Consider the following 72,089-nt stretch of genomic DNA (forward strand, 5'->3'; position numbering starts at 1 on the left):
ATTTTGTGTTTATTCCTTTTCTTTGGAGGTCGTTTCATATCATGTTCCCCCAAACTTGCACATCCTCTTGTATGCACCCAAAACAAGGTGCTTCTTCTAATTAACCAAAACAAACTTCAAATTTTGAGGTGAAAATTGTCTCAACACATCCTCTTCTACACAATTGAACGTCCCACTATCTTGATGCCTCTTTTCCTTCCTTCACATGGGTAGTTCCCATCATCACTTCTTTCCTTTCTTCTTTATCACCATAATTAGTAACAAACACCCCTTTAACCACATCTTCGTCTTCTTTGGCAATCGAGAACGATTTGGTTCAGGTTGGGTCGCTTCAAGAGTGTCAAACTCAAACCGTTAAAAACTGAACCGTTTGAAAATTTTGAAACTTAAACCAAACCACCAAACCGTTTAAACTGAACAATTACAAAACTTTCAAGCTCAAACCAAATGGTTTTAGCGACATTCGAACCATTAAAACCACGTTTTCACAGTTCGGTTTTGGTTTTCAAGTTAGGTCAAATTGTCATATTTTAATTTTAAAATTTTAAAATTTTTCAATATTTCAAAATTTAAAGATTTTTCTTAAGATATCGAAACTAGGCTTAAAATATTCAATCTTAAACCATCAAACCATTTGGACCGTTTACATCGTGGTTTCAAACCATTTAAATGAAAATTGTTAAAGCAATAAAGGCTCGAGCCAAAACCAAACCGTTTAAAAAAACCTAAACATGAACCAAACCAAATCAAAATGTTTAAACACTTAAGCCGTTAACCCACATTTTCGTGGTTCGGGATGCCAATTGCTAATCTTCTTCAACATCAACATCAACCTTAGTCATATCATCCACATACATACCCACCATATCATCAAAGTCATCCATAGATTCCCAAATCATTCATTAACAACACCTTTAATCATAGATTATGAACCCCTACATCACCATCATTTTTTATCACATGATTATTTTACACATATACATGAGCATCATCATATTTAACATCAACTCTAATCTCATCATTCATGCAGACACCCACAACATCAACAATTTCATCCACGTCTGCATTATACACATTCCAAATAACTTTAACATCTTCTAGATCATCATCGCTTATACTTAAGTGATCATTATAGACACCCACATCATCATCACCATATTCTTTCATATCATCATTATCAACATATTTTTTTACAATGTCCTCATCATCACAAACCCATATTCTATATTCATCATGCAAGCCTGCATGATTAACACCTTTTGACTTACCCAAACCCTTGTTTTCATCACCACAAAACTTATCATCACAACCTAAAACACACACTTTCCTATCATCATCCTCTCAAAACTCGTCATCATCATTAACTTTACCATAGCCAAATATGTGATCAATACACAACCATTTTATATCATCACGGTGCTCAACTTATCACAGTTACACTCACCCTCACCTTCATCATTACGGTCACCATCATCACAATCACAATTGTTATACAATCCCTCACCACAGTCAAAACCTAAACTCCAACTACCTTTATTATCATCACAATTACATGTGGAATCTTGATCCTTTTCTAATGTCCTCTCTTATTCATGACTCTCTTTCGATCTTTTATCGTTTTCCTCATCATCACATGTGTTACGTGCATAACCATAACTGATCATGAGGTAGGTTTTCCGTAGTATTTCCTAATCTTGATGAGTACGTACGAGTTAATTATGAAAGGAATGAGGGTATGAATAGTAACCTTCAATTTTATGGTGTGGGATAACTATTGTGTTATAATCACTTGACCACTTCAAATAAAGCAGTCAAGTGTGAACACACTGGGGGCCTAGGGTTTTTGCCTATATAAGAAAGCTAGCTACCTTCTTTTCAAGGGAAGCTCGACTTATGTTGAGACTATGGCAGTGTGGCTATGACTCTTGTTAGCTAAGCACATGCTATTCTCATAGGACCCAAGGTACAACTCGTATCAACCCTCGATGGTATGGGACATTGAGGAGGTTTGAGTCCCCCTCATATCGTTTCTAGGGGGTGGTTCGGTGGGTTTGGCACCCCTCTTTCCTTTATTTGGTCTATAAATCCTTATGTGTGCTTAATTAATTAGTTAGACTCTAACAATGGGGCTCATCACAACACAACCATGACGACCTTGAACCCTTCGTCATCATTGTTGCTCTAAGTCAAACACCTTCAACGTCCATCATTTGTGATATTCAATCCATCACCCCACATTTTTCATGCCAGGTTCACCAAATTACATTGCACATGTGCATAAAAGCGTTGAGACTTTATCCATAGGTAGTAATTGAGGAGCTAAAAGATGGTTATCATTATGTCACGAAGTGCATATTGCACATGTGTAGACAAGCATTGGGTTTCTGTCCAAGATCACCAAATTATGCAATGAAGTGCACATTGCACATGCATAGACAAGCACTAGGATTCTATCTGCATGTGGTGATTGAGGTGCATTGGACCCAAGTTAGGTTTTGGCCTCAAAAACTTCCAGACAGATTACATAGGCTCCAACAATAGACCACAACATATGATTGAACAAAATATTATATTCTATATTTAATAAAGTATTCACTCTTAATCTTTATATTGGATTAGATTAATGTAAATATGATACACCTTACGACACATGCTCAAATGAAAAAAATGTGATTTTATTTATTTAAATATTAATTTACACCTTGGACATCTACCCTCCTTTCAAGAACTCGTGAGCCACATTGCTCTTGTATTCTCCCCCACGCATAAGATACTTGATTCTTTTCCCCTCCCCACATATAAGATGAGATACCCTTTATATAAGGTCTCAAATGCATTAAGGGTTAAGCACACATTGCCACTCAACATCCATGATTTAACTTACATAGAATAATTACATTCATGTTGTTTAAAATTAACAATAGGAAACGGAGAAATTACTCACCGTAGAGGTGTTTTTACATTGTATGTCATTGACATCACAACAACATCGTTTGAGCAAGAAGAATGTCAAGCTTTCACGAGGTTATGGTTTCACCACAAACACACTAACACAACCACTAAAGGTTACAGTTTCGTTGCAAATACAAGTCCAACATAACCACTAGAGATGGAAATGCGCTCTAATTAACAAGGTCCACGCCCCAAACCCAGGATTGTTTGATTCCAACACAAAGGCATACAAAACATTATTAAGTTGAATAGGTTAATCCAACACAAGAAAGATAATAGGCAAGAAGGCGGTTATATATCCTACAATTACATTTAGTTTGGATTCTAGGTGGGTTGGAGATATCAAGGGTCACATATACCTTGTTTATCCTATGTCAAAGATGTTAATCTCTTCTACCCTAATCACAAATTCCATTAGAAAATCCTAGTAGATGATGATGATGACAATTATGAAGATCAAGAAAATCTCCAAAAATAACAGAACCCTCAAAATTTATAGTGGCTTAGAAGTTTGTACTTTTGACAACTTAGTCTTTGATATATGTATTTTATCACGTATGGCACATAATTCGATGTATTTGGTAATGTTTTACTTCATGGCTACCCAAAAAGTGATTTTGGCATTTTCAATTCAAGGAGTTCAATGTCTTTTGGTATCCTTACCAAAAGTTTGCTTCTTACTTGGGTTTTCTTCTTTAGAACCACCTCAACATGTGTGTGTAAGGATGTAGTATTGTCTACCCTTTTGTTACCAAGACGAGCAAGACAAGTGTGTATTGCCGTCAAATATTAACCCATAAACTAACTACTAAAATAAAGTCCAAATGCAGTCTACAATTTAAACAAATACATAAAACAACCATTTTTACATCAACCACAAAGGGACTTTACCATGTTTCCATGCCGATGCATGCTTCAATCCATATGATTTTCTTAACAAACCCATAGAGAGGTCAACTCTTTTCCTCAAATATCTAGATGAATCTCTTATAATAACCTATATACTCCATTTAGATTGAAGTTGTTTCTCAATAGTGGGATGGGACATTTCAAGGACTAGCTTGACCTTTGCTTCATTAGTTGAGTTAACATCTTTAGATACTACATGTTGACATTGTGTTGCACCCAAAAGTGCCATTTAAGGGTTTTGAATGGGAACATGTACTCTCTGCATTCTCTCAAATATGGTGCAAAGTAGATCCATGTGCTCCTCCCATGACGAATTACAACTAAGATCATCAATGTAGAACTCTACTCCATTCTAGCATTTGGAGACAAAGATATGGTTGAGACCTCATTGGTAAATTCTTAAGATATTGGTTGCACAAAAGGCCTTTTCTTATAAGAAAATGCATCAAACTTTGTAGTAAATGTAGCATTATATTAGTTGTAACTTGAACAACAATGTATTTTAGTTATGCAACTACAATTGAAAGACAATATTATTGTAAGGCATAGAGTAAAGTGCAGGGGATACCAATCCAAGCATTCCTTTGTGCTAAATAAGGTAATGGCCAAGCATTTCCAACAATACTAGCAAGAACATGTGAACAATAATGAGAAGGACCAAGTCTAGGGTCTACCTTCAAACACAGAGAATTTGTGAGGACCAACTATGCTCTCATTTTGATGTCCTTGCCCTACACATTTTTGTAGTGAGAAATTGACAACAACCAAATGAAATTTGGTAGGCACAATCATGAGGATTGAGATAATGATTTTTCAAGAAAGGAAAGTATGAGAACAATCAAGGAGCATTTAAAATTTATTCTCATTCAAAAACATATCATTGAAGAGTTGGCCTCATGACGACAACGATTAAACCGCAAGTAATTGGTACCAGCTCAAAGAAATTCCTTCGAACTTCGGGGATACATTGACTTATAGACAAATTTATCTTTTGAGCTTTGATGACTTTCTGAGACATGGGAAATAGGGCCTCGTGAACTTTGCCGTGATGTGGAGGCATGAGAAAGTATTGTATTCATAGGAAGAATTTCTCCAAAATATATGAGGTGTGTTGAGAAGCAAGCTCAACAAAGGTATGTGATGCTTATTGAGAAATAAGCTACTAGTGGACATAAAGGTGAAATAGCTATTTAGCAATGCACGGCTATTTAGCTATTGACAGCTAATTAGTTGCATATATAAGTCACTTATAACTTAGTTAAAAAGTAAGTAGAAAAGTGAGTAAGAGTGAGAGTAGAGAAGAAAAGAAAAACTGACGAGAGCGAGTTGAGCTCTATCTGTAATGAAATAGAAGAAGTTTTTTGGTTTGCTACACGGAGGTAAGTCTCCTTCCCCTTCCTTTCTGTCTTGAGCACACTAAACGATCTAGCACAACACGATCCGATGTACACAAAGAAGAGCCGGAGCGCCTTCGTAACAAGATGACACTAAGTAAAAACCATCCAATGAAGTGTTATGTACCTGCATTATACTTCACGCCTCACACTCAACAACTTTAGCACCAAGGTTGCAAATTTGTGTGATAGAAAAAGAAAACAAGATAGGAAAATCTAAAAGGTCAACCCTTGTGGCCACCCTCGTGTGAAAATGCCCATGACAATGTAAAAGACTATAAAGGTCATCTTTGTGTCGTTTTAGTTCTTCCTCATTCTTAATTCTAATGCTTTTGCATTCCTGATTAATGGAGAGCCAAAAAACCCCACGACCTCTCTAATATATTTAAGAATATGAACCTTCCTCCTAAAACAATTACATCAAAGAAGTTTAATATGCAATTATACAATATTATTTCACTTTTACGATTGATGTTTTATGATGGAGTTTGAAGTTTCAATCATGTCAAAAATCTTCCTCCTATTTGAGTCAATCTGAAATCAATTAATTAACATTATTACATAGATGAATTCAACCCCCAAACGAGGTGTTGAACCTTGTTTAAATTATGAATAAAGGCTACAAATTTTGGGGTTAGTGGAATAAACGTCATGTCATTCTCTTCGCAAATAAGTAGATAATTTGGTATAATTGCATATGCAATTAGAAGTTTGATGAAGAAGAAGGATGAGGTATGAATGCATGCTCAACAAAAACATCAAAACACAAGAAAAATAACTATTAAAGTATCGAAAGGAAAATACTTTGAATTAGAGGAATGTTTGTATGCTTGGATTGATGCATCTCTCGATTGTCAATTGCATTGCCTTCATCTTTTATTATGGAGAAGACTCAACAATTGGCGGCACAAATGAATATTTCTTATGATGATTTGAAGGTGGCTTGGTTTATTGAATTTCATTATTACCAATGTTTGAATATTGTGAGTTTGCATTGCCTTCATCTGTTATTATTGAGAAGACTCGACAATTGGCAGCACAAATGAATATTTCTTATGATGATTTGAAGGTGGTTTGGTTTATTGAATTTCGTCATTACCAATGTTTGAATATTGTGAGTTTGAATGGTGAAGGAGGGGCAATTGATCAAAATGACCTTGAATTGTTGGCTTCTTTGGAAATGCTCTATGTTACAGTACATGAGTATGTTCTTGGTTGTGTTTACAATATGGATGAAACAAGTTTGTTTTTTTTATTAATTCCAAGATACACAATGCTTTTGCCTAATGAAACTCCTGCAACAATTTGAGGTAAGAAAAAATTGCTACATAGAGTTACCTAAGTTGTTTGGTGTAATACGACTAGAACTAAAATATTCCCCATTACAATGACGATGAAGGCTAAGTGGAAGTTGGAAGTGCCAAACATAATTGCATTACTTATGAAAATGTTGACTACCATCATTTACACATTGAAGAGGTAACATAAGTTTATGTATTTTCTACTTTGAAATACTTTTTGGCGAGAAGAATATGAAATGGTTCAATATGAAAAGTATGAGGATTTTAATGGACAAAAGCTTTGTATGAATTGAGATATTGGAAGAGCATGATTGTAAGTAACAATATTATATGAATTTATATAGCATTGCAGATGATGCTCTAAATCACATGTCAAAAATCAACTCTATCTTTGCAAGACAATTGAGAGCATGATCCATCATGCATAATTACATGGAAACCGGTGATGAAACAGGGCACAAACATTTGAAAGGAGATATGATAATGTTTCTTTTGTACAAGAAGAGATATTTCTAAAAATATTTCTCAAATTCTAATGATGGAAGTATTTTACCATCTAATATTGTATTTCAACTACATAAGATATAGTGTACATTTTGACAAACTCACCCTAGGTGTTGAATCCTTTACAATTGTCATGAAACTCCACCTACATGCCATTGTCAAGAATCAAGATATTCAAGAGAATTGTGGCATCCTATGTCCATCGGATATTCCCATGTGCAAGAGGGAGAGTATTTTCATGCATTTATGGTTGGTTTACCAAATGCTCATGAGCAAATGATGTCATTTTGGGTACCATGACGAGATTTATGCCTATCATCAAAGTCCCAAGTCCCAAGTCACCACAATTGTGCTTCGAAAATATTTACCTCTTGCATGTTTGTCTATTCAACTTAGTAAGTGATCACAATCCAAAGTTTAATGACCATCCTTATCGTCATTATTTAAACAGGTGGACTTTGATTGCTCACTCTTAGTACATTTGAATTCTAATTATCTTACATCAAATGGCCAAACATAAACAACAATAAGGTACTCAATGCTTCAAGCACCATTTGCAAGGATATTTTCCCATCTTAGAGTTTGTCTATGATAACATGAAATGCCATGTTTAGCCAATCTAGGCTCTACATTATTTTATTCAAGACGATTTTTCTTGGCTCCAAGATTCATGTTTGAGCTTCAAATGGCTGAATTAACACTTATACGCTGCCACTCATAATAATAAACACCATGGGAAGTCTTATGGGCAAAATGAGTATGATATGATCATGATCAAACTTGTAAGTTGTCACAAAAAAGGATTATCATTTTTCACCAAATGAGAACTCATCATAGTGTGTGTGGATAAAGAATTTAGGAAATAATGAGATTTATGTGATGGAAACTCCAAGTTGGAGAACATAAGTGAGATAGAATTTTGTTTCTTGCCAAAACCACTTCCACATTAGGACAAGAACATAAAGAAAATGGTAATTATCTATGTCATTGGTCCTACTTTGCTATGTATGTATGTATGTTTATATTGTGGTTGCTTATGCATTTATGTGTTTAGTTTGCAAGTAGGTGAACTTGACTAGTGGACACATGGGCTAGTAATAAGGAATTTAGCTAGTACTAAGCAAGTTCACAACATATATAATCTCATGGTTCACTTTTCACATCGTATCAACCCTCACTCTCCTTTGTTTTAGAGTTATTACAAGCACTAACATAATGCGTTTTGTTTGTGGTCAATTGTTCCAATCTTTGCTAGATAGATTGCATTACACATAATTAGTTGGTTTGTTGAGATTCTAAGGTTCAAATATATGGACAATTTTTGGTAAAGTTGTGCTTTGCAACATTCAAGTTCTTGGTTGAAGTCTTGACTAATGTGTATGATGGTGTGTTGTTTAAAAAAATGTGCTTGTATTTTGGTTTGAATTCATATATACTAGGAATTTGCTTTGGAAAAATGGTTTTACAGCATTGATATACTCATTTTCCTCATAATACAAAGAGTCCAAATGATGGCTTTGTCGTCACATGTATGTTCCATATGGTTGTACAGTGAAATGGACCTTATACTAACCTCGAGGTTTATCAAGTGCGCCATCAAATATTTACTTATAGAAGTGATAATGCTTATTACAAGAGACGGAGAGAAGAAAATAATAATAATTGAACTTGAGATGACGAAAAATATAAAATCATGATATAATTGTGTGTGTGTGTGTGTGTGTGTGTGTGTGTGTGTGTGTGTGTGAGAGAGAGAGAGAGAGAGAGAGAGAGAGAGAGAGAGAGAGAGAAATTTCATCCCAAAGCAAATCTCATTATGACACACTTTTCTAGCAACAACAAAGCGTTTCATGGTGTAAGACATGTATACATCAATTTTAGGTGCTCCATACACATTTGAGGGTCCCTTTATTACTAGCATGCATCTTCACTTCATATCGGCACCTCGTTAGTACCAAGGTTGAATGCAAGAGGAACATGTTACTTGTTAGATATGTGAAGTTTTGTAGGAGATAATACATCAATTACACATTTATAGGAGACCATGTACAATCTATATGATGAGGATTGAATTTGGGTTATCTCAATTTTATGACTTTAGGCGTAGAGATGATGATGATGATGATATATTAACATCCTCAAGGGGCCCAACTTGACTTCTACCCATTCTTTGCATTCTTGAAAAGGCATACATAATGGCAATGAATGTCTCTTTTGTTAAGAATAAATTGTGGTAAAAACATAGGGATCTATGACAAAATATATATTTGATGCTTCCGAAAATATGCATAAGCAAATGACGGTTTATCATACTCGTGCTCACCAAAAAATCTCTCAGAATGTCGGAAAGAAGCCAATCACGGTAGCATTGGGGACACATTATCATCAAGCACCATTTTTCATAAGCTCCCACCATATATTCTCGTGGATGTATTAACAATTGTGTCTTTTTCGAACTTTATCAAAAGTCCTACCTTCGACACTTTAATAAAATCAAGCAACAGCTTAAAAAGGATGCACTCATGGCATGTATGTGTGTGTTTATAATTGACCCATGTACCAAATGCGTGAAGGTGTGTAAGTTGCATGTAAAAGAGGAGTGAGAGAGGAAGATTTCATAGAGCCAAACATACGTGGAACACGTTCCAGCGTTGCACTAAATGAAACTTTACTATTATCCTCCTATGCACATACACACATACATATATGCATGTATTTACATTGTTTGTATGCATGTGTGTGTTCAACATACAAACATGCACACACATGTGTTTTTAATAATCCAATCCTTTATTTATGGAAACACGAATGAGGTAAAAACCCGCAAAGAATATTTGCAAAAATGTCAAATTAGAATATTTAAGGCATAAACTTGGCCACCAAAGTCATGAGAAATATAACAAACATAAAATGACCATGAAGGATTACATAAATAGTCAACATTGATAAGACGTTCATTGTGCAAAGTTTGGTTTATTATGACCAGGCCAAAATGTTTATAGAACCAATGCAAAACTTTCCACCCCAATTTCCTTCGTCATGTCCACAAAATGATGATTATTATAAAATGTACATAACTATGGCTAGAGTCATGATCCCGTACACACCTTTTGGTTTATAAGAGTATGTAGAGGCTAAATACTAAGACTTGTGTTTCATCCAACAATGGAGGCATGAGGGAGGCTATAGTCTAAAATAAGTTGCCACCTCATGTCATATTTCATACCAAGTTTATGTTTTCATTTAACACTTGAGAAATATAGCATATATTTTGGCTCTTTGTGGTTAATCCATCATAGTCTTTATGCAATTATAAGACAAAGTTAGGACATCAATTTGGCTAAGAAGTCATAGAATTACCTTGAGTAGAAACACCATAGTTCCATCTAATGTGGAGGCCCATTGACTCAAGAAAGGGAGAGGATGACCATTGTCGGATGAAAGCTAATCATTGTCTTACGGCTCCATCCGTTCGCTCATGAGGAATGGCTTCCATATATTGCATTTGTGCACGACATACAAGCTTCAATAAGGGAAGGTCTTCTTTATCGTGTTTAGTGTTCCACAATTTTTCTAGGAAGATATCCAAAAGACTTTTGGGACAAGCAATAGTAAGAGTGATTAGATCCAAGTATAAGTGGTACAAGCAATGGTAAGACTTTTGGGACAAGCAATGGTAAGTGTGCAGGCATGCATGCATAGACGCTAATTTCTAATATTGCACCCAAACTAAACTTTTAGCAAAAACACTTCTCGATCAAAGATTTCCATGATTAAACATTACGTTTTCAAACACGTGCTTCTTCATAACAATTTGGTGTATTTTGTGATTGGCATGGCCACTCTGATTAAGAATGGGCCAATGGTTTGGTTAGCCAATGCTAGGAAGCTAAGAAGGTTTGAATCCACACACTTCCACACATTCAATTTATGATCAAACTTTAATATCATTTGTTGTTCCTCTTCCTCACATATTCTTGATATTTGTGACACTTTCTTGGTCGCCAATGAAGCAAATGGGAACTACCAACATTTATGGATTTGCAACTTGGATAAAAATAAAAGTTCGGTTTGGGGGTAGTCCATGCACTTATTGGTCTCAATACTAACTCTCTCGCCTTTTCTTGTGTGTGTGTGTGTGTGTGTGTGTGTGTTTTGGTTCATTAAATTTTGCGGGTTGTCACAAACATTTACCATAAGATAGACACTGCTAGAATGATTTAATGATGCATCTTTATATGAAATAGGGGTGATCGTCAACGAAAATGGTGCGTAAGAATGAATTATTATCTTTGAGGTAGTGCTTGATATATCATAAAAAGAAGTACACATGTGGTGCACGTGTGCGATGAAATGAGTTTGAGGATCGGGATGTTATATACCTTTTTGAAGTCTAGGCCTCTCAAAGTACAAGGATACATAGTTGAAGATAGATTTTTTCTCGTAGTATCTTTATCAAATTGCTTAAGGTTGTTTTTGGATCATGTGGTTTCTCTTTGTCTATTGTTGAGGAACAAAAAATTCTACATGTCTTATCTCACACTCTCTATGACATTGCATTTCTATCTCATTGATATTGCCATATTCTTGTAGCATCCTTATTTATGGTCTTTCATGTATTATCCTTGTGGAGCGAACAATCTCAACTTCTCAAAATCCTAGTGGTATGCTTATGGTCTTAGCTTTTTAACATACCTTTTGTAATGGGAAATTATCGAATTATCCTTCATGTTAAGGGTAACCTCAATTCTACCCACGATAATATCGAAAAGATCAAAGTTTATTGTGTTGAACAAATGGCAATGTGCACAATAATCTTCGAATTGTTTCTCGACTTCGCCTTTAATTCACATGCTTTCTCTCTCTCTAACGCTTCCCCTTCTCTTTTTCCTACTTGCATCTCCCTCTCCCTCAAATCACATCCTCTATCTCTTTGTCAAATCACCATCCTTCAGTCTCTCTCTCTCTCAAGGCACAGGTCTTTCTGCCTCACCGTCAATTCACATGCTTCATTCCCTTCTCCTCTCTCTCACTTTTTAAAATCATATATTATGTGATTTTAGAGAGAGAGTTTGTGATCTTAAAGAGAAGAAGTTGTGCATTTAACAATTCTAATGAGCCCACTATGACCCACAAAACCAATACAATATGTCTTATAAATTGTTTGCCCATTCAAGTAACAAAGTCCAAACTAGAATAAAAAGGGATAAAGCCAAATTGATAATGCAAAGCAATGGAGATATTTTGTGTCTCCCTCTTGTTCAATTTTCATTTCTTGTAAATGAGTTCTATGGGCACCTTTTATTCATAGGAGTTGCCTTGTGTCTGCTATAATCTTACAATGGCTCAAACATTTAACATTGCCATTAAAATCCTAACTATCATAGGGGTAATGAAGATTTTTTATGTTGTCGAATTATTTTAATATTTACAATAATTTTATGTACATATATATAGAGAGAGATCAAATATTGCTAATCATGCCATTGTTGAAGACGATTATGTCTAATTGTTTGGAAGCAATGAGGTTATTAGCCCAATACATTGATATGGCATGCAATTAAAGGGGAACGATCCACAAACTTTGATTTTAAGTAGAGTACAATCCTAACCCACAAAACAGAGATGGACAGAATTAATAGTAGAGGTAGTTTTGATCATTATCTCAAATATTTCTTTAAGAGTATAGTAAGAAGTTACATCGCAGGGACAAATAATTGTTCACCAATCATTTGCCAAACATGTTCTGCATATAGGGCAAGCCCCTGGTTTTTCTATTTACATGTTTACTTATGGAGTTTTAACTGTCCCTCTTATGTTGATGTGGGCTTTGAAGACCCCCACTTTGTTTTTCTATGAGGTTAACATTGATTGCTTTATATCTTTTTATATAAATTCTTGAATGGATCTCGTTGCAAATTCAATGCAATTCTTATCATCTTGCCATTCTCGAGTCCCGACCCTCTTTGTAAACTCAATGATATATAATATATATATTTGTTATCCTTCACAAAAATATTTGGCAATCACACACATGAAGGATATACGATCTCTATCTCTTAGTATATATATGGTCTCCATTTCACATTCATTTGTAGGTTTTGAGAATGGTAGGACACATTGTGACTTTTAGAGCGCAAACTGTAATTGCTTTCAATTCCAAATTAGGTTTTTCGAATGTTTATCTTAAGTCGATCTCTCTCCAAATTCTCGTGACTCCACAAATATATGTGCATCCATCTCTATCTATAAAAATGTCCTAATACACGACTCCCAAGTACAATGCACTTTGTATTATTATTATTATTATTATTATTTACTCTTAGACTAACTATACGAGGGTAATTCTTGAAACGAGTCAACATCCTACCTACAACAAAAAAATTAGGTCTGTTTTGAAAAGTGGTTATTTAACCCATGTCCTGCGGCTAAATGGAGTCTTGTCAATGGAAAACTCGTAAAGAACAAACCATACTTTTTTCTGGATTGCCATTTTTAACTATAGCTTAAGATAATCTCTCAACAAGCTCAAATATTCGAAGTAAACACTCCATATCCCATCCAATCTCATGCATTCTAATCAATGTTATCTTCCCCATATTTTATAGGCTCACTTTAACTCAAATTCAAAGCTTTCGGAACGGATGGGAATGGAACTATATAGTAGGTAGACATTTGGTAACTTGTTTGAAAAAATGTATATCATATCGGGATTAGTTCAGGGTGATGAAGAAGTGTTTCATATGCTTGTCTATGCCTTCCTACAAGTGGCCAAAGCATATTTCTTTGATTGTAGCAACACATTGGCACACAAGATCCCAAGTAACTCCCAAAGAAAATAGGCATTCCTCGACAACTAAAGAATTCTTCCATACCTCTGCCTTGCCATTTCCACTAAACCATTTTCATGTACCCAACCAGGGGTGCAATATCATACACACCATATCTTTCACTTAATAAAGTTTTGTAGAGGCCAACTTGGAGCTAACAACACAACAACAAAAACGATGATGTGTTCCACCCAACAATAAATGGAGGTATGCGAGCATGGTCCAGAATTAGAGGTTGATCGAGTTTCTTTGTCCGAAACTACACATGATATAATAAACTGATTCTATATGTACACGAGATGCAAAGATAAGCTCTCTCTCTATCTCTCTCTCTCTCTCTCTCTCTCTCTCTTATATATATATATTATATGTATAGAGCTCGAATTCGGTTTACCGGTTTTAAGAGCCGATGGGATTCTCCGATCGCCTTATCAAAAATATTGTATCTCTCTCTCTCACACACACACACACACACACACACACACCATCCGTTCTCTCTTACCCACCCACACACACACATGCACACTCTCTCTCACATACACACACACTCTCTCTCTAATACACACACGCTCTCTCTCACATACACACACCACTCTCTCTCTAATACACACACTCTCTCTCTCACAGACACACATTCTTTCTCTCTCTCTCTCACACACACACAGACACAGACACACACACTCTCTCTCTCACACACACATTCTCCCTCTCTCTCTCTCTCTCACACACATATCAACAACTCTCTCTTTCACACACACACACACACACACACACACACACATTCTCTCTCTCTAGTGTCTGTGCAGCTTTTTCAAGGAGCTCGCTTTCCAACATAAAAAAACACCTTCCTCTTTTCTTTCTCCTTCGTTCGTTCATTCATTCCTTCTGCTTCTTCTTCGTTCGTTCGTTCGTTCGTTCCTTCTTCTTCTTCTTCTTCTTCTTCTTACTTCCTTCTTTCTTTATACACCATTCTTTCTTTATACATACATACATCGTTCTTGCCTTTTGCCTTTTGCCCTTTCCCTTCCATCCATCCTCTTCTCTCTTTTTTTTTCCCTTTTGTTTGTTTCTGATCACCACAACCACCACCATCTCTCTCTCTCTCTCTCTCTCCCTCCTCTGCTGTGTCTTCTCAGCCTCCGCCTCCTCCTCCGTAGCAGCGGTAAGCTTTTCTCACCCCCCCCCCCCCCCCCCCCGCCCCTTTTTCATCTCGTTGCTTTTCAATCTCTCTCTCTCTCTCTCTCACTTCGACTCCTCTGTACAAGCTTCTTCTGTACTGATACACAGGTTTGTTTTGCTGGGGGATCCCCTGGGGGGAAGGGTTGATGACTCGTTTTCGTAGAGAAGCTTTGTTTCAATGCCTTTTTGGTTTTGTTTTTGAGTTCGCAGCAACTTTAGCTTTGCCTGTGCTAGGATGCTTGTAAATTTGAGTTCTTTTTCATTTTGTAGGTTGTAAGCACAGGACTTGGCAGAAAAAGTTTTGTTTTTCGTTGTATTTTGAGCCCAATCTTGGCTGAAATATAGAATTTCTAAGCTAAAATCTCATGCTCTAGGTATTCTATCCCATATCAGTCGCAGTTTTTTCAGGAGTTCTGGTTTCTTTTCCCATTTTAGCACATTGCAAGCTATGTTCTGACAGAATAACCTTTTTTAGTGCTGTGTGAGTCCAATTTAACCCTTAAATCACATTATTTTTGTGAGTTGATACATAATATCTAGTCATCCAAACTATGTATATGGAAAGATTGTGGATAATATGCAGCAGTCGCAGCAATCTGTAGCTTGGGAGATGCAACGTTCTTTAACTCAAAATTTGATTATTTGACCTTAACTTAGGACCTTCTTTTTAAACCTGAAAAGAGTCATTTTAACCCAAACCTTTTTACTGTAAATTGAATTCGCATGACTTACCTGTTCCGGTCGTTTTCTCCGCAGACTTAAAGATGGCCACAGAAGTTCATGATATTGCTAATGGCAACTTGAAGGAGACTACAGAGGTGATTACTGCTCTAGATTTAGCTGCTAATTCTAGCCAGAATGATTTCTGAGCCCTAAAATATTTCAATTTTAAAATTTAGCAGTTCCCTTTTAAATCCTAAAGTTTCCTGACAAATTTCGTGAAACTTTCTTCTCAACCTTACATAATTTCAAGTACAATTTTTTCATTGCTTTTTACTCTACTCCACCTGAGATTTGGAGGCAAAGATAGCAGAGTTTCTTTAACAATATTTAAGCCAAATTGTGTACAACATATTTTTCTAGCATGGTTTCGAAGAATATTTTTAGCGTACTTTCGTTCTGAACACGGAAATTGTAAGTCAAATTCGGTGCCAAGATTTCGAAGCCGAAAGCGGACTTTCTGAGAAAATTCTAGCAGTATTTCTGAACATTTAAAGGGAATTTTAGCAGAATCTCGTGCAATATAATTTTTTTAGCAGATTTAATGACATTTTAAAGGAAGATTTAGTTGAATTTTGGACATTTAAAGGGAATTTGATCAGCTCTATAGTATATCATGGCAAAATTAACTGAACTTGTAGCATTTCAAGGCATAAACTTAGCATAGTTTCTATCATCTCTAAATAAAATAGTGTGATTCTACGAAAAATTTAGCAGGATTTTGACGTAATTCTCTAGCAGGATTTTCATCTTTAAAAAAAATCTATAAACTTTCTGAGACATGCTTCACAGGTTAATAACGATGATGGAGAGATTAAGGGGAAGGTTGAGGTTACGAAGTCAGTGGATGTGATCGAGTCTGGGTGAGACACTTAACTGCTTTCTCTAATTCTCAAACTTCTCATAAATTAAATCAATCCCAAACCATTTTCTAACCTCAGCTAATCTAGACTTTTAATTCGTCATTTGCCTTTCGTTTTTCTTCCGTATTTTCAAAATTTCTTCATTATGCCGGCCACTTTGGTCTTTTCTATATCTCGGATGAAGTTTCTGCCGATTTCTGCTAGCATCTTCTTGTATCTCATGTTTCCTGTTTAATTCTGCTAAATTTACTTCTATTCGTGATCTTCGTCCCTTCTATTTTGTGAATCTACAAGATTTCCGCTACAATGGTCCTCCATTTCTGCAAGATCTCGTTTGTTTTCTTTAGTATATGCCGTTCTGTATGCTGAATTTGCCTTCACTGGATGATGGTTTTATCTACTTGCATTCCGCAAATTCCTTGTGGTTTCTGCTAATTGTTCTCTAACTTCATTACTGATGGCTTATGGCCTTCGGATTCCTTTAATTCATTTGCGCTATTTTTCTGATTTCATTCCTGATCTCCAACGTTCTTTGATGCCCGTTACTCGTTGCTTCTAATTTGGTTCTAGATTTCTTGTCTGCGTCGAATTTCATTCCTTATTTTCATTAGTTGCTTTATTTGTCTAATTGCAATGCCTAATTTCTCATGTTCTTTGAATTATTTCGTTAATCTCGTTTAATTTCAGCCCTTAATATTGTATATATCTTTGAGTTGTTGCTTTAATTTCGTTTAACTTCCTATGTTCTGTAAACTACCTCCTAATTTCGTCTAATTTATGCATTATTTCCCATGATCTTTCAATGACGTAATTAATCTCGTCTAATTTGAGTTCTTAATTTCCCATGCTTTTGAACTTGCATGCCTTCCATGTAATTTTCTTAATTTTAATGTCTTGGAACGTATTTCCCTTAAATCCGTCTAAATATTGTTAATATGGAGTTTATTCTTCTGTCTCCCTCAATGATCATGATTGTTCTATTTTCTTTCAGCCAATTTCAGTAATGGAACTGTTAAATCTTTCCTAATTATCTGACTAGCGTTTCGTTTGTGCTTGATTAACGTTGATTGGTCCTAATGATAATTAATTACATGCTATTGATGCTTAGTTTCCTCCTAATTACAGCTAATGTTGTGCTAGTTAGTGGTAATTATTCATTAATGCTGTAATCTATGCAACTCCTGCGAAAGTGCTTATTACGTCTCATGCTAATCATACTTACATCAGATTTAAATTGCACCATCTCTTCTAAAGAAGTCTGAGAAGAGTATCTGACGCTAATATTGTGTTAATCATGGACTTATGGTCTAATAAGTCTTAAACTATAGGTGATTAGCGCTACTTTGCTGTTAATTAGGACTTGCAGCAGGGGTGAGTATCATTAATATCGTTGTCGTTAAGGTTAACTGTATGCTATTAAAATAATAACTGTGTACCGGACTATCCTCATTAGCATTAATGTTTTGCTGTATCCTGTTAATCTTTCCTCATTTCGTGGTCCAATTCTCTCATGAGATGTTGTCAGTCTCGACTTGCTGAAAGGAATTAACAGATCCTTGAGCAATTAAGGTTTACTCTATAGCCTGATAAGGAATGAGCAGGTCGTTCTGTGCGTAATTAATGTTAATCCATTAATTAACAAACCCTTCCATGGTGATTAGCGTTAAAAGTCCGTTAGGTGTCATTAATCTGCTATTAATGTAATTAGTGCGACTCACTAATCCATTAGCGTTAATCTTTTTCTAATTAGCATTAATCTGGTCCACTTTTTTCTGCGTCTGATCTCGGATTATCTCTGGAAGCTCGATTTCCAAGAACAGATTTTTTTTTTGGATTTTATCAAACGGTCTCGAAAAATCTTGAAAGAAGATAAACTTCTCTTATCTAACATATTAATAATACTATTATTTTTCATGTACTTCCTTTTTTATGAGTAATATTACGAAAACAGGTTTTTTAATTTAATGCTTAAAATAATATCATAAAATTTCGTAAAAGTTTTTATTTCCCCCCTTTTTTTTACTATCATAGAAATTATGATTTAAATAGGGTACCGATTTCTTTTTGGCATTACTGATTAATTCCATCGTTTTCAAGTCTAAAAACAAATAATAATAAAATTTAGAAACAATGACTTTTAAGCGTAAATTTTCTGTTCATTTTTATGTAAATGATAACAGAAAAAGAAATAAAGGAGGAATAAAATATTAAAAGCGAAGAAGAAAAAGGAAAGAAATGAAGAATTTTATTTTATTTTTTCCCTTGCAGAGACGCTAATGGAAAACTTGACGGCGTCGCGGAGAAGGTAATTTCTATTCTGCCACGTGTGCTTAAACGATTCTATATGCACGTGTCAAAAAAAACTTCCTTATGAATAATAAATAAACGTAACCACTACATAGTGTTTGTTATTTAGGTTAAAACATTAAGAGTATATGTACATATATTCTCACACATCAATGTATAGGCACATGCCTTAACTCTCGTTTTTGTGTGTACTTTTTTCTTCATCGAGAGATGCATATGCCTTAGTTCTAAATCTGTGTAGTACATAAATTTGTATAGAGACTTAGACATGTCCTTGCTGCCTTGGCTACTACATACAGGAGGAGCTGTTGCCGAAGAAAGGCAGTGCACCTAAACATGATTTCCCTGAAGGAGAGGGTCCCCAGGAGGGGGAGGAAGAGAATAGTGAGGAGGAAGAAGCAGAAGCGCGAGGGCTAGTTGAAGCTGATGAAGAGGAAGAAGAAGAGGAAGATGATGAAGATGATGGCGATGATGACGAAAAGGAAGTGGAAGGAGGAGAAGAAGATTACGCTGAAGATGAGGGTGATGAGGATGAGAATGAGGAGGATGAGGATGATGAAGAAGCGGCACCCGAGCCACCTTCAAAACGAAGGAAATGAAATATTATGTATTTGATTCACACTTAGAGAGAAGACACAGAAATGACAGACACACAGAGAGAGAGAGAGAGAGAGAGATACTAGAGAGAGACATGGAAAGCTTCCATGTCTTTTTTAAGTCTTTATAACTACTTGTTTAGTAGTAATGTAATGCATTTTGCTAAATTATCGTGGCGCTCTTTTGTCTATTGCTTGTTTATATTATTATGTACTCCACTATTACGTCCTTTTTTACTTAATTCTTCATGTTGAAAGTCCAATCATTATTACTCCTTTTCATCCCTGTGTCTGGACTCTGCACTGTATAGTTCTTCTTTTAGCTTTGTTGGATATGTATTGGAATATACCTCCTAAATTTTCAGATGCTCCTTGCTAGGCTTTCAATGAAGGGGCATAGAGTTTATTTCTGAAGTGATGGGTATTTCTGATGAATACGCATCATGTCAGAGGTTGGTGTTTTAGAAATTTCGAAGTCTATGTGTATTTTCGATGAATGCCCATCACATCAACGTCAGTAGTTTTGCATTTTTCAAAAAAGTATGCCTTGCTTATGTCTTAAATCATATGAAATTTGCTTATTAGTAAAACTCTGTAAGCAACTCGAGTGAATTAGGATCTCATTATCGAATTTAGCTTTTAATCATAATCAATAGCTGCAGTCATAATGTTAAAAAATGAAACCTAGTAGTGTATTAAGTGTGTCACGATCTCAATTTTTTTTGGCATGCCTAGGAAATTCAGATTGAACCAGGAGTATAATAAGCTTGTTGTGCTAAGAGTTTTTGGCATGCCTAGGGATTGAGATGGAATTTAATGAATGTCGTAAAGTTAATATTTACAACTTTTCTCAAATGATCGTGAAAGGTTTCATTATGCCTTCAATATGAAATTTGAAGGTTTAGTCATTGAATTTGAGATTGAACTATAACCAAAAATAATATGACTTAAAGCCCGATGTGTTTGTGGAAATTCTGCTTGTCCATAACTCAAATCGTTTGTCAATTCATTTCCTTGCCAATAACTATTATATGGCAGTTATATACTTATATTTCAATTTTCTTTAAGCTTTTCATATCCCATGAAGCAAGTTTTTGCCTTTGTTAAGCAACAAGTGATTAATTGACACACACCTATGAATAAATTGTGACATTGAATGAAGAACAAATTTGGCATGAAGATCTATTATCGGTGGGTGAAGTGCTAATAAATAAAGTATGATGCCACAAACAAATTGATCAATTAAGCAACATGTCACTGAAAATGAATCAATGAGTTGAACAAGAACAATGTCATATTGGCTAATTAAAGTACAATGCCACAAATGAACTGATCAATTAAGCAACATGTCAGTGATAATGAATCAATAAGTTCAACAAAAACAATATCACAATTATATAGTAAATGTTTAAATGTATTTATTGAGACGGGCAACACATGGTCTTTACTCATTTTAGAGGCTTTGTGGGTCGTATGTATGGGGTGGGTCTCACTTTCAATCATTAATATGTTCGCTTGGTGCTCCTATGTTGTACAAATAGTCCTAATGTAATATGAATCGATAACTATTGGTTCAAAAATATGAAGTGATAACGTTCTTTGCAAAGTAACTTTAAAAGGTTTGAGTTGGTTGCACTCGACTACATCCCAATGCTAGTAGTCATTCAAAAAATGTCTACAAAATAAATCTTGGCAAGGTAGGTTCACTTTTCTTTGTGGAGGGGCAAAAACAAAGCACACTTTTCTTAAAAGGTGTAGTTGTAAAAATACATCATTTGCATGGTTTTAAAATATGTTGACCATCCCGAGAAAGTTAAAACGTCCCTCAAAGGGTGTTGCAACGGTCAAAAATTGGCATGGTATATAAAAAGAATGTTTAAGTTCACCAAACATCAATAGACATCAAACAACTGGATCAAATTAGAGAGTGCCTAAAATTTTCAAAGTGAGTTGGGGGGAGAACTTTGATTGTAGCTTGAAAAATGAATATTGACTTGCATAGATGAATGTTTCTTTGAGCTCACCCCTTGCAATGCTCGAATTTGAAACTTAACACTTAACGGAAAGAGACTCATTTTTTAGACTCATTCACAAAGTTTACGGTCTTGAAAATGATTTGTCATGTTATTTATTCGCATGAATGTTCTCTAACGAGTGAAACAAATTGTGGAAACCAAATGGTAGGCTATACAACTCCCAATTGAATGATTTTACACATTTTGTCATCCAATAAGAAAGTCTTAGGAGTGCTATCTTACCGAGGTCCCCAACTCAATGAAATCATGAAAATGACTATTTGAATATGAGATTAATTAGATTCAAATGGCACAATTTGATAACTTAATTAGTTCATTACGTTATATTGGATTAGAAGGAACAATGGTAAACGTTGAACAACGAACTACTCAGAGATGTCTATGCATGAGGCTTGCGATGAAAAATAATCAAAAGAACATGAACATTACATAAAGTCAATATGGCAAAATTATCTATTGTGTGATGAATCCATCATATCAATACAAGGAGCCCAAGTGTGAACATGGGTAATGAACATTCTAGCAAATTTTTTCTTGATTGAGATTCACAATATAAACTTTGGGAATTATTCATTTGATTTGTGAAATGGATAGTCAATTATGTCATTGAATGTAAGTACCGGTCAATGCGTATGAGAAAGTGTCAATGCCCACTAAAAGCCAAACTGGCCTATATGTGAATGAGTGCGTGAGAGCCCCATAGTTTTGTTGTCTTCTAATTAATGGGTTTTTTCTCTTCAAGTTTTGTCTTGTAGTTCCAATCTATGTTTGTGCTAGAGCCTATGTGCTTTTATGCATCTGCAACCTGTTTGTGTGTGTGGTAATTCAATATATTCTTGTAGCCGCATGGCTTGAAGGCTTGAAAAGCAATGGATGACTTGAGAGGGACATCTCTGTTCAAGGATTAGTTGTACAAATTCTAGTCTTTTACCTTTATTTTTATTTCATTACGGTTGTGGCTATCAAATGCATTGGTACGAAATTGAACCCAAAATTTGGCCGTCTAAGAAATGTCCTCGAATTGTTATTTGTTAATACATATGTTACCAAAAACCATGTTCGCGTTCACAAGTGGAAGGATCATACACAAATGGAAGGATAAAGAATATTCCGTTTGATTTTGGGGTTATTTTTTGCCATTTCACAAAACACCTTGATACTAGTATCACATATGCTCAAAAACTTGATGAAAAAGTGGAAAATTTCACCATTTGGTAAAATTGAAAAATGCCAAAATTTGGTCAAATATGAAAAATAACTTTGTCTATTTTTAAGGAGAAATGATAACTAACAAGTTTTTAGATCTTAAAGATTTTAGAAGCAAAAGATTTCAGAACAATAAACTTTTTTATATCATTCGATAAAATGTTGTCTAAATTTGTTACATATCGTTGAACAAAAAATGCATTCAGTAGTTATTTGCATCACTATGATCACTCCTTTCATGAGAATCACTACTATAGCTAATATACAATTATGACTCTTCCTCCTCATTTTCAAATGTACCAATCAAATCATTGTCTTCACCAAATGGTGTCTCCAAATTGTTTGCACTAAATCTTGTTCGCCTTCAATTTGGGACATTTTCTAGACTTGGTAATATCTCTTTTATTATGTCTATCGTTGTCTTCCTTAAACTTCCAACTTTTGTCAATGTAAAGTCATACACAATGATATTCACCTCACTAGGGTCAATGATAGATGTATTACAAAGGTTTAATGTATCACCACATCCCAAACTTTACCAATCCAGAATTGGTGCCCTAGGTCATGGCCATCTACATGTGTAACTATTAATATCCCCACCTTGAGTTCTTGCAAGTTTCCTTGTCACCTAACTTATGCTTGTGTTGGCATCCTTGGTTCGACATAAATGTTTCTTTGTTGTGGATGGACCAAACTATGAAGATAAACATTAAGTGCTTGAAGTGGTGATTGAGACCATAAGAATATTTTATAGACCATGTAAACGACATTTCCAAGGTTCAATTACCGTCAACACAATTATCAATGGTTTTTTGTTGATCAATGAAGAACATGTTCACCATAGTGTATCTTGTTGTGCAACATAATTCTTTGCATTATCAATATGCTTCTTTTTCTCTTGTAAAAACAAAGATTTTAGTACAATTTGAGTTCTTGTTTAAAAAAACTCTTTTATTTGAAAAAAAGAGAACATTTTAAAACATGAACTCGATACATTGTATCGATTTGATGTAAAAAGGAGAGTTTCCATCACAATTTGATACAATGTATCGAATTCATGTTCAACATTTTTTTTCCCAAATTAAAAAAAATAAAATAAAATTTTGAGCTTGAGTTGATGAAAAAACTAGAGTTTTCATCACAATTTGATACAATGTACTGAGTTCATGTTTAAAATATTTTTTTTAAATTTTTTTATGGGAAAAAAACATTAACATTAATTCAATAAATTGTATCAAATTGGGATGAAAAATCTGGTTTTTTCATCACTTCAAGCTCAAAATATATTGAAAAAAAATTAAAATAAATAGAAAATTAAAATAAAAAAACAAAAAAAACTTTAAACATGAACTCGATACAATGTATTGAGTACATGTTGAAAACTCAACTTTTCAACGTGAACTGGATACAATGTATTGAGTTCCTGTAAAAAATAGAGTTTTTAGCATGAACTCGATACATTGTATCAAATAGTACTACGAAATCTCTGTTTTACTATTAAAATGATCGAGTTGCTAAATAAATTATATATTTTCACAAGATTTTCCATTAGAAAAATTGCTTGATGGGGGTGTTTTTATTACGCTATTTAGTATTTGTTTTGCATATTGTTTAACAAAAATTCATTAATTTTTGCGATATTTCGCATCTACCTGTCTCTTTTAGGTATTTCAAGCCCTTTTCTAGAGTTAACCGAACTTTAAACATATAAGTTGTTAGAAATTACTTATTGGTTCATATAATTGAGTTTCTCAATATTTTTTGATCTTGTGCCTACAAGGACAACTGAATATCAGGATGAGTGTACGGTCAAGAAAATTTGTTTGAATAATTGAGGCTCGCCTTTAGAATTTGCTCAACGTGAGAAAGCCACGTATAGTCAGAGAGCAAAGTAATATTGTTCAACAATGATATACCAAGATAGTGATGGTAAGAAATTGAGAGAAGTTAAAGATATTGTTGATTTTCCTACCTCATTTCTTGCACATCTTGAAAGAGCGCGGAAAGAAAAGGACTATCGTTGTGTGAAGGCATATGGTGTAGAAAATGGTGGCACTTTTAAGAAATTTAGCTACAAAAAGGATGTCACATGGAATTTATACTAGAATGTCTATTGTGGTGATGTGGCTGAGATGATACACATATTGCCAACAAAGGAATACATATTATTGATTGTTGACATACCATACGGATTTCGTATGGTTGGATCAACATACGATGATGAAGCATTTATGTTTAAACAACTTGAGAAGATGGTGAAAGATTTCGCACACACAATATCCTTATGGAGAATTGTTGTATTCCATAGCATGACCAAGGATACTCTATAGCACAGGCCTTGAGATCTCATTGCCATGAAATAGAAAACCTTGCTTAATAAGGAATATTTGTCTTACATGGAGAATTTTGATTTTCCCATCAATACATTCCACTTAATATTGATATTTTTCATTTGAAATGTTCTCCAATGAAGGAGATTGGATACTAGATTTGTTCTCCGGCTCGGGTAAATTATTATAACTTCGTTTGCTATGCCTTTAGAAATCAATATAGTTTATGTTTAGCTAAATCAATCGTCATTTTAAATTGTTAATGTGTACTACATTTGCATCTACATTAAAGCTATTTAGAAATACCATTGCACTTAAAAAGGATAATAAGCAAGTGAGTTTCATTAACACGAGGATTAATGCCTTAACATTTTCAATATGCATTCCATGAGCCTATTCCTTCATTAGCTGGTGAACCTAGGGAGTTTATTGATTTTGTCAACGAGCTATTTGAGGACCCTATCCTTACTAGCCTATGTGGAGCAGATAATACTGCACAAATTTTGTAGGGGGGCTCTCAAAAAGAAGAAGAGGAAAGCAATGTGGATATCCTGATAACTGTGTGATATGTTCAAATGGATATATTAATGTTCACATCTAAGTTTGATAGATTATGAATATTGTGTACATTTATTGAGTTGTGAATTTATGGATGTTGATGAGCACTAAATTTATAGTTGATGACACTAAGGATTACAGTGTTACGCTTCAACAATTGATTGTGTCTAGAAACATGATGTTATTCAGGAGTTTAGCGGCATGGTGGAGCAAGAATGGGGATAAGGTAAATCAACAAAATTTTAAGTATAAAAAGTTGAGAACAAACTGTAGCTACAATCCTAAGTTGATTAACAAGGATGGATCATTGTCGGAGGATGTATTTGGAGATCATGGAGGTAGTCACAATTCACTATCGTGGGCTACTCTCATACAATTATAGTATTTCCCCGAACAACCTACTCTAACAGAACTTGTTTGATCAAGGCAAAAAACCAGGGTGGACTTGGGTTGGTGGTGTGAGGAATAGACGCTTGGCCACAACCGAGTTGAACACTCAATGGAAGATCTAAACAGAAATGGAGATTAATACACTTAGACAACAGAGAGGACACATGATGTTTACGTGGAAAACCCTAATAGGGAAAAACCACAGGAACCCACAGACTCGAACTATCACTATGAGAAGAGAGGGTTACAACGCGAGACTCAGAGGCAACGACCTCGAGCTCTATGCCTTCGCCAAACAGGCGGTTACAACAAAAAATCCTTTATGTATCTCTCTCTCTCTCTCCACACTATGTACAACAGATAATAACATGTATACAGTGATTGACCTAAGTCATATTTATACTTGTAAAGAAATGAGGAGCAAGAGTGGCTGAGATGCAACGGAAGGACTGTGTGTGTGTGTGTGTGTGTGTGTGTGTGTACATAAAGCAAAACAAAGAGAGAGAGAGAACTTAAGATAGAGATAAAAGATTCTATGTTACATTAACCAAAATACTTCCAACCATAGTTCTAGCCATACGTCCCATTCGTGTCATACTCAAACTCCAATATTCGTATCATACTCATACGTGAAAAGGCTCCAAGTATGATTGAAATCCATACGCGGTACATAGATATATACATATGGTGTATATGGTGTACATAGTGTGTGTGTGTGAGGGAGAGAGAGAGAGAGAGAGAGAGAGAGAGAGAGAGAGAGAGAGAGAGAGAGAGAGAGAGTGTGGTCTAGAGAGAGAAGCCTTGTTTTGCATGTGTGAGGAGACAATGGTTGAGTGTATATCTAGACTCTAGAGAGAGAGAGAGAGAGAGAGAGAGAGGAGCTATGGGTTTTGTGTATGTGAGGGAGTGTGTAATATGTATATTAGATATCTAGATTTTGTAGAAAGAAACAAAGAAAGATATATTAACGTCTTCTAAGGCCAAATTTGGCCCATGAGACAATTGGGTTACAACAAAAATGAGTGTTTATCCAATCATCAAAACTAAAATAAAAGAAAATAGCTTAAGCTAAGAAAGTTCTAGTAGTGTACAAAACTTTGTACTAAGCCTAATCTCATTTCCACCCAAGTCTCTCAAAAAGAAGTGGGAGGTCAAAAGTTTTTGGTGTGGGTGTGACCCATGGTCCCGATGCATAGAGTGCCCTAGCCATGGCTTCTAGGCGGTGTAGTTCACGTTCCCTTATTTTCTTTATTGCTTCTCCATCCCGTCGAGTTGCTTTGAAACCTGGCATCCAAGGGCGTTTGGTTCTTCTTTGATTTTCTGCTTCATCAAGGAAAAGCCTGAGTGGTGCAGGTGTGTCGACATTCATTGTCTCCCCCTGTTCCTGAAAAACTTCATTTGTTACATGTTGGTAAACATTAGCAACATTATTATCAACGTTTTGTAACTTATTCTCTCTGTGTTGTTTCAATTCTAAGATGTATCTACCTAATTTCTTTATATCTAGTGTATCTAATAGTTTAGGGAGGGTGGGAGAGGAACCAAGTATGTCTTGGTATTTTGCCCTTATCTCGGCATAGGTGGGGCATTTGCATGTAAAATGGTACTCATCCTCTATCTCTATGTGGCATAACCTACATATCCTTTCCTCCCTAGAGACTCCATTAGTACGTCCATTCATAATCTCAAGTTGGTGAGATGATATTCTAAGTTGACCAATGGCAACCCTTAGTGCATGTGGTAAGAATACATCTAGATATTTTGGGCGCGTGATAAAACCTAACTCAGAGAAGTGCATAAAGTGTTCCTTATAGTACGCCATTTTAGATGGGAGTGGCTCTAGTGGGGTGATCCATTTATACTGAGTATAAATTTGCCATATTTCTTGGCGTATTACTTTATTACGGTCCTCATGAGAGATTAAAGTGTTATCAGTCGTGTGGTCATACTTAAGGGGGGGGAGGTTATTAATGTCTAGACCGTTGGCAAGAAGCCAACTCACCATCATGCCATACCATGAGCTAGTATAGCCGAACTCATACAGTGCTCGAGAAGCCTTAAAGGCTTGGTGGGATATTCTATCAAGTGGTTGGTTATGTATCCTGTGGATAAAGACTACAAGTTGAAAAAGTGCTTCTACTAACACAGGGGGTAGAGTGAACTCAACCCTAATAATGTCATGTGGGACCGACGATTTGCTTCGGAGTTGGCGTGATAACATCATCACCAATGGTCTCTCTAATTGCGTCCACATGAAAGATGGTAGTCCTGGAGCCCAAACCGCTGATGCATACATGAGAGAGGGAGTCACTAATGAGTCAAAGAGCCACCCTTTAGTTCGTGGCTCTTGGAAGTATGCTTGGTGGCATTGTCTCTCGAGGAGTGAGAGGGATGCATGTCCTCTTGTAAGTCTATCCTTCGCTGCTTGTGTCATCGAAAATTTACCTAAGCGGGCACTGAAAGTGACTCCGAGATAGACATATGATCCAACCACCTCAACTGGGCTATGGGAGATAGTTAGGTGACACTTAGCTCTAACTTGGGCCGACGTGTGGAAGATAAGGACTTTAGTTTTCCCTAGATTCACTACCAATCCTCGTTGTGTGCAAAAGTCATCTAAGGCATTAAGGTGCCTTTGTAGGTCGTGTTCGGATTCAGAGAGCAAAACTATGTCGTCTGCATAGAGCAAGATACGCACCTGCGTATCCCCAAGGACTACTCCATTGCCTCCCTTACCAGCAATAAAATTTGTGATCTCATCAATGTAGATCCCAAAAAGAGTCGGAGATAAGGGGCAACCTTGTTTTACACCAATAGTGCTAGTGAAACTCTCAGATATGCCGCCTGGGCATCGAACACACCCAGACACTTGTTCATATAGTGCGTAGATGGCCCAAACCATGTCATCTGGTATCCTCAAGCTCTTAAGCCTATCAAACAACCGCTCTCTAGGGACCGTGTCAAAGGTTTTGCGGAAGTCCACAAAACAACAATATAGTTTCTTCTTACGAGCCTTAGTCTGGTCAATTAAGCATCTAAGTGTGAAGATATGATCAATAGTGGAGAAGGCTCATCTAAAGCCAGCCTGTTCAGGTGCACGAAGATTTAAGGTCTCCATATACTCGCTAAGCTCTGCCTCCATTAATGCACCATATAATTTAGCAAGGGTATGACCTATCATAATGGTCCTATAAGTATTTGGGTCCATGGGGTCCCCCCCTTTATGTATGGGGGCCATTGTGTTCATGGTCCATTGTGGTGGAAAACCCTCTGCGAGGGCACGATTGAAGATTAGAGTTAGCAAGGGAGCTAGGCACTCTCTCGCATATATGATGTGTTCTGCTCGCAATCTTGTGTGGTCGATGGACTTCCTATGTTGTAATTTCTTTATGACCTTCATGACCCTAGAGGTCGTGAAGAGTGTCCCCACAGTAGGTCGGGGTGTAGAAGGCATTGGAATGGGTGGTTGGTTTGGGATTTGGTAAAGTCTCTCTGTATAAGTGTGCCAAGTTTCGGGATCTTCGATGGGTGTTTGTGGTCTTGGTTCCCGTAATCTCTTCCATGCAGTGGCACAATCGCTACTCATGAGCATATGGTAGAGTTCCCAATATTGGGATGGCTCCCATGCTCGTCTCTTATGATGTGTCATCTTGCGCATTTCTTTACGAGCTTGTACTGAGGTAATACTACCATTGAGTTGCGATATTGTAAGTTGTCTATGTAAGCACCTACAATCCGCATCATACCATCTATTTTGTGGCATAGATCCTACTTTACCTTGATTGGAGTGTTTCGTGTATGGGAAACTGCTAACTGCTGCAGAGTGAAGGATGTGTGTGAGTTTCGTACTAAGGCTCTCTAAAGGTAGGGAGGGATCAAGGGAGGAGAGATGGGCTTGAACATGTTGAGCATATATGTCAGAGAGCTCATGTGTGAAATGTATTGTGATGTCATGGCGTGGTTGACTAGAGTTGGTGACATTAGAGATATCGCATTTTAGCTCGAAGTATAAGAAACTATGGTCCGCGCCAATAGGACATGGGGCCATTCGGAAGGAGTTAATCATGTGGGTAGCTTCAGGGCATCCTATTAGATAATCAACTGTGTTTTCCCCTCCTCCATGTGGGAAACATGTGAGCTCTTCTGAACCTGGCCACTTGGCTAAATCATTATATATGACCATTTGGTGCCGACTGCCGAGTTCGAGCAAATGATGGCCAAAGCTCGTGGCGTCCACACCTTGATCCTTTGATCTACGTGTGGTGTCTATGTCTAAAGGATCAACATTTACCATTTCTAGGTTTCTATTCATTTGAAATATTGTGCATTGTCGGGATTGGGTTCTCGCATTAAAGTCTCCTACAAGGAATACTTCTCCTTTGGAAGAATATTGGATTATGTCATCCGATAGAGGTTCATATGGGGAAGGCCCATGTGGCACTCCGTCATCAACTAATCTCGCCTCGCCAGCCAGATTATAACGAGAGCCTTTCGGGGGAAAGTAACAAATGGCGAAAAATACTGCCTTGTCCTTGCTTGTGGAGACTTTCACCCACATAAAACGAGCTTCTGGGTTTGTGCTCAGTATTTCTATCATATTATGTAGCTCCCTCCGAAACAATATTGCGACACCTCTAGATCCCCTGGTAGTGCATCGACGTGAGGTTTGTCTAAAAGCCGACTCCCAACGAAATCCTTCGACTCGTGGGAGTCCCCTATTTGGGCTTTGGTGTGTTTCTACTAGGCAAACTATATCTGATTCCTTTAATATCCCCTCTAGGCGGCCGGGGTGTGTCCAGAGTGCGCCGTTACAATTCCATAAGGTCATCCTAAGTGTGTTTTTTGTCACATGGGCCACACGCCGTCAATTAGTAGTACGATCATTTATGATCACTCGCCCATCTCGATAAAAGGCGCGATGCCCGTCTTTACGAGCTTGCATAACATTTGACATACAACTCTTGCGATGCTCAATTTGTATCTTGGTGAGGTCTTCATCGAGATAGATAGGGTCCCCACCCAATCCTCGAAGAACTGGTCTCTTCTTAAAGAAAGTGATTCTAGAGTCTAAGTCTTTAAATTGAAGAACTAAGGCTCTCTTCCTAGTTGTGTCGCGTCCGGCCCTCCAAGCTTTGGTGATAGGTAGGGTCGTTGTGTACCCTAACATTTTCCCGAGTGTTTGTGCATCCTCGTCCGGGGATGCATCTTCCTTGAGCCCAGTGACACGCACATTTAGGCGTCGGGCCTGACGCATTTTCTCCTCTTCGAGGGTGGTATTAACAATATTTTCATCCTTTATTTCTTTTTTAATGTTTCTTTTAACCACATCTACCCAACCCGTTTTTGCTAACTCTATGTTATTTTTAACCTCCCCTTTAACTTTTTTGATCTCATCTTTTATATCCTCTATGGAGGATATTTCACCGTCCTCTCGGGATACCTTGATGTCATTAAGTTGTTGTTTGAGGTTTGTGTTTTCCTCTTTAAGTTTTTCTATTTCGGCCTTGAGGGTGTCTTTTTCCTCTCTATCTTTTTTCTTGTGGGTTTCGGCGTCTTTCACCCATTTTTTAATATCCATCTCTATTTTTGTTAAACAGTTAAACATATCCAAAAAGTCCTCCTTACTTATAGCCTCGTCTTGTGTATCCTTGTGTTCCTTTCGTTTAGACATTGTAGTGTCAATAAGAAAAAAAAAAGGATAAAATAAATGGGTTCGAGACTTAGCCGAGTTTGTGTGTATGTCGTAGTCACATCAGCATTTTGTATGTGACGAGCACACTAAAAGAACAAGGATGCGCCGCCAAGAAAAGAAACACGACACTCAGCAACCTCAAGAACAAGGAGAAGAACACGACAACGGCAATGGCGACTACGACGGACGATGACAAACGGCAGCAGGTCGTCCAACACGCAGATAGCAGACGACGACGGACGTCAGAGGCGGCAGCGCGGCAACAGACGACAACACGATGGGGGGGGGGAGAAAGAAAGAAAGAAAGAAAGAAAAAAAGATATATTAACGTCTTCTAAGGCCAAATTTGGCCCATGAGACAATTGGTTTACAAGAAAAGAGTATTTATCTAGTCATCATAACTATTTATCACGACCGTTGCAGAGAAGATCTGTCAGTTCTCGTGTGAGAGAGAAAGAGAGTGTGTGTGTAAGACGTCACTTCTATTCACAAAGAATTATGAATATAAAAAAAAAGAAGCCAACCTCGCCCCCCCCCCCCAAAAAAAAAAAGCCAAACGAATATCGCGTATCATACGCGTACGTTTGCAAACGTTCGTGTACGTCCAGTAAATTGGACGTACGCGAATATTAGGAACTATGCTTCCAACAATAACTAAGTTACAAGGGGTTGGTTTAAATACCAACTAAACTAGGGCAAGTGCCCTTTCTACTATTTACAAAACTAGCTTGGTATGACCATAAGCTAGTGTGAAACCTATTACTATGGGAAGTTGAGTTCGACTCTCAGCACACCCCTTCGAACACAACTTCCATTTGTCGAAAAGTTGTTTCGGTTCTGTCATGATATGGCAAGACTCGAACCCATGACCTTATGTTACATGTATTGTAATATAAAGGATATTATTTTCATTTAAGTTTTACTATAGAAAATTGATGTATATTCCAGATTTCTCTGGAACATTCTAGAAACTTCAAGAGTACTCCTGAAAACACTATAAATGGAGGCACAAGGCATTATTTCAAACCAAACGGTTCAACGCCAGTCTTAAGCCTCCTAGCTACTATTGTATATTCTCTTAACATAATATATATCTTTTGTTACCATCATTCTCTCTATCGCTCTCTATCGCTCTCTCTCTCTCACTCTTTCCTTCTCTTGAGAGTTATACACCTCCCTTAGTACTAATCCTCATCTTTTAGTACTAATTCCTTCTCTGTTTTAGTATTGTTCCTGACAATACTTCTTTGTCTTAGTACTACTCCTGACAGTTTGAACTGATTTTTCCTTTCTTCTCTTCCTTTGTCTTCTTACTTCTCCCTCCCTTCATACTAATCTCTTGTTCCTCTTTTCTCTCATACTATGGCCACTGTTAGCGCTCAAGAATATCAATCCGTTTTTTCGGAGTTGCAATGCTTGAAAGAGAAGTTTCTCGCATTGGAACAAGAAAATCAACGAATGTTGGGGGAGCTTCAACAAATCTCGTTAGAGAAGCAGTAGATGCAACAACAACACGGGGAACTAGTGTTACGCATGTAACACTTGAAGCAACCATAGTACAACAATGCAACAACAAGGACCCAGTATGCAAGGGGTTCATAAAGAACCCAAGATCGGCCTTCCCATGAAATTCGATGGAACGCGATCGCAGTTTAGAGGATTCCTTAATTAGGTACAATTAGTCATTCAAATGCATCCTTCTCGATATCCCACCGATGCATCATGAGTGGGACTAGTAGGCACGACTTTGGCATGGTTCACCCCCCTGTTAGAAAAAAGCTCTCCCTTGTTAAATAATTTCGAAGAGTTTATTATCGAGTTTAAAGCCTGTTTTGGAGATACCGATAATGTGAGAACAACAATCAACATAATCCGAAGATTGCGCCAAGGTGAGTGGCCGGCCTCGGCTTATGTTGCGGATTTCCATATTCTCCCCACAGATATTCCCTGGGATGACCAGGCACTAATGGAGCAATTTTGTTTTCGCCTACATAATGATGTTAAAGATTTACTCTTAACTTTCTCGGAGGAACCAAAGTCATTGACAGAAGCAATCAGTCGTGCGGTGGGATGCGATAATCGCCTCTTCGAACGATGTTCGGAACGTTGTCGTGGAGAAAACCGTCCCCAGGTGGAAACCGGGTATGATGTGCGTAAACCGGCCCTTACATGTGGGCACAAGTTTTGTTGAATAGCACGTAGATAGGTACAAGTCGGCTGAGGTGAAATCCTAGGTAGCACGCATTCATTAGGGAGAAAATCAAGGTGTATCCCTGTCCGAAAGGACAGGGAATAAACATGATTTAACGGGTGGTAACGGCCTCCCTCCTTGGGCTATAAAAGAGAGGGAGAGGTATTGTATAAAATATATCGCGTTTTAGAGGGAGGACGAAGTGCTGCCGGACTGGAACCGAGCTCTTCTCCTCTGTCTTCTCCATAGTTGTTCTTTGCAGGTTTTTGAGAGGCTGACTCTGCTCCGCGGAACGCCCAAGTGCTTCCGGCAGAGTCTCCATCTCGTGTTCTGTGAATGTGTGTGTGTAGGCGTCGGAGCCTGTCACTCGCCGGCTTGCTGGTTGTAACTCCTTGACTTATATATACATATACATTCGTTTTGTCTCCATCGTTCAGAGTTAGTTGCAACTCCTGTGAATGTGTGTCTTTGTGCGCGTGTGAAGTACATCGGTAGTTTCCTTCCCCTCTTCTCATTCGGTTATTTCTCGGTCCAAGGCCCCCGTGGTCTTGCCTCGTTCTCCACGCACGCGCGTAACAACGCGACGACGTCAGTTCCAAATGCCAAGGACAAGATCAGAGCCCACCTACGCTTCAATCGTAGCAAAGCCTTTCCCAAGGCAGTCGTTCAATACCTCTCCAAAAAATACTCCGACTCCAATGGAAATTGATACCATACATCGTTGTGGACCACTATCGGAAGAAGAAAAGTAGCGACGTTGATTATGTCTTTATTGCGGTGGACCGGGGCATATTGCAGTGAATTGCCCCCATCGGCTGAAAAGGCAGGTAAATCAAATAACCGCTAGTACTAATAGTACTAAACCTGAGTCTATTTCTCTAGGTGTGTCTGATAGTCGTAATAGCCCAAGCCTTTCAAACATATTTGAAATCCTTAGTCAACTAGAAGAAGAGTTAAGCGATTAAGTCCAACCAAAATAGGAGCCGTTTGGTTGGACAACCCTAGATCTGTGGAACCCATTACTGGTTCCATTTCCTCTAAGCAAGTTAGCAATGTGTTCTTAGCTCAAGTAATGGTTAGTACTAAAAGTACTCCTCTAGTACATGTCTTAGTACTCTTAGGTTCCAGAGCCAACTCTTGCTTCATGGATAGGAAATTTGCCCAAGCTCATCAAATATCCCTAAAAAAATTCCCGTGTCCAGCCTGTGTAGTAGTCATTGATGGTCGTCCCATTGCTTCCGGAAATATTATAGAAGAGTCAGAACCCGTTAATATTGTCCTAGATAACTTAGCGTGTGTAGCATCATTTAATATAATTAGTATCCTAGAACATCCCATTGTTTTGGGATTACCATGGTTCTAATTACATAACCCAACCATAGATTGGAGAACAAGAGAAATACAGTGTCGACAAACCCGAGGATCTACTCATAAAATTGCAACCATTTCGCTACATCAGTTGCGCGAGGAATGACGCAAGGAAGAAATGTTTGTCTTCTCAATATTAGAAACCCCTCCAGTATCAATAAAGAGGAGACCACCGTTCAACTTCCAGAGAAGTATCATCATTATGCTGATGTGTTCGATAAAGTATGAGTCAATACGCTTCGTCAACATCGACCGTATGATGGTCCCATCGATTTACAACCGGGAAAAGAGCCACCATGGGAACCGATCTACAATTTGTCACCAACCGAGCTAGAAGTCCTTCGAGCCTATATAGAGGAGAATTTGGCAAATGGTTTCATTCGACATTTGAAATCTCCAGCCGGCGCACCCATTTTCTTCGTCAAGAAAAAGGATGGATCACTTTGTCTCGTCGTAGATTACCGTGGATTGAATAAAGTCACCATCAGGAATAGGTATGCACTTCCCCTTATCTCAAATCTTTTAGAACGGATCAATGGTGCAATGTTCTTCACAAAGATCGACTTACAAGGAGCATATAACCTCGTACGGATCCGACTAGGAGATGAATGGAAGATTGCGTTTCACACCAGATATGGACACTTTGAGTATACGGTCATGCCATTCGGCCTCACTAATGCGCCAACAGTCTTCTAGCACATGGCAAATGATATATTCCGAGATCTCTTGGATGATTTTTTGATCATCTATTTGGATGATCTACTGGTTTATTCGAAGACCCAAGAAGAGCATGATTCTCATGTACAATTAGTACCAAAACGACTTCGAGAACATGGTCTTTATGCAAAGTTGGAAAAATGTAGTTTCGGGTGCAACAAGGTAGAATTTTTGGGCTATGTCATTTCCTCGGAAGGCATCTCCATGGATCCAGCTAAGGTCAAAACGATGGTAGAGTGGCAGAGGTTGCGTTTGTTGCGAGATGTGCAATGATTTTTAGGCTTTGCCAATTTTTACCGCAAGTTCATATAGGATTACTGAAAACTTGTTCTGTCTCTCGCACAACTTACCAGGAAGGGACAATCGTTCATTTGGTTTGAAGAAGCGGACATGGATTTTGAGAGTCTTAAGAAGGCATTTACATTAGCTCCTATTTTAGCTCATGTTGATCCAGAAAAACTAATCATCATTGAAGTAGATGCGTCAGATTTCGCCTTTGGTAACATTCTGTCTCAACAAGGTGATGATGAAAACCTACATCCTGTTGCTTTCCATTCACGCAAGTTTGACGCTGCGGAAAGCAACTATGAAATTCATCATAAGGAGCTATTAGCAATAGTGAACTCTTTTACACAATGGAGGCATTTTCTAGAGGGGTCTTCACATCAAGTCATCGTATTCAGTGATCACAAAAACCTTGCCTATTTTCAAAATGATCGTGTGTTAAATAGACGTCAAGCTCGGTGGGCTCAATTCCTCACTCGATTCAACTTCAAAATTACATATCATCTAGGGAAGCCACAAGGGAGGGCAGATGCATTATCATGACACTCGTATCTAGCACCGCGTCCCAGCAAGCCTGCTTTTGATAACCAAAAGCAAGTAATCCTGGGACCTACACGACTGCAAGCAACAGAGGTTTTCGGTATGCCCTTGGATTCCCACGTTATCAATACCATACGTGAGAACTTGAAGATAGATGCTTTCGCTCAAGCCATTCTAGCACAAATTGATCCCTCTCGAGCATCTTGTTAATAGTCACAACAACCAGGTACGGACTATCGACAATTTGAATGTCATGATGGATTACTATTCTTTAAGAAACTCTTGTATGTTCCTAATGGTACTTGTCGCCTTCAAGTAGTCCAAAACTGTCATGACACATATACAGCTGGGCATTTTGGTAGTACTAAAACACTAGATTTAGTACAACGATGATTCTGGTGGCCCCATATGCGACAATTTGTTGAAGATTTTTTCAGACTTGTGATACATGTTGCAGAGCAAAAAGGCCAAGGCATCATCCAGATGGTTTATTAAAACCATTACCAATTCCAAGCAAACCATGGCAATCCATTGCCCTAGATTCCATCACAGATCTTCCGGTCTCTAAGGGATTCAATGCGATCTTAACAGTAGTAGATCGATATACGAAGATGGTCCATTTCCTGCCATGTACTAAGGAAATCTCTAGTGAAGAAACTGCCGAAATTGTCATGCGTGAAGTATGTCGGCATCATGGCCTTCCCGATAGTATCATCAGCTACCATGAACCCCCGTTCGTCTTGAAATTTTGGAAGCACCTCTTTAAAATGCTTAAGGTAACTTGTAACGTCTCCTCTGGCTACCACCCGCAAACAGACGACCAAGCAGAATGAACAAATCAAACGTTGGAGCAGTATCTTCGGTGACTGGGCGGATATTCTCCACTTCGCTGAATTTGTGTATAATAACTCTGTCCACTCATCGACAAAGGTGACACCATTTTATGCTTACACAGGCTGTCACCCCTGGTGCTGTGTATTGGAAACCCTAGAGTTACCTACAAATCCTTGCGCAGAGGATCGTTTGGAGCGGCTACGTAAGATACAAGCAGATTTATCTACTCATCTACAACAAGCTCAACAAACACACAAGGTTTACGCGGATCGTCATCAACTTCCATCCAGTTTTGACATTGGAGATCGGGTGTGGCTACTACGACGACACATCAAGACTACTCGCTCATGTGAGAAGTTGGATTATCGGAAAGATTAATGATGTCGCTTTTCGTCTCGATCTACCTCCGCAACTACGGATATATCCGGTGTTCCATAGTTCTCTCCTAGAACCCTATCAGGAGAGCACCATCCCAGGTCGTATTAAACCACCTCCACCCCCGATCGAACTTGAAGATGGACCTGAGTACGAGGTTGCCATCATCCTCGATTCCAAGTTTGTTCGCAACAAGCTCTACTATTTAGCCGCTTGGCTAAGATATAGTCCCAACGAGCAATTGGGAACCGATAGAGAATATAACCAATGCTCGTGCTCTTCTCGTGACACTTGTTGTTTTAAAGGAGGGATAGTGTCATGATATGGCAAGACTTGAACCCATGACCTATTTCATAAAATAAGAAAGAAAGCTTATAAATTTTTTCTTCATGAGGGAAATGTTTGGAGACATCCAAAAGTTGTCGAAGGGATTCCGCAAAGAGTGGTTGGAAGAAGGGAAGAGCAACAAAAACTAATATTTGAATTTCATGATACTTTATGGGCAAGTCATCGTGGAGTTTGGGCCACCTACTCGAAATTAAAAGAGAAGTTTTGGTGGGCTGGAATGTACAATGATGTTGCAGATTATGTACAATCATGTGAGAACTGCCAAATGTATTCGAATATTTGGCATCGTGATGGGTTGCAATCTACTTATTCTTTATCTCTACATTATAAATGGGTTGTGGATATTGTAATGATGCATGTGGGGGTTTGGCAAATGAGATATCTTGTATTGGCAAGAGAAGATTTGACAAATCAAGTGGAAGGCCGAGCCCTACGCCAAAAAACCACTTCAGTTGTTTGTAAGTTCCTTCTTGAAGATGTGATATGTAGGTACAAGTGCATTGGGAAGATTGTTGCAGACAGAGGAGAACTAGATTCTAACAAAGCTTAACAATTTTTTTCAAGAATGGGAATTCGATTATCCTTAACTACGACATATAACCCTGAAGCTAATGGGAAGGCTGAGCGTGGACAGCCCTATAGTAAAAGCTTTGGTGAAAATTTGTGATGGCAAGATAGTTAACTGGCCTCATCTGTTACCATATGCACTATGGGCTGACCCCACTACTCACAAGATAGTAAAAGCTTGAAGATGTGATATGTAGGTACAAGTGCATTGGGAAGATTGTTGCAGACAGAGGAGAACTAGATTCTAACAAAGCTTAACAATTTTTTTCAAGAATGGGAATTCGATTATCCTTAACTACGACATATAACCCTGAAGCTAATGGGAAGGCTGAGCGTGGACAGCCCTATAGTAAAAGCTTTGGTGAAAATTTGTGATGGCAAGATAGTTAACTGGCCTCATCTGTTACCATATGCACTATGGGCTGACCCCACTACTCACAGTTTCGTAACTGGCTTTATGCCATCAGAATTGATACTTGGTCAAAAACCAATTATGCTAGTAGAGCGATCAGTATTTTCCTGGTTGCCTTGCCATGGGCAGATGAAATGTGTTGAGAAGATTTGCTTGGTCTTAGAATAAGACAACTACAAAGAAGTGATGAAGATGTTCAAATAGCTACAGAAAGGATGAAACAATGTCAACTATGGAACAAAGAAAGATTTGATAAAACCCATTGCCTTCGACCAAGAAAGTTCCAAGAAGGTGATTGGGTCATAGTTTATGGTAGCAGCTTGGATAACCAACATAGTACTTCTCGCAAATTTGCCAAAAGATGGTTCGGGCCATATATTATTAGACAAGTGAATAAAAATGCAATGTATTTCCTAACTGAAATAGATGGAGTTGCTTTAAAGTTACCAATTGCAGGAAAACGAATTAAGCTATTCAAGAGAAAGGAAGATCAAAGCACTAACTTCCTCAACGAAGATGACATCCATGAAGTTGAAGAAGGAGACATTCATTGACGCATGCCAGAGGATGCACAAGTCTAGAGGGGGAGGATGTCGTGACATTTCCATGCCACAATGAGAAAATAACCTCTACCAATATATATGAGCTTATTCAAATGTTTATAAAAGGTTATATAAAGTGCGAGGCCTTGATGAATAGGAGTGTGTGGGGGTTTAGGCGTCATGAAGGATTTGCTTCACGATAGAAAAATAAACTAAAATAATGTATTGATCAATTGCGTATAGTGCGCATGTAGCTTGTAGTGCGTGTGTCACTTGCAGTACTCCCCCTCAAGCTCGGCAATATGGATGTCATGAGACCAAGATCCAATGCGAATTGCCCGAGCTTGTCGACTCCTAAGGCCTTCATAAAAATATCAGCAACCTGGAGTTGCGTACTAATATGTAGTAGATCGATTTTTCCAGCCTGTACGCGCTCGTGGATGAAGTGGTAGTGCACTTCGATATGCTTAGTATGCGCGTGAAATATGGGGTTTCACACCAAGTAGATGTTGCTCATGTTGTCGCAGTATAGGCGAATCGGATCTTTGATGGGTACGCCCAGATCTTTAAGAATGCGCTTGACCCATATGGCTTCGCATGCGGCGACTGCGGCACCCCTGTATTCGGCTTCCGTGCTCGACAGTACGGCTGTCGGCTGCTTCTTACTGCTCCAGGAGATCGCTCTACTACCAAGGGAGAAGACGGATCCGGATGTGGATCGTCTATCCGCTTTGTATCCTGCCTAGTTCGCGTCTATGTATCATTCGAGTCGAATGGTCGTATTTGACTGATACATAATGTCGTAATCCATCGTCGTACTGACATACCAGAGTATCCTCTTAGCGCAATCAAGATGAAAGTTTCGCGGTGTCGAGGTATTCCTCGCGGATGCGTGGAATGAGGCGGGACCTCGGGGGTCTTGTACCGAAGAGCAAGAGAGAAAAGAGAAGAGACCCACTACGTGCGAGAGTAGATTCACAGGGACACGGCCCTTCGACACAAAGACGCGAGTCGGACAGCGACACAGAGAGACACGAACGTATGTATGTATTAACAAAGACAAACAACAAAACACGAAGTTGGTTACAACCGAACAGGCCGGCGAACAGATGCCGATACCTGTTCGTAAACGCACAGAAAGGAAGGAGTAGGTTGGAGGTGCTGCCGGAAGCACTCGGGCATTCCTCAGAGCAGCGCGAGCCTCCCGAAACCTGCACAGAAGGAAGCTATGGCATTTGCGAACCAGAGAGAGAGAGAGAAGCCTTCGCCCACGAACTGACAACACTTCGTCCTCGACTCTCCGCGGTCCCTTTTCCCCTCCTCGTCTCCCTCCTTTATATAGGCAAGGAAGGAGCCGTTTCCCCTTTACTTCCTACCTACCGAATCTGCCTGCCTAGGATCTCCTATGTACAACATAAGGCGCACGTGCATGAAGAGCCGGTTCCTATGCTCCGGTGCACCGATTCCGCTTGTGGACGGTTTTCTTCACGACATCCGCCCCCACCTAACCGCGCATCCACCGGCATGCGCCAAATTGAGTTGGGACGGAGAAAACCGGTCCAACCTTTATTCCCCGCCCGTCGGTTCTTCTTCGGTTTCGGATCGTTCGTCGTCCCGGTCCAGGTTATCCGGATCCGGCTCGTCGTCGTGACGCTTCTTGAACGCTTTGATCCGCTTCCCAGCTACCGGTATCGCCATTCTCGTGCCGTCGAGTTCCGCCAGATGGTACGTCCCATTGTCGTTGGCGCTTTGTACCACGTAAGGCCTGAACCACCTTCTTGCGAACTTCCGTGTCGCTCGGTGCTGGTTGTCGAGGCTGCTGTCGTAGACTAGCACCCAGTCGCCTTCCTCGATCTTCTTCGGTCGGAGCCGGTGCGTCCGGTCGAACCGGGCTTTGTTCCTCGTCCTGGCCACCCGAAGCCTTTCCGCAGCGTGCTCCACGTCCTCCGGTCTTCGCTCGAGCTGTCGTATGCGCGCCGTCAACAGTTCCTCCCGGATCATCTCGTCTCTCCAGTCCACGGTTGCCCATGAGGAGATCGTACGTTCCATCGGCATGATCAGCTTCTGCCCAAACATAAGCTCTGCCGGCATGAATCCGGTTATCGAACTTTGCGTAGTTCGGTCAGCCCACAACGCGTAAGGCAACAGCCGTGGCCAGTTCCCGACTTGCCCCCCGCATGCCCGAACTAATGCCTTGACGATCGGTCCGTGTCCGCGCTCCACCTTCCCATTCGCCTCCGGATTGTACGCAGTGGTAAACGGGAGCTTGACTCCTAGCCGGTCGAACAGCTCCTCGGCCTCTTCGGCGTCCAACTCCCCGCGATCCGCCACGATCTTCCCAACGCACCCGTACCGGCATATTACGTCCTCAATCAGGAACCAACATACGGCCGCGGTCGTTTTGTTCTGAAGGGCTCGGCCTTCCACCTGGTTCGTCAGATCTTCCCGAGCCAGGACCAGATACCGCATCTGTCCTACGCCCATCGGCATCGTCACCAGATCTACCATCCATTTGAAGTGGACGGTCGGAGGGTACGTAGGGTGAAGCTCGTCCCGATGCCGAACTATGGAGTGCATCTGGCAGCTCTCGCAAGTTGTCACGAACCGATGCACGTCCCAGTACAGTCCCGGCCACCAGTACTTCCCCTTTATCTTCTCGAACGTGGCCCACGTTCCACGGTGACCAGCCCAAGGGCTGTCGTGGTAAGCCGTCAGCAGCTCCTCCTGTTCTTCCTTCACCGCCACCACCCGGAGCGGGACGCCGTTCCTCTTCTTCGGGTGCTTCCATAAGTATCCGTCCCGGAGAAAGAATCGGTAAGCTTTCTTCCAGATCCGGTTGGCCTCGTCCTTCGTCCATGACGCATCCGGCGTCATTGTCCTCAGAAACCCACTGATCTGCAGCCACTCGCCGTCATACTTGCTCTCGTCGAAGCCGTTAAGTACCGGAGTGCTCGCCCCATCGGTCGTCACGTACGCCACCTCGAAGAAGTCCACGCCGACTTCTTCGTCCTCCGAAACCATGCCGCCCTCGTCATCAAACCTCGCCCTCGAAAGCATGTCGGCCATGGTGTTGTCTTTTCCGAAAATGTGTCGTATTTCCGGGTCCAGGGACTTGATGTACGCTATCCACCTGAGCATCGCCAGGTCCGGTGTCGCGCATCCGGAAACCATGCCGAGAATTGGCAGGCAATCCGTCTCGATAATCACTTCCGTCCCGATCAGGTAGTCTTTGTCGGCCTTTACTGCCGAAACGATACCCCAGAGTTTGCGTTTAACCTGGGCGTACCCTCGTTGTCGTTCATTGAGGACCTTCGCGCCGAATCGGATGCCGTCCCCGTCTTTGGTTGACGACCCATCCGATCCCGGTCGGACTCGTATCCACCGTTATGTATACCGGGGTACCCTTCTCGTAGACAGCCTTCCGGAGCGCCGGTGCTGCCGCAAGAGCTTCCTTCAGCTTCCGGACCGACTCCGTGTGCTCGTCTCGCCACTCGAATCTTCGCCCCTTCTTCAGCAACCCGTATAGTGGCTCCGCAACGTGGGCGTAATGCGGGATCCATATGTGGTAGAACGCGCATGCCCCCGGGAACCTCCGAACTTCCGTAACCGAGCTACAGTCGGTCTTCATCGCGGAGATGGCTTCTACCTTTGCCGGAGACGGCTTCCGGCCATATGGTCCACATAGGTGCCCGACCACCAGGATTTCTGATTGCCCGAAGGCCGATTTCTCCCCGAAGAAGGTGAGCCTCGCATCCTCTAGCCTTTGTAGGACCTTCTCGCAGTCGTCGATGTGTGTTGCCACGAATCGCCGGCATCTGTCCGGCCCGAGTGTCTCGTTCTTCTCTTCCACCGAGCACCCCTTGATAGGGATGTCGTCTAAAAACAGCATGGTGATGTCCGGGATGCAATCCCTCAGTACTTTGTTCATTGCATTCACCATGTGGGCCACCGAGTTGGTCCCTCCTTGTGGCAGGGTACACATTCGCAACACTTCCTCAACGCTTCTGCGAAATCGCCGCAGTCCTTCCGGATGTGGCCGACCTTGTCGCACCACATGCACCTGTTCCCTGCTACCGGCCGTCGGTCACGAGCCGGTTCGCCGCCTTCCCTTCGAGTCTGGGCGATCTGGAGATCCTTTATCACCCGCGTCAACTCCTCCAGCGCTGCCCCTCCGGACGAGCCATTGACCATGCAGGTCGAAGCCGGACCGGTTTCGAGCCATTCCCGGGTTTCTTCCCTTCGCACTTGTGGTGCCGGTTCAATCCTCCTTGCTGTGACAGAGCCCGCACCGGCCGCCCCGTTGTCAGCCCATTCTCGCTGTTTATCGAAACGGCCACAGACTCTCTTAACCGCAGCCCAGTCGGTTGTCAGCCCATCCTCGGTTTCCAGCAAGGAGCCGACTTGGTCCCGGTCCCGCTCGTCCACCGACTTGACGAACAGTAGGACCCGGCTCGTATCCAGAACGGTTCGGTCAAGCGCCGAAAGGCGCGCAAAGCGTTCTTCGAACTCCCGGAGGAGTGCCGTCGCGTTTCTTCCCTTGCCGGGGAACTCCACCCATTCCATGAAGTTCCGTTTCGAAAGCCCGAGCGCGTCGTCCAGCCCGTATTTTTCTAGGAGTCGGCCTTCGAACTCCTCCCAGGTACGGCTCTCCGCCCTCACCTCGAGCACCTCCGCATGGATGCTCGGCATCTCCACTCGAGGAAACCCGGCAAGACGCTTCTCTTCCGGAATGTCCCGCATCAGCATTTCTGCCCCGTAGGACGCCAAATACTTCGTGGCATCCTTTCCGCTGAACCGGCCAATCGTACCGACGACCGCCTCAATGGCTCTATCGAGGGCGCCGGTGCCCTCGCGTGCACTCAATATCCGATCCACGGCCGAAGCCATGGCCTCTGCAAGATCCGACCCTTTCATCTTCTGCTCTTCTGCCGCCTCCTTCACGTCGGGTTCACCAAATGATGTCGAGGTATTCCTCGCGGATGCGTGGAATGAGGCGGGACCTCGGGGGTCCTGTACCGAAGAGCAAGAGAGAAAAGAGAAGAGACCCACTACGTGCGAGATTAGATTCACAGGGACACGGCCCTTCGACACAAAGACGCGAGTGGGACAGCGACACAGAGAGACACGAACGTATGTATGTATTAACAAAGACAAACAACAAAACACGAAGTCGGTTACAACCGAACAGGCCGGCGAACAGATGCCGATACCTGTTCGTAAACGCACAGAAAGGAAGGAGTAGGTTGGAGGTGCTGCCGGAAGCACTAGGGCATTCCTCAGAGCAGCGCGAGCCTCCCGAAACCTGCACAGAAGGAAGCTATGGCGTTTGCGAACCAGAGAGAGAGAGAGAAGCCTTCGCCCACGAACCGACAGCACTTCGTCCTCGACTCTCCGCGATCCCTTTTCCCCTCCTCGTCTCCCTCCTTTTATAGGCAAGGAAGGAGCCGTTTCCCCTTTACTTCCTACCTACCGAATCTGCCTGCCTAGGATCTCCTATGTACAACATAAGGCGCACGTGCATGAAGAGCCGGTTCCTATGCTCCGGTGCACCGATTCCGCTTGTGGACGGTTTTCTTCACGACAGCGGATTCTGCATGAATAACTGAGGTCGGGTCGCGTTGACGATACTGAGTTGACTCGCACTCGGATGTGGCAGAATCGGCATCAATCTTGAGATTACGATCGAGAGGGGTAGACACAAGTTTGCACTCGATCATTCCAAACTTGTACAGAAGGTTGAGAATGTAGTGTCGTTAAGAAATCATTATTTTGACTGGTGTCCGAATTACCTAAATGCCAAGGAAGTAATGGAGCTCGTGCAGGTCTTTCATTTCGAATCTGCCAGAAAGAAGTGATTTGACCTTGTTAATCTCGGCGGGATCCTTTCCTTTGATGACCAAATCATCCACGTAAAGGATGATGAAAATCGGGCTATCCGACTCATTTCGGATGTACAGAGAAGTATCTGATGCCGCCGCCGGATGCCGTCAGTCGCCGGATACCGCCGCCGGATGCCGTCGGTTACCGGTGCCTCGCCGGATACCGGTGCCGCATGCCGCCGCCGGATTGCAATCGGATGGCATCGGATCACCGGCTCCATCGTCGGTCCGGTTTCGGTTGGCCAAAACCCTTTACGAGTAGCTACCCACTTCCACTCTTAGTTCAAGTTACCTTGAACTCTCTATGCTCCACACATAGACACAAAGATAATATCTTTTGCTCCACCTTATATATGATGAGAGTTGTATTTGTCGTGCCTATGTGGGATATCTCACAATTTTCTCCTTTCCTTTTACAAACTTTATACCCTCATATCTTGACATTTAGTTCTCCGTTTCTCATGTAATAAAGTGCATTCGAAACCTCCATCATTTTGTACTTAGATATTAAGTCTATTTAAAATGTTATCTTCACAATTATTGTACTACGTGATTCATACTCGATTTCGTACGTTTTATAGGATTTTCACACTATTGCCGAAAATCTTCACGACATCCACCCCCACCAAACCACACGTCCTCCGGTACGTGCCAAGAAGAGAAGAAGTGAGATTTCGGCTACGATGATCAATTAGATTCCTCCATGTCTTCATTTTCATCCGGCCTATTATGTTCATTGTCGAGGTAATTGAGGTCAGGATCCTTGTCTTGTCTTTTCTTGAAAAGCTTTACTCTTTTTCCCACAATGGGTACGGCCAACCTTGATCCGTCTAGTTCCGCAAGGTGGTATGTGGCATTATCGTTGGCACTTGTCACCACATACGGCCTGAACCATCTTCTTGCGAACTTCCTTGTTGTACTATGTTGATTGTCAAGGGTGCTATCGTAAACCAAAACCCAATCCCCTTCTTCAATCTTCTTGGGACGAAGTCGATGCGTGTTGTCGAACCGAACTTTGTTCTTTACTCGGGCTGCCTTCATCATCTTTCGCGCTTTCTCTAAATCTTCAGGTCTTCTTTCAAGTTGCCTTATCCGCGCCGCTAATAACTCTTCACGGCTCATCTCGTTCTCCCACGGTATCGCTACCCATGAGGCGATCGTCCTTTCGATGGGCATAATCAGCTTTTGTCCATACGTAAGCTCCGTCGGCATATACCCTGTCACCGAGCTATGTGTCGTTCTATTGGCCCACAAGGCATAGGGTAAGGCCAATTCCCGACTCGACCGTTGCATGCCCGTACGATGGCTTTAACGATAGGTCCATGCCCTCGCTCGATCTTCCCATTTGCTTCCGGATTGTAGGCAGTCGTGAGGGAGAGCTTCACGCCTAGTCTTTCGAAGAGCTCCGTCGCTTCGTGTGCGTCCAACTCCCCTCGGTCGGCCACTATCTTCCCTACACATCCATATCGGCAAACAACATCTTCAAGTAAAAATTTACAAACGGCTGAAGTCGTCTTATTTGTCAAGGCTCGTCCTTCCACTTGATTTGTCAAGTCTTCCCTTGCGAGCGCTAAGTACTTCATTTGTCCCACTCCCATTGGCATCGAGACCAGATCCACCATCCATTTGAAGTGAATGGTGAGTGGGTATGTCGGCTTTAACTCATCACGATGACGTATATTTGAATATATTTGGCAAGTTTCACATGTGGACACGAAATGGAGTACATCTTTGTACATGCTTGGCCACCAGTACTTCTCCTTCAATTTTTCGAACGTCGCCCATGTTCCTCTATGTCCTGCCCAAGCACTCTCGTGGAATTCGGTCATCAGCGTCTCTTGCTCTTCTTTCTTTACCACCAATCGACGTGGTATTCCTGTCCTTCTTTTTGGATGTCGCCAAAGGAATCCTCCCTTCAAGAAGTATCGATAAGCTTTCTTTCGGATTCGTAGGGCCTCCTCCTTTGTCAACGAAGCATCTGTCGTCAATGTTCTTAGGAATCTACCGATGAGTAACCATTCTCCTTCGTACCCGTTCTCGTTGAAGGCGTGGAGGGTTTGCGTGTCCTGGTCTTCCGCCGACAATCGAGCCATCTTGAAGAAGTCGAGGGCGACATCTTCATCTTCCGAAACCATGTTACTTACATTTGAAAATCTTGCCCTCGACAGCATGTCAGCCATGGCGTTCTTCTTCCCTGCGATGTGATGGATCTCTGGGTTTAAAGACTTGATGTAGGCGATCCACCTTAGCATAGCAAGATCTGGGGTCGCACATCCCGAGACCATTCCGAGAATTGGGAGACAATCTGTCTCTATTATCACTTCTAACCCGATCAGGTAATCTTTGTCCATCTTCACTGCTGACACAATACCCCAAAGTTCCCACTTGACTTGGGCATATCTTTGTTGTCGTTCGCTGAGAACCTTTGCTCCGAACCGGATGGCATATCGCGCATTATCTTCACCTTCTTGGTTGATGACCCACCCGATTCCGGTTGGGCTCGTATCTACGGTCACGTAAATTGGTTTCCCTTCGGCATAGTCGGCCTTCCTTAGTGCCGGAGCTTCAAGAAGCAGTTTCTTTAATCTTTGCATCGCCTCTGTGTGCTCGTCTCGCCATTCGAACTTTATTCTTTTCTTTAGTAGTCCATATAACGGTTCGGCGACATGAGCGTAGTGAGGAATCCATGTATGATAAAACGCGCACGCTCCAAGGAACCTTCGAACCTCCGTTTGGTTTTTGCATTCTTCTTTCATGTCTTGGATTGCGTTCACTTTGGATGGTGAGGGCTTCCGGCCGTATGCTCCACACAAGTGACCTACCACCAAGATCTCCGGTTGCCCGAATGCGGATTTTTCTCCCGAAAATGTCAAATTCGCATCTTCGAGCCTTTGAAGCACCTTCTCGCAATCTTTCATTTGATCCGCAACGAACTTTCTACAACCTTCCTTATCTTTCGATTCATCTTTCTCCTCATCCGAACATCCTTTTATATCATCCAAGAATGGCATCGTGATGTCCGGAATGCAATCCTTCAAGACTTTATTCATGGCATTCACCATATGAGCCACCGAGTTCGTTGCGTCTTGGGGTAAGGTACACATCCGCACAAGCCCGATCGGAGTCCTCATGGTTGTAATGTCCCGACTGTCGATCGCCAATTGGAATTGGTCATATCCGGAGTAGAGATCGCCAATGGAGTAGATGGACCGGCCCGCAAACGCTTCGGCAAATTCGTCCACGCTCGGACCGATTCCGGCATTTCGAATTGTCACCTTGTTGACGGGTTGAAGATCTTGGATGAATCGCAATGATCCATTCTTCTTCGGCACCGTGAACCACCTATTGGAATAAGGAGCATTCGACGGTTCTAGAATTCCCATACTCACCTTCTCCTTTAAGAGCTCGATCAGCTTCGGAGGTGTGCTCTCGGAACCGGTATCGGTTTCAAATTCCAAGGCACATGAGGCACCGTGAAGATCACCATTGGCTCTATAACCTTTGGGTCGGCGCATCCGATTTCTCGTGGGAAGAATGTGAAAGCCTTCCCATGTCTCTCAAGCATATCGCGAAACATTCGCTCCTCTTCAGGGAGAAGGAAATCCTCCTTTCCAACTCGTAGCTTCCCCTTCGTCTCTTTGGTGAAGTCATGACCTATCTTCTTCGGATCTCTTAAGCTTGGATCGTTAGCGACTTCCTTCATCTTTTGCCAGCTATCTTCCGGTAGCGGAACCGCAACTGGCTTGATCTTCTTATCCACCATTTTATATTTCGTGTTGATGTCAGCTTCCTTCATCGAGATGCCACGACGGTATTCATTGATGATAGCGTACATGTTGACGGAGTTAACCGAAATCACACATTGGTTGTGAAGATAGCTCAAGTCCACGACGTCCTCGATTTCGCCGATGGTGTCGTTAAATGAGGCTTCTTCCATAATATGAGTCACGAACTCCCCTTCTTCTATTATGTTCTCTTCTTTCAGCATCTTCTCGAATTCTTGTATCCGGTGCTTGTGCTTCTTGTCGGGTAGTACTAGTTTACATGCGCCACTAGGTGTGACACATGTTGCTTCTCCTTGCAATCCACGCACTCTTCTTTCTTGTGGGGTCTTGTGATTGCTCGGACTATTTGTGCCCCATGCTTCAATAGTCCGCTCTAAAAATCCGAGGATTCGCCTCCGAGACTATCTCGATTCCTTTCATGATTGGCTCGCACTGTTAGGAATTGGACTGATCTTTGGTTGTCAAGACTCTTTATTCGTGCGAAGGCTGCTCCATTATCGAACACTTTGGTCTCCATCCGAGATGATGTGATATAAGGTTGCCCTAGGATGACAAGATGCGACGCCGATTCTTGTACGAAGAAGTGTTGATCCATCTCCACATCCCCGATCGTGACTTTGACATTGGGACAAGCTCCGTACAAGTCCTCCGTAGACTTTGTTGCCGCGCGAATCTTCCATCCGTGGTTTGTATTGATTGGCCATCTTCCCTTTTTGTAGAAGTCGGTTGACATGAGGTTGATCTCCGAGCCGTGGTCGATCAAGGCTACGACGGTCTCTTTCTTCTCCCCGATCTTCACCGGCGTCTCCGTTGTCGCTCGTGCCCAATGAGGTCGAGTGTAGTGGTTGTCCACCATATCTTCATCGATTTCGTCTCTTGCCATCGTTATGGCATTCGTTTTTGCTTTCTGCGGCTTCTCTTCTTCCTCGTCCGATTGTTGTCTCTTTCTCTTTACAAGGTCCACGATCGTGTCATGGAACTCCTTCTTCGTAATGCCAAGCAATTCCCTCAAGGACAAAGTTACGTGGCTATCAAGAACTCGTTCTTCGAGAATCTTCTTTAGGTCCGTCGTCTGCTCTATGTCCGACCTTAGCTTATAGGTAGGTATGGTCCTTGTCCTCCGAGCGGGGTCTTCGACACCAACCTTCACCGGCCGAACCGTTTCTTCAACTCTTATGCTCGACTCCCCTTTTCGGCTTGATTCTCGTTCCTCCGTTTGTAAAGGTCGACTCGTCTCCGCATCGTCCTTCTTTTTCGCGTTCCTTGTTTCATGTCTTTTTTATGGCCCTTGCTCTTCTATTCTCTTTCTCTTTTATTCGACGAACACCTCGTGGTTGTCGCACATCACCTCTGCGAGTATGGTGTTGTCGTCCACCGGATCCGACCACCCGGTTATGCTTTGCACGCTTCGGTCCGCAAGCTCTACCTCGTTCGATGTGATTTTTCCCTTCTTCTCATATTCGAGAACGGAAGTCCAAAACTTTGCTCCCGCTCTAGCAGCTTCAGTCTTGTCTTTCCCGACTCTTATTCCGGCGGACGCAGCATAGTGCATCGCATCCACATGAGTCGCATCGGCATCCTCCATAGATCTCTTCATTCCTCCTCTTCCGAGTCTCACTTGAGCAGATCATGTTGTCCTCTATGTATACGATATTTTGTCGAATCGCCTCTCGAAGGCTCGCACAATCCCTTCTCATGTGGTCCATGCTATCGCACCACACGCATCTAAAGGGTTCTTTTCCTTTAGGGCCCTGACGATTCATGTTGGCTAGAGTGACCTTCTCGAACTTCTTCGCTAGCTCTTCAATGATGTCGTCATCAATCTTCTTTTCTTCCACGTTACTTTGTCTTGGTGGCTCAGCTACTTTCGGCGGTCTTGCTTTCTCCGTGGTAGTCGGTCCTGTCATGTCGGTGTCATCAACCCATTGGCGACGCTTGTCAAGCCTATTGCATGCCCGCTTCACCGCGATCCAGTCCGCTACGAGCCCATTTGCTTGGGTATCATCTTCGAGAAGAGTCCCCAACTCCCGTCTATCCTTTATGTCCACGGCCTTCAAGAAGTACAAAGTCTTGTCCTCTTCAAGCAATACTTGGTCCGTATTGGGGAGACGACTAAACATCTGGTCGAATTCGTCGTACACCCTCGAGACGCTCATCTTCTTATTCTTCTTCTCTATCCACTTCATCAGGGCATGTCGAGTCATCCTCGTTGAGTCTTCAGTCACGAACTCCGCTAGTATCGTTTTCTCGAACTCGGACCATGTTGTCTTTCCTTCTTGAAGCTCGATGACGCGTCTTTGGATGTTGTTGGAGACAACTCTCTTGAAGCTTGCGATTTGACGTGCCTCGGACACGTCCCTTTGATTCATCTCCCTCTTATATGCATCAAGGAACTTCGTAACGTTCCTTCCATCGAATTGGCCCTCGAGCTCTACGACACGATCGACAGCCTTCTCCACGCTCGTGTCGTTGTCCCGAGATCTCATCATTTGCTCGACGATTAGCATCATCCTTTCGAGCTCTCCTGCTTGGTTGCTTGAGGACGCCATCTCCAAGTATTAATCTCGACTTGATCCTTCCTACCGCCTCTTTCACGTCGGGTTCACCACTTAATTATGTCGTGAAGATCCGTCACTACGCGCGGATCGTGAGGCGGAACCGCCGGGGTTCTGGACCAGAAGGATTTAGAGTCGATACAAGCTTTGGCGAGAAAGTACTTAAGATAGATTGGGAAAGAGAGAAGTTGAGATTACACGATCAATTTGATAACGAATTTCTTCCTCTTAATTTTCATAAAAAAAAAACCGTGTTTTTTCTCCTCCCCCTTCCCTCTTTTATAGATGCTCTCATGCATATGATGCATGTGAGGGTACAAGACATGCATAAATTGCATGTTTGCCATTTGGCGCTTAAGTATTACATGTGGTGCATGCTAACCATGTCACTCATTTTAGCTCTCATGTATGAGAATTTACATGTAAAAGTACAATGATAGAAATATAATTTCAACTAAATACCATGGCTTAATGGTAAGCCATTTGACTTCTAACTTGGAGGTGCAAGGTTTGAATCTTTACTTGCCCTCCTTGTATATGTAAATATGTATATATATTTATATATTTATTTTATCTAGTCGTCGATTCGCCGGATACCGGTGCCTCGCCGGATGCCGCCGCCGGATGCCGACATCGGATACCGGTGCCGCCGCCGAATGCCGACGCCGGATACCGGTGCCGCATGCCGCCGCCGGATTGCGATCGGATTGCGTCGGATCACCAGCTCCATCGTCGGTCCGGTTTTGGTTGGCCAAAACCCTTTACGAGTAGCTAGCCACTTCCACTCTTAGTTCAAGTTACCTTGAACTCTCTATACTCCACACATAGACACAAAGATAATATCTTTTGCTCCACCTTATATGTGATGAGAGCTGTATTTGTCGTGCCTATGTGGGATATCTCACAATTTTCTCCTTTCCTTTTACAAACTTTATACCCTCATATCTTGACATTTAGTTGTCCGTTTCTCGTGTAATAAAGTGCATTCGAAACCTCCATCATTTTGTACTTAGATATTAAATCTATTTAAAATGTTATCTTCATAATTATTGTACTACGTGATTCATACTCGATTTCGTACGTTTTATAGGATTTTCACACTATTGCCGAAAATCTTCACGACAACGCTTAATCCGACTTAGTTAAGTTACTTATTAGGATCGTCTTTCATAACATGCGTTGTCGCGAAGATTCGCGCGTGCGTGTGCTACTCGATCGACCACCGGGGTCTTGGACTGGGGAGGATGTTCGCGGAATTATCGAAGAGATGACGATCAATGTAAGATTAGATGAAATTGGTTTACTTGAGAAGAAGAAAAATTGTACACTTGAGAAGTAGAAAAATATGAAGAAGGTAAAGACAAATATAATTATATTGATGATAATGGTGTTGGTGATATCACATATTGAGCCCCCCCTTACACAAGCCCAACTAGAGGCTTTTATAGGTCTTTCCATGCTCGTGACATGCACAAAACCATGGGCTAAAACCATGGTTTTGTGCACATGGTTTTGCTTATGTCATGCACAAGCCATGGGTTTAAAACCATGGTTTTGTGCACATGGTTTTCTATGGTTGTTTCGTCTATAATTTGTATATGAAAAGAAAATACATAAATTCTACACTATATGATAGTTGTCCTAGTGGTAAGGCAATTATCTTGTATCTTAGAGGTGCAAGGTTCAAACCTTCCTTGCACCCCTCTGTATGAACTCAAGTGCCACTAGGCCTTAGGAGGCTTATTTACTAAGTTTATGTGCAATGTTGCACATCCTTGGTTTATTCGTCTCACTCGGTTTCACACCGTAGCCGAAAATCGTCACGACAGCGTAAGATATAACAATTAAGACTGAACGGCAATTAACACAGAGAGATAACAACGCTTAAGCTTTCATTAATTAACCGCTAACTATTACATTGTATCCGGGCCTTTAAATAGGTTTCCAGTCTGTATTACAAAACGGTGCCATCCGCACCTGTTCGGGATCGGTCCAGATCCGGAACGGCATACCAATTCCGGTCCGTCCGTCCACACTCATAGCTTAATTACAACCACATTCCTACTACTTAATTAGCTCTCCGTTTCCCACTCTAGACTCCTTTGCCGGCCGGTAACACATGGCACGCCCGTGGGACAGTACCTTGTACGTCGAATCCACAACCAACCCTTGCTATTCTTCGTCCAAAATGTCCAGAATGCTTTGTTCGAGAGGATCCAATGGTTCATCTGGAAGTGGTGGTTGTTGCTGTTGTTGCTGCTCTGTTGTTGTCGGTTGCGGCGGGTCCGTTGCTGGTGGATGCGGCTGCTCCTCCATTTGTGGCTCTGACCCCGGCATCTCTGTCGTTGCTCCCTACGTCGTAGTGGTCTCCGGTTGACTGGTTCCCGGCTGGCCCTCAGCCGGCGACGGTTCCTCATCACTAAGGTTAACCGTTGTCGCTTCCCGTGCTTTTTCTTCCCGTACCCGGGACAGCTCGTAGCTTTCAAACTGGATTTGAGCGTCCAGCCTATCATCGTCCAGCTGAGCTACGAGCTGCCTGACCTGCGCCAGCTGTTCATTTGCCAGGACTTGGAAGTCGTCGGCCAGCTCGTCCCGTATGGCGGTGAAGTCCTCGGAAGTCAATGTATAACAGTCATCTCCTTCCTTCCGCCGGTTTGCCACATCCGCCCGTAGCAACTGGAGTTCCGCCGCGTTTTGTGCCCACTTTGTCCACCATTTTACGGAGCTTTCATCAATCAAGTGTTTCGTCTGATTCAGCCATGCCCGGAGGATGGACTGAATCCGGCTCGTTCCCAATTGCGATTTGGTTTCCGCCGCTTGCCGTTCCTCCTTCAGTTGTTTGATGATTTTGACGTTGTCCTCCGCCTGCGTCAATTGCCTTTGATATGTACTTTGTAATTTCTGCAATACTGTTGACGCTCTCTCTTTGTCTTCCTGCTGCTGCCTCTGGAGCTCTATCCGGACCTTCTCCGCCTCTTCCAAGCGTCTTGTATTTTCCGCCCGTTCGTCGGCGATCGCCGTCGCGGCCCAATCAACTGCCTGCTGGAGCTCGGCCATCCGTTCTTTATGCTCCGTTTCCAGCCGTTTGTAGTCCCGGTGCAGGTGCTCAAAATCATCCGTCTTTTTCTTGAGCCGTGCATTGATCTGACGACGGGCCCGGTCCTCGCGGTCCTTCTGCTGGCGGAGCTCTTCCTTTAGCCGTTCAATCTCTGTTTCCGCCGTTTTCCGCAGCTTGTCCTTTTCCTGCAGCACTTTGTCTTTCTCCTCCTTTAGTCGGTCGTACGCTTGATGGCCTTTCCGGAGGCTCTCCTCTGCCCGGTGGAGGTTCTCAGCAGTCTTCTTTAATTCGGCTTCGGCCACCGTCTTCAATTCTCGTTCACGGCTCCTTGTGCGGCAAGTTCCTCTCTCAATTCCGCAAGCTCCCGAGCTTGCGCCGCATCTCTCGCCGGAACGGTTTCCGTTGTCGGGGTCTTATTGCTATGTACAGGTCGTTCTGTTTCTTTATTCTGTACACTTACCGGAGTCACCGGTGATTGGATCCGTATTTTGGCCATCTCTGTCGTGACCTAATCCAAATCTTTTTCAAGGCACCGGATTCTGGACCGGGCCGTCTCTAGTTGTTCGGTTGTGACGAGCAACCGTTCGCTTTGCGCTCTTTCTTCCGCCTCTATATACCCCACTGCTCCGGCTATCTGTTCGCTTATCCACCGGAGCCACAGGCTACCGGTGCCTTGTTGTGCTTGCACGGAGGTTTGATAGATGGGCTCACTTGTAGAGGGGTGGTCCCGCCCGGTTGCGCCGAGTTGCAGTTCCTTTTCTGCCCGTGGACCATCCTGCTGTCCTGGTTCCCCTTGCGCTTCTTCTTGGCTGACCGAGGGAGGCTGCAGTGACCTTTCCGGCTCTGGCGGGATGGGACTTGCCGGTGTTGCCGGTGGTGCCGGGGCTTCTGTTTCTGGTGCCATCTGCACCAGTTCCGGTTCCTTCCTTGGCGTGGGAGTCTCAGTCTGGGGAGCCAATGTTCCCTCCATCTGAGGGTCCAAACGTTTCCCGACTGTCTCAACGGTCCTTGCCGACAACCGTCGCTGGAGGTGCTCCATAGGCTCCTCCTCTATTTCCTCCTCCTGAGCTCCAGCATTGAGTTTTGCCGCCAAGGGGTCCACTTCTCGATTCACCGGTCGGTGGAGTGTGACCTTTACGGGCCGTGCCGGTGGTTCCTCCTGCGCCTCCGTTGGGCGCTTCCGGCTTCCGCTTCCTGCTGCCGCCTATTCTGCATCCACCGCCTTTCCCTTACTGGTCTTAGAGGCCAACAGTTGTTGCCGTTTGGAAGCCGTCCTTGGGGTGCCGTCCGGCACTCTTCCTCGCTTCTTGGGCTGGACGGTTTGAACGGGTGGCACCAGCAAGGTGAGCCATTGCGTTACGACGTGCCATATCCTTCGTCCATCTCGGCCTTCTTTGCCGTCTTTGCCTCTGACAATCTCGATCGCCGCACACAACCCGTCTGCAATCAATACCGGCCAATCCACCTTGATCCCTTCATAGGTGGCGATGATCATCCTTGCCCGGTTCTGCAGCATGACAGGGGGTCTAGGGTATATGTGGCCGTATTCATGGAGCACACGAGCAATTTCGCGGAACAGCATATCTCCGCCGCCCTGTGTCCGGTAGCCCTTGTTGGCTAGAGAGTACTCACCAAAATACCTGATGAGTTGCTCCGGGGTTGGATTGTCGATCGTGAGTATGCCTCCCTTCGGAAGGCCTGTTAATGCTCTAATCGCCTCTGCCGTTATGACCTCTGTATCGATTTCCTTGATCACTTTGTCGGCTTCTTTGTGTGGCGGTACTTCCATCATCATCAAGAAGCCCTCGAGCCCGTGTTGCTTCAGCCATGTCTTGGCGGCTTCCGACAGCGTTTGCGGGTCCATCTCTGTGTCGGGGTCGGATTGCGGTGGTGAGGATGGATGGTGATGAGAGTGGAGTTGAGAAAGAGAGAGTTTAGAAGGCGGGGGTTCTTTGTGCGCAGGTTCTCGTTTGATGATCTTGCAGCGTTTCGGTGCTTCTGTGCTCCTGGGTTCGCGAAAGTAGAGGGTCTCTACGCGCAATGGTTTTTGTCTGTGCATTCTGGCGCCTTTTTCGAGTTTGTGCATGTCGCGTACTTAAAATAGCATTATGTCCTGTGGTGGCACTTTAAATGCCCACTACGTACCTTTTCGCTCCATGCTCTTTCCTCCATTCATTCCTCGCTTTTGCATGATTGTTTTTTTTTTTTTTTCAGTTATTATTATTCTTAGTGTGACGTCACATGTCCGTTGGTCCTCCTGGACCCTTATCGGCCTCATTCTCTCCGGTTCCCGGCTTGCCGTCTCTGCCGTCTTGGTGGTTGCCGTCGGTCCTTTGCTCAAACGGGTTCTTAGGCATTGGTCCTCTATATGCCTTTAACCGGAATCCGTTGACCCATTTGCCCAGCACTTCGCCGGCAAGTGTCCCCAATTGGTAGGACCCATTATACTCTCGTGTTAGCCAATATGGTCCGGTCCATCTAAACCTTGGAATACTAACACTTGCCCATCCAGGTTTGGAATACTAACACTGGTTTGCCGATTGCGAACATTTTTTCGTTACCTTTCTTGTGCTGGTCAACGAATGCTTTCCGTCGCCGTTGCTCCAATTCTAAATGTAGGATGTTGGCCAACCGTTGTTCCTCCAGCTCACACAGCGCTGTCAACCTTATTGTCTCCGACTCCTTCTCGTTCAGCCGTTCTCGTAGCTGGATCCGTAAGCTAGGTACTTGAAATTCTACCGGCATGACCGCCTCGAGTCCGAACGCCAATCGGAACGGTGTTGTTCGAATGCTCGTTTTGTATGCCATCCGGTATGCCCAAAGCACGCTATGTAGCTTTGTGTCCCAATCCGTCCGGTTCTCGTTGACGATCTTCCGAAGGATGTTCTGGAGCGTCTTGTTTGTTGATTCCGCTAATCCATTCGCCTGTGGATAGTAAGGTGTGCTTCGTTTGTGGACCACGGCATAGAAGGTCGTTAGGCTTTCCACTACTTGTCCGAGAAAGTGCCCCCCTTGGTCACTTATCAATTCAATGGGGCATCCGTAACGGCACCAGATGTACTCATATAGAAACTTTGCCGTTGACGCAGCAGTGTTATCCCGTAAAGCTTTGGCCTCCACCCATTTCGTGCAGTAATCCGTAGCAACGATAACGTACCGATTACCCGTTCTCATTGCCGGTGGCTTGAACGGTCCTACAAAGTCCAGCCCCCACTTTTGGAATGGCTCGAGTGGTAGTACCAGCTAGTGTGGCATACGAGCCTGCTCCGTTGGCTGGCCCATTCTTTGACATAGGTTACATTCTTTTGCGTACCGTACCGCATCTCTTAATGTCGTTGGCCACCATAGGCCACTTTGCCATATTTTTCTGGCTGTCGCATCTCCCGCATAGTGACCTCCGGCAACTCCGCAGTGGGCTTCCCTCAGTATCAGTTCCTTTTCATCGCTGCGCACCGCCCGTCTCCATATGCCGTCAGCGCCCTTGTGGTACAGTGTGTCTCGCAGTAAGCAGAAATGTTGGCTTTGTACTGCCAGGCATTTCCGTTCGTCCCGGTTCAGCTCTTCCGGAGGCAGTCCTGTGCTCAGAAACTGGTGCATATTTGTGAGCCACTTGTCTTCCTGGGCCACTGTCTCATCTGCTGCCGTCTCCGTAGTGACTCGAAACAGCTCCGCATCCGGAAACTCATCCGGTACTCCGTCACCCGTCTCTCCGGACTCCAATCGGCTTAAGTAATCCGCTACGGCATGCTGTATACTGGGTCAGTGGAATATTTCAAACTCGAACTCCTGTAACAATAAGGTCCACCGGGCCAATTTGCCGGTGAGTGACGCCTTGGACACCAGGTAAAGGAGTGCCGAATGATCTACATGGAAGGAAAACTTCCTTCCCAATAAATAGTGCCGAAACTTTGTCACACTGTAGATCATTCCTAGAGCTTCCCGTTCCGTAGTAGAGTAGTTCCGTTCTGCTTGGGATAGCTTCCGACTGGCATAGTACACTGGCCGGTACCACTTTGGTTCCGTAAGCTGCATCAGTACGCTTCCGATTGCGATGTCGGAGGCGTCCACGAACACGTGAAATTCTTTACTCCAATCTGGAGGTTGTACTACCGGTGCCTGCGACAATAGTACCTTGAGGGCCTTATACGCCCTATCCTCAGTATCGGTCCACTGGAATGGTGTCCGATGTACGGCGGCATGCAACGGTGTAGCCAGGTCGGCCAAGTATCGGAGCATCCGGCTGTGCCACCGGATCTGGCCAAAGAACCGGCTTAATGCCTTTGCCGTTGCCGGCGCCGGTGCTTCTAATATGGCTTTCACTTTGTCCGGGTCGACTGCAATACCTTCCTGGCTCACGATATGTCCTAATAAAGTTCCACTGGACACACCAAATACACACTTTGCCGGATTCAAGCTTAGTTGGTACGCTCTACACTTTTCTAGACAAAGACGGAGGTGCTGAAAATGGTCCTCCTCCCGGCTATAGACGGCGAAATCGTCAAGGAAAACCTACATAAAAGCCGGTATATATTCACCAAAGATTTCCATGATGATTCGTTGAAACGTTACCGGTGCCGTTTTGAGTCCGAACATCATCACCACGGCCACAAACACCCCCCATTCGGTGACGAATGCCGTTTTCTCTTGGTCGTCGGGGTGCATCCAGATCTGATTATACCTGCTGAATCCGTCTAGGAAGCTATAGACCTCGTGGCCGGCGACGGCATCCAACACTCCATCTGTGAACGGAAGTGGAAACGCATCTGTTACCGTAGCCGCATTGAGTTTCCGGTAGTCCACGCAAACTCAAATTTTTCCGTTCTTCTACGGTACGACTACGATCGGGCTCAGCCATGTCGCTTTCTTTACCGGACGGATAAAGCCAGCTCTTAGCAGTTTGTCGATTTCTTCCTTGACCTTGGCAGCATAATTGGGATTCATCCAGTACCGTCTTTGTGCCACTGGTTTTGCGTCCTTGCTCAAGTGCACTTGATGCTGGTATAACTGAGGGTCGAGTCCTCGCATGTCTTCGTATGACCATGCGAATACGTCGCGAAATTCCGTGAGAAGTGTTATCATCGCCGTTTTGTCTCCGGACTTCATCTCCTTGGCAATGTGCACCGGTTTTACTTCGTCCGTGGTGCCTAAATTCACCTCTTCCAGTTGCGATGCTTTTACGCGCTGTGAAATGGCCATTTCCCGTTCCAACGCTTCCTGCGCTTGCCGTAACTCCCGGATTGCGTCTTTATCCGGTTCTGCTTCCGCCTCTTCCGGTTGCGGTAAGTACGGTGCTACGGCTTCGGCAATGTCAATTTCGAAGAGGGGTATGATCTTCGGGTTTTCCTGCAGGTATTGAGCTTCTTCTTCGTCCGCTAACCCTTCAAGCATGTTGACGCATTCCGCATACAACGGTGTACATTCCTTGCCAGTGCTCGTCCTTGGCTATGTTGGTACCCATACCTTGGCTTTTCCTCGCCGGAAGGTAATTATATTTTTTCGCCAATTCTGTTTGATATGAGCCGTTTTCAACCATGGCCACCCCAGCAATAGCGGGTATGCGCCTTGTGCCTGTAATTGTAGCACTACGGCCGAGATGTGAAATGTATGCCCGCCGACAGTGACTTCTAATTTCCGTATTAATCCTGTCGGCCGCACTGAGCTTGTATCAGCCATCCGCAACTAGAACGGACACGGCTCCCACTCGTGGATTCCTAGGTCATCACACGTCCGGAGGCTTATTACATTTACCCCAGAGCCTCCGTCTATAACTGTGTCGGGGAATTCTTTCCCTTTTACAATGGCAGTGATTACCGGACTGCTGGTGTCTACCACTGTTGGTCCCTCCTCCGGATTCGAGAAGAGTACCGGTGCCGGTGATGGTTCTCCTGCCGTCATGGTCGTCTTCAGTCCTTCCGTGAATCTAGGCACGAGTTGTAGGAGTCTTCCTAGTGGTAACGTAATCTGGCATTCTTGCAACGCCTGCCATGTCTCGTTCTCGGAGTGACTACCGCCGGCAAGCCCTGCGGTGTTCTCCTTTTGCTGCTGTAAGTCTGTGACATTCTGCTCGTTTGCTTTCTTTACCCATTCCGTTGCTTGTTTGCGGATGGTCTCATGTGTCTCCCATTCTTTGGCCATGCCCTTTGACCTTGTGGTCATCTGCTGCAGGTCTGCCACCTCAGGGACTACCATATTTACCGCCGGTCGTTTTTCATAGCTCTTCACCGGGCATTGGTTACTATAATGGCCTTCCTGTCGGCAGTAGTAGCAGTAGGCTTTCCGAGCATTGCTAGATTCGGCCTTGTCTGTTGTACCCGAGGCAGGTCCTACGGTACGCGCGGGGTTTTGTACCGGTTGGTTACTTGGAGCGCCTTGTTCCGGATCCCGGGGGTAGCCGCCTTTTTTAAAATGCCATTTTTTGTTAAAGCTCTTCTTATTACAGTACTCTTGACGGGGTTGCCCGTTATATCTGTCGTATTCCTCCCGTTGCTGACGATACCCGGGGGAGTGCTCCCGGTCGTACTGTTCGTATCGTCTATTGTAATCCTGGTACCGATCATGCCGGTCATAGTTATCTCGCCGATCACCGTACCGGACATCATTTTCCCGTCGCTCGCCATACCGGACATCCTGTGCCGGTCGGTCACGGTCCATTCGCCGCCAGCGTTCGTCTTCTTCATCCCGGTTGCTGCGTGGCTCAATTTGTCGGACGGGCAGTGCTTGCCAAGTCAACAGATTATACTCGCACCTATCCGTCGTATGGCTCTTGGATTGACAGATTACACATTGCGTCCTCATTGTGCATTCTAGAGCCGAGTGTCCGGAATTCAAGCAGGTTGTGCATTGTATTGCTTGTCGAAACCGGAGGTCTTCATCGGACGGTAACGCCTGTTGAAGTGCGCCCAGTGTGAGCCAGGAGCTTGTCTTTTCCATCTCTTTCACCCGGTCAATGACCTGGTTGATGGTACTTGTGCGGAAATCGATTACCGTGCAAACCGTGCGTAGGGGTTCCCGGAGCACATTTAGGAATATCGTCCGTAATTCCTCCTCCGGGGGTGCACAGGCAAGCTGACTATGCATCCGTTGAAACCGAATGACAAATTGGGGAATGCTCTCCCCTGCCTCTTGCCGGATGGTATAAAATAAGCCTACCATTACGGTCTGGTCCACCTCCTTTTGAAAAAAATGCATGAATTTAGCTTTTAAATCTGCAAAGGTGTTGATGGTAGACGGGTCCTGCATCCGGCGCCATCTTGCTGCCGGTCCCTCCAATGTGACGCCAAACTCTGCTATCTTAGAGCGTTCTTCTTCCTCCGGTGTCAGTCACTGGGACACATGGTTGGCTTCCCATGTCTGTTCAAAGGCGTGCACTTGAGCTTCCGCATCCGGATCATCTCTATACTTGAAGTACTGGAACGGCATGTCGTCGTCCGGTATCGGTGCGCGGGCTGGTAGTGTTGGTGCTCGTTCCGGAATTTTCTCCGGTGTTGGTGGTCTTTCCCGATTTGATTCCGGTGTCGGTTGTTTCTCTTCCTTTGGTGACGGAGGCCTCTCCTCTTCGACTTCCGGTGTCGGAGGTCGTTCTTCTTCTGCTGGTTCCGGGGGTTCCAGCGTTAGCACTTCCGGTTCCGGTTCCGGTGTCGGTAAGGTATCCGATCCTTTGTCCTCCGGTCCGCCCAGGGTTTCGTTACTGCTACGGTAGTTCGTGTGCACGTTGTATTCCCCTTCGGAGTTCGATTCATATGCTAAAAAGGCCTCTGCTTCGCCTTCTCCGTTTGCCAACGCGTGGAGAAGGGATTCGGTTTCCCGGAGGCTGCTTAGGCTGCTGCCGTCGTCCGGGTGCGATGTTTGCTGTAACCAGAGGGAGTCCTCCGCTACTCTCCAGATTACGTTGGAAAACGAGCGATCCGCTCTAATTTCCTGCGCCGCTTGCTGGAAAGCCTCGCGTCTCCTTTGCCTTTCGGCAAGGCGTCGAGTTCGATCTGTAACCAGGTCGTGCGTTGATCTAGACATCCATCCGTGCCGTCGTTCGCTGCAAAAACAGGAATCGTGGTCGCCAAAAACTGTGTTAACTCTTCGGGCCGGACAATGGCCTAACACAGGGTGTCTACGGGAGACACTTCACCAAAGGGTGTTACGGCAACCGGATTAGACTTCAACGCTTCATCCGACTTAGTTAAGTTACTTATTAGGATCGTCTTTCATAACACGCGTAAGATATAACAATGAAGACAGAACGGCAATTAACACAGAGAGATAACAACGCTTAAGCTTTCATTAATTAACCGCTAACTATTACATTGTATCCGGGCCTTTAAATAGGTTTCCAGTCTGTATTACAAAACGGTGCCATCCTCACCTGTTCGGGATCGGTCCGGATCCGGAACGGCATACCGATTCCGGTCCGTCCGTCCACACTCATAGCTTAATTACAACCACATTCCTACTACTTAATTAGCTCTCCGTTTCCCACTCTGGACTCCTTTGCCGGCCGGTAACAGGAGTCGAAGTATTCTCTGGTGCGTACCAAGATGCGTATTCGTCAAAGACTACGTCTCGACTTATTCAAACTTTTCGGGTAGATGGTTGTAGCATGTGTACCCCTTCTATTCGAGTGAGTATCCTACAAGGATACATTTCTCCGACTTCGGGTCAAGCTTTTGTTGCGTATTGTCGGGAATATGCACGTAAGTGATTGCGCCGAAAATGCGAACATGTGATAAGCCCGACTTCTTTCAAAAGAACTTCTCATGACGAGTTACATCGTGTACTCTTGAGGTTGTGCACCTATTCATGAGGTATACAACCATGTTCACCGCTTCTGCCCAGTACGATTTCGGTAGGTTCTTCTCATTCATCATAGCCCGTGCGACTTCTACTATGTGTCGGTTTTTACGCTCAGCTACACCGTTCTGCTAAGGTGTGTGACGGCATGAGAATTCTCGTCAGATTCCTTCCTTTCGGAGATACGTCATAAAGTATTCTTTGCCTCCATCCAATCGAAGGCAACATACATGCCGATCCGTAGCTTTTTAGACTTCGGCTTTGAATCTCTAGAAGTATCCAAACACTTCACTCTTTTGTTTCATCGGGTAGATCCAGGTGTTCCTGGAAAAGTCATCAATGAACGTAATGTAATATCAACATCCTCCGAGTGTGCTTGTTTGGCCAGTCGCCATACATCTGAATGTACGACATCCAGGATCCCTTTGCTCACATTCCGCTCTTTAGGGAATGGATGTCGACGTTGCTTTCCGAACTGGCACACTTTGCATACACCCGTAATCTCCTTCACAGTAAAGTTCGGGAGTCCAATTATGACTCATTTCGATTGCATGTTCTAAAGTTTTTGGAGATTGATGTGGTCGATTCTTTTGTGCCACAAATTTAAGTCCGTTTCGACTTTGAGGCCCTTGGCGAACATGGCTGACTTTACCCCGTTCGATTCGAGGGTAAACTTATAGCCTTCTCGTCGAACGTGAGCTACGACTTGACCGCCCCTTTCGATGAAACACCAGTCATTGTTGAATCGTACTTGCATTCCTTGTTCGACAATCTGGCCAACTGAGACCAGGTTTTTCATGATTTGTTTTCCAATGTTCCTGATATGTTGTATTGGATGAGTCGTGTCATCTCCTATTTCAACATATCCGGGATGTTTGGGCTTCCGTACTTGCCGAAACCAATCTTCATGAGACGTCATGCGATTGGAAGCTCCCGAATCGACAAACCATACGTTATTTGAGTCGGAGGCACTAGTTGAATCTTGTGCTGACATCGAGTGTGCTTCGTGTCTCATTATGAACATTCCCCTACGACCTAAATTTCCACGACCGAAATTTCTTCTATCATCCGACTAGGAGTAGAGCATATGACCCTCTGGTGCGTTGCTCCTTTTTCGGGCGTGATTTTCATTAACCAACAATATTGATTGGAGATCGAAAAATGAAGGAGGGTTCTCCCTTGCAAGGATGGTCAATCTAATCGAGCCAAATCGGGGTGCTAAGCCGCTGAGGCATATTTGCACCATCTCGTCATCATCAATTACAACATTAATCAAACCGAGGGCATCACACAACTCTTTGATCTTTAAGGTATAGCCTGTGATCGACATGTCCCTTTGTTGCATGTTGTTTAGCTCCTGTCGAAGTTGGAGCTTTCGTGTAGCCATGTTGGCCGCAAAAATCTTCTTGAGATTTCCCCAAGCTTCTTTTGGTGTTTTTGAATCTCAAATATAGCCAAGCATATGATCATGAACGCATGATGCAAGGCAATACAACACACGGCTTGTGGCCTACTCCCAAGCGGGATAGTCGGCGTGTGTTGGGTTGGGTTGAGTTTCGTGAGCCCCCTCAATGTAGCTCCAGTAACCTTGTTCGACAAGGTATTGATGCATCTTGTATTCCCAAGATGCAAAATTCGTTTTGTCAAGCTTCTCGGTAGGAAGAGCGCTTTCCATCTAAGTGTTCATTACGTCGATTTCTTCTCTGTTGATGAGCCGGTTCTATTGATCGTCGGCGTGTACAACAACACAATTGAATAGATTCGATTAAGCAACCATACGCTCTGATACCATGTAAAGAAATGAGGAGCAAGAGTGACTGAGATGCAGCCGAAGGACTGTGTGTGTGTGTGTGTGTGTGTGTGTGTGTGTGTGTGTGTGTGTGTGTGTGTGTGTGTGTGTGTGTGTGTGTGTACGTAAGGCAAAACACGGAGAGAGAGAGAGAGAGGGAACTTAAGACAGAGATAAAAGATTGTATGTTACATTAACCAAAATACTTCCAATAGCAACTAAGTTAGAACGGGTTGGTTTAAATACCAACTAAACTTGGGCAAGTGCCCTTTCTACTATTTACAAAACTAGCCTGGTATGACCATAAGTGTTACCCGTAAGAATATACGGGGAGGCATAAGGGTAGGTGTAATGATGTGGTTGATGTGTATGTGTAAAGTAAATGAGTGTGTGAGGATGAGTATGTGTACAAGAATGTGTAACGGTCTTATTTATAACGGTCATGTAACCGTTACATTGGATGTATTATATAAACCCCTTATGGGCATGTAATGAAGATACCTTTTTTCCCCTCTCACATTTGTGTCATTTTCTATTTGTCTTTCTCTCTAGCTCTCTGCCTATGGTAACCCCCTTGGGAGAAGGCTTCACCCCCCACCCCAACAACAATAAGCTAGTGTGAATCCTATTACTATGGGAAGTTGAATTCGACTCTCAACAACCCCTTCAAACTTTTTCAACATTATTTCAGACTCATTGATTGGTTCGACATGAGAATCTATCTCTTTTACACTTTTCGTTGGCACAAGCTCCTTATAGATAAGCAAATCCGCTATCTTAGACCTAGTAGTTTCTTCTTTAATAAAACTTACTTCAAACTCTTGTATAATCATTATCCACCGTTTCATACGTGGGCTATCTCCTGGAAATCTTAACACATGAGGGAGCAAAGCACATGAAGTTAAAACTATTGTGGTTCGTCCTAACAAATACGACTTCCATTTTTGGAGGGAAAACACCAATGCCCATACAAGTTTTTCTTCTTGTGTCCAAGCCTTCTCTACCATTGACATCTTCCTACTAATATAATATATTGGATGCATATATGATTGCTTAATACCTTTTTGCATTAATACTACACCTATTGCTTCAACACCCACACTCAAACTACCATAGAATGGTTGATCCCAATTACGTGGCATTAGGATGGGTAGAGTACTCAATCTATCTTTTACTTCTTCAAAGGCATTTTGCTCCACTCTTCCCACACAAATGGATCTCTCATTGAGGCTCTTTGTAGTGGTTGAATATACTCTACCAACATTTGAAATGAACGTGAAAGATATCGTACCTTTTGTACAAAGCTTAACAATTGCTTTGTAGACGTCGAAGCGTCCATCAATAGTTAAGCTTCTACTTTACTTGGATTAGGGGCAATCCCATTAGCACTAACTTCATGCCCAAGTAGAATAATTTTACTATGTGCAACTTTGCACTTATTAGGATTCAATTGACCTCCATGTCCATCTATTTTAACAAAAATTTGATCAAGCTTTTCTACATGACTCTTTCTATCACTATATATTCCTATGTCATCCATAAATGACCTTGCAAATTTTCCAAAGAAAGGACTTAACAACCTATCCATCCATCCTTGAAAAGTTGCATAAGCATTAACTAACCCAAAAGGCATCCTAGTGTAACAAAATACACCCCATAGAGTGATGAAACTAGTCAACTTTTGATCTTCGGGTGCAATTTCTATTTGAAAATATCCACAAAAGTTATCACATATTAAATACCTTTCATGTCCCGCCACTTCATCCAATATTTCATCTTGGAAAGGCATTGGGTAATGATGTCGCTTGGTTGCCACATTTAAAGGCCTAAAATCCACACATACTCTCCACTTGCCATTCTTCTTAGGCACTACGACCAGTAGGGATATCCAATCAGCATCATCTACATGTCAAATAAGTCCAGCATCCAACAACTTGCTTACCTCTTCCTCCAAAATCTCTCTCCTTATATTGCCCAACCTTCGTAGTTTTTGAGGAACTGGCATTGCATTGCTATGCAACTTTATATCGTGTAACACAAAATGCGTTCCCCTCATCTGAGTATACTCCGTAGCAAACAATTTAGGATACTTATCAAACAACATGAAATATTGGTTTTTCTCTTCTTCAGTCAAATTAGGGGCTAACATTACCATGAGTTCCTCCTTGGGCACATTGGGCTGACTTTTGGTGGGTTCTAACCCAATACCACATAGGTCGACTCCTATGTGCAATTCCTTATACTCATCATCAACTTTATCCTCTTCACTTGAAGAAAAGGATTCCTCATCTGAAAATTCTTCAACATCATCTTGCCCTTCTTCTTCTAGTCTACCATCTAGGAAATAAAGTAATTGTCTTGTCTTCATATCACACTTCACTCTCTGACCATGAGGCTTATTGGTGAACAATTCTAATTCCCCACGATGTCAATCTTGTCTCACTCTCATACCCATCAACCATGGTCTTCCTAGTATTAGAGGATAAGTCCTTGGTCTTGCCAGCATGATGTGTAAATGCACCAATACTTGTTGCCCTAACACATACAACTTTATTTGCTCTGCTACTCCCACACATCGCACTACTACATTATTTGCCATATTCATGTTATATGCATGTTTTCTATTAATCTTTAATTATAATCTTCTTGCCGTATCCTCCGTTATGACACATACTTGTGCACCACCATCTACATATGTTGTGGACACCACTTGCCCTTGACACCAAACTTCTAGTACTGGCAACAAATCTTTTTCATGATTGTAACATATTTGAGGGATATCTTGAGTATCTACTCTACCTATATTAGTAGTTTCCCTTCTACCCATCTTAGAAATACTCACAACTTTCCTCCATTCTCTACGTAGCTTAGGAACTAGTTCTAATTCTTGGGCAAAGGTCATATCCACTTTTCTTTCTTTCAAGTCATTCAACAATGAATATGATTCTTGATTTAAACCTAATGGATAGTCCTTGATAGCTCTCCTCCTCTTTGACTCTAGAGATTTCTTTCCTTACTTATCCCTATGCTTACTAGGTTCTCCCTCTTGTGATATTGCTCCATCTTTCGCCTTATTATGCAACCTAGTTCGCATTCTTGAGCCTCCCTCGTGCTCCTCTACACGAGCTCTCTTTCCCACTAAAACATCATATGAATCCCCATCTAACATGACCTTCCCACATGTTGTATTTAATGCATCATTTACGTTATTATTCTTCTTAAACTCAATCAAATTAATACCATGAGAATTTAGTACTTGATTTTGTGACCTTTGCTCTTCTACTTGTCTTGGAATCAGGGCAATACCTCCTCCTTCTCACTTAGGATGTGGGTAATTTGGTGAAATATACCCTCGTTCAAAACAATTATAACACTACACTTTGGGATTTTGCCTCCCAATATCTTTCTTTTGTTGAGAAACTTGCATAGATCTTGTAAGTTCACCTTGGTTGATACAAATCTTACTTACTTCATAAGCCATCTTTGCCACTTGTTGTGCAAGATCCATGGCCCCACTTGTAGAAGACTCTCGCCGTGAAGACACATCAGGACTTTTCTCATGTACCCTATGAACGTATGTTGTCGCACCTTCAATAGCTTCATCATCTTCTCTCATGTCCCTCCCAAGCTTTCACATCCTCTTTCTCCATTTACTTATTGCCACTTCTTTTGCCCTTTCAAAATATTCAGGTTCCTTATCATCCACCTTCTCTTTAATATCCTCATGCAAGGCCACGATAAATTGGTCATGCTTCATAAAATCGGGTGGAACTTGATCATTTCCTAATCGCTCCAATATCCTATATAAATCTTCAAAACTCCTAATAAAATCCCTAATATCCTCTTCATACCCTTGCCTTACCTTTCTAAAATTCTTCCAAATTGCTTCTGGAGTCTCGGTTTTTGGAAATTGGGTTAACAATGCTTGTTGCAAACGTGCCCAATCATTCTTCACCTCCATTGGCACCGACTTTACATACCAATCTAAAGTTGGCCCATCCAACAAAAGGCTTACCATTATCGCGACATTAGCATCACTCTTCCCAACTTGTAGAGCCCAAATCTTCAACCGACGCACGAATTGCACCACATCACTATTCGTCCCGGTGAAAGGCTCACTATAGAGATCCGCCATTATTTCGAAACACCCAACTGCCAAAATATGCAACAAATATAACAACACCAACAATTCCAATATTAAAGTACTTGGCCTTGATTATGATGAAACCGAAAGTCCTCGGTTGCTGTCAAGATTGGTCCTCAGTGGGGGCACCAAAACGTGTTGTGCAAGAATTTGCCTCTCAAAACTCTACCACAATACAACTAGAAACACACAAGGCACATCATCATAGGGCACCATAACAACATCATTGAGTTTAAGAAAGACCACAAACACAAAAGGAGATTACTCGGTATGACAAAGACAATCAATGAAGAAACATGAGAGGGGAGGATATATATCAAGAGTTGATAACATTATATACATATAAATTTTCACTACATGAAAGAGGTTCTACAATATTTTATGATAATCATCCACGTACAACAAATAAGAGATTGGAAGTGACAAAGATATGTACCATAATCTATGAGAGAGGAACGGAGAATGAACATACAGTATGTATTAACAAGACGAATATAAAAACTCACACTACATCAAGAGATATATTCTAAGTCTATTCTATTCTCAAGGCGTCCACACTCATACTTATATACAATAGGGGCTTAATTGTTCGTTCTTGCATGTATCTTGCCACGTGTCGCACATGTAACACTTCAGCCACTTTCCTTTGCATGTAACCGATAGATCTTCTATTTTGGGTATGAAGATGCTTGATTCTATCCACGATCACTCGTAGACATTTGTAGCAAGTCGAGCAAGCTTTCCAAACAATGTTTATTTATTGAAATCCATTATTCTCTTGAAATATTACGACCAAAACATTGACTGCATATTGTAAAGGTACTCTTTGACTATGTCACATCAATTCATCTTGATTTTTCAAATCTACCTTCGACTAAAGCATCCACCATCATGCCTAAAGTGTCATAACCAGCTTGTGTCCATATTTTACTATCCTTTTTCCACTTTGTTGAGCACAAGTATTTACAACACAACAACGTGACAAAGGTGCTTCAACAGTTCAACATGACGGATGCGAAGCCGGTCGGGTCCATACTTCCGGCAAACTGCTAGTTGTCCAGGTAGCAAAGTCCGAAGACCAAGATGGAGAATTCAAAGATGATGAAGATACCATATGCCTCCACCGTCGGGAGCTTGATGTACGCAATGGTGTGTACCCGACCGGATATCGGTTATGTTGTCGGAGTGGTAAGCTAGTTCATGAGCAATTCGGGAAGAGAACATCGGAACGCAGTCAAGTGGATACTTCGGTACTTGAAAGGCACCTCGAGTATGTGCCTCCGATTCAGCTCCAAAAAACCCCAAATTGAAGGATTCACGGATTCGGATATGTCTGCTGATGCGGATACCAGTCGGTCAACCTTCGGATATGTTATGACATATGCAAGGGGAGCTGTATTGCGGCAGTCGAAGCTGTAGAAGTCCGTTGCATTATCGACAATGGAAGCGGAGTATATGGAAATCGTGGAAGCCGGTAAAGAGGTAATCTAGATGAAGGACTTCATCGGAGAGCTAGGGATCCGGTAAGAGGAATTTTGGCTATACTGCGACAGTCAAAGTGCCATCCACCTTGCAAAGAACGTGGTGTACCACTCCAAGACGAAGCACATTCAACGTAGATACCACTGGCTTCAGGAGAGAGTCGAAGATCAAGACTTCACGTTGCTAAAGATCCACACGAAGGAGAACAGGTCAGACATGATGACCAAGGTGCTGTCAGTTGACAAGTTGGACGTGTGCAAGAGACGGATCGAATTGACAAGACATTCCATGCCGGAGTGAAGGGGAGCATTGTTGGGAAATCGGTCCCTCCATATGGCATTCGGATGAGAATCGGATGAACCGGACCGCACTGATCCGGTTTTAACCGGATCCAGGGACATATCTATAAATATGTTTCTGATGTGCCTGTCATGGCTATATTTGTAAATAGTCATAAAGTCATATAAGTATTGTTGAAAGTTGAACTCAACTCCCATATTAATAGGTTTCACACTAGCTTATGATCCTACCAAGCTAGTTTTGTAAATAGTAGAAAGGGCACTTGCCCTAGTTTAGTTGGTATTTAAACCAATCCCTTGTAACTTAGCTATTGTTGGAAGTATTTTGGTTAATGTAACATACAATCTTTTATCTCTATCTTAAGTTCTCT

General features: G+C 42.3%; 2 protein-coding genes and 1 long non-coding RNA gene across 5 annotated transcripts; 1 reads left to right on the top strand and 2 right to left on the bottom strand.

The window, feature by feature from the left end:
- Positions 1 to 14,903: 14,903 nt before the first annotated feature.
- Positions 14,904 to 19,746, top strand: LOC147862363 (uncharacterized). Of its 3 annotated transcripts, none has more exons than XM_087322316.1 (5): positions 14,904 to 15,052; positions 15,826 to 15,887; positions 16,582 to 16,652; positions 18,921 to 18,957; positions 19,259 to 19,746. In XM_087322316.1, exons 2-5 carry the CDS (start codon positions 15,834 to 15,836, stop codon positions 19,556 to 19,558), a joined length of 462 nt encoding a protein of 153 aa, XP_087178442.1. In that variant the 5' UTR covers positions 14,904 to 15,052; positions 15,826 to 15,833; the 3' UTR covers positions 19,559 to 19,746. The 3 variants fall into 3 exon arrangements, with proteins under 3 accessions (XP_087178442.1, XP_087178444.1, XP_087178443.1); XM_087322318.1 differs by having other exon boundaries at positions 14,978 to 15,057; positions 15,828 to 15,887; XM_087322317.1 differs by lacking the exon at positions 14,904 to 15,052 and adding an exon at positions 15,124 to 15,177.
- On the bottom strand, positions 17,491 to 18,158 carry LOC147862364 (uncharacterized). Its single transcript, XR_015530019.1, has 2 exons — positions 17,953 to 18,158; positions 17,491 to 17,815 (listed from the first exon to the last, which is right to left on the bottom strand). It is a non-coding gene; the product is annotated as an uncharacterized LOC147862364 (long non-coding RNA).
- A 49,678-nt stretch (positions 19,747 to 69,424) lies between the features above and the next one.
- Positions 69,425 to 69,928, bottom strand: LOC147862365 (uncharacterized). The gene has a single exon (XM_087323105.1). It carries the CDS (start codon positions 69,926 to 69,928, stop codon positions 69,425 to 69,427), a length of 504 nt encoding a protein of 167 aa, XP_087179231.1.
- Positions 69,929 to 72,089: the final 2,161 nt, after the last annotated feature.

This window comes from Azolla caroliniana, unplaced genomic scaffold (genome assembly GCF_043228905.1).
Source record: "Azolla caroliniana isolate FFs.n. ecotype wild unplaced genomic scaffold, voAzoCaro1.0.p SCAF_7, whole genome shotgun sequence".
In the NCBI taxonomy this organism is placed as follows: Eukaryota; Viridiplantae; Streptophyta; class Polypodiopsida; order Salviniales; family Salviniaceae; genus Azolla; species Azolla caroliniana.

Coding starts and splice junctions, on each gene's coding strand:
- LOC147862363 (XM_087322316.1), top strand. CDS start 15,834: ATGGCCACAGAAGTTCATGATATTGCTAATGGCAACTTGAAGGAGACT. Junction 15,888..16,581: donor ACTTGAAGGAGACTACAGAG/GTGATTACTGCT, acceptor CATGCTTCACAG/GTTAATAACGATGATGGAGA. Junction 18,958..19,258: donor TTGACGGCGTCGCGGAGAAG/GTAATTTCTATT, acceptor TACTACATACAG/GAGGAGCTGTTGCCGAAGAA.
- LOC147862365 (XM_087323105.1), bottom strand. CDS start 69,928: ATGGCGGATCTCTATAGTGAGCCTTTCACCGGGACGAATAGTGATGTG.